General features: G+C 38.7%; 1 protein-coding gene across 1 annotated transcript; it reads left to right on the top strand.

The window, feature by feature from the left end:
* Nucleotides 1–34494: 34494 nt before the first annotated feature.
* Nucleotides 34495–52527, top strand: LOC131899405 (claudin-34-like). Its single transcript, XM_059250847.1, has 2 exons — nucleotides 34495–34591; nucleotides 51667–52527. The coding sequence occupies exon 2, from the start codon at nucleotides 51695–51697 to the stop codon at nucleotides 52325–52327; it is 633 nt and encodes a 210-aa protein (XP_059106830.1). The 5' UTR covers nucleotides 34495–34591; nucleotides 51667–51694; the 3' UTR covers nucleotides 52328–52527.
* The last annotated feature ends 19562 nt before the right edge of the window (nucleotides 52528–72089 follow it).

The raw sequence follows: 72089 nt of genomic DNA, 5'->3' as shown, positions 1-72089 counted from the left end.
TATATCTTTATCTTCTTTCTTCAATGTACCCTAAGATCTGCTGGAACTTATAATTTTTTTCTCTGCACCTCCTAGGATATGCATGGCCATAGCCAAGCACATACCTAAATGAAGGCACTATGATGCCATTTATTTACACTGATGGGCACCTAGACACAGTACAGATTCATAGTCTAAATGATCCTGCAAGGATGCCAGCATAACCTCCATACCACTGCCTCTCACCATCCATCCCTGCCACAGTTTTGATGTACTCAAAGGAAATAATGAATTGCCATTTTCCAGTTTTATATAATAGAGCCAGTTCCCATGGCCAAGCTACTAGGTCAACTGAGGTAGAAGTGGCATCATTGGCTTTCCCACCAGCCTATATCCACTCATACCCTCATACACTGAAATACACACACACACACACACACACACACACACACACACACACACATTCACACACACATTCACAAACTCCCATATTTACCATAGAGTCCCCACTACAGATATTCAGGGTAGATAGTCATTTCTGAATTACTGAGGGATTTCCAGTTTCACTTGGGAAATAATTTTTAATACAAAATAGGAAGCCTTCTCTTTAAGGATTGATCCTCCAGAGAGGCACCTATCAATTTTGAAACCTTCTGTCCTGTCCAGAGGAAAAGTACTGCTGTCTCTGTGGCCTAGAGATATCCCTGTCATTGCTTAACCACTCTTTCTCTCTAACAAGGTTATCCCAGGGAGCCCCTCTGATACTGCCAACTTAGCTCACTCGCAGTGATCTTGCTCTGAGTTCTTAATAACTCAAGGCCATGCATTCCAATGAATGGATCCACCAAAGTCCACAATTGTTTCCCAGCTAAGTGTCAGGGCTACCTAGATGCAAGCATAGACATTCATTCCCTGACTAAACCAGATATCTTACCTCTGGAATGACAGCACTACTTGACATTTATGCCCACTTGGTCTTCTGCTGAGGAATATATCCTTATAATGCTACTACCTCAGACCAAACTCATTCCCTTTGTGAATGGAAAGCTGTCCTCCTGTGTGGTGATATATTGCTTATAATCTAAGAAATAAAAGCTTGCCTGAAGATCAGAGGACAAAGCTAGCTACAGAGTTAGCCATAGAGGTCAGGCAGTGGTGGCACGCACCTTTAATCCTAGCACTCTGTAGGCAGAGACAGAGATCTGTCTGGATCTCTGTGAGTTCAAGGCCATGCTGGGGTACATGTGATTAATCCAGTCTAAAAGACAAATAGCCAGGCAGTGGTTGCACACACCTTTAACTCCAGCACTTCAGATCATACACCTTTAATCTCAGCACCAGAAAGGTTGAGACAGGAAGTGATATGGCTGGGCAGAGAAAGGAACATAATGTCGGAGGAGACAGGAACTCAGGTCTTTTCAGGCTTTTATAGGTTGAGGAGTTCGTGAGTTAGGAGGTTGCTAGCTCTGCTTCTCTGATCTTTTAAATTTTACCCTGATATCTGGCTCTGAGTTTTTATTAAGACAAATTAGGATTTGTGCAACACTCCTGCATCTGGTACACATAGAATATGCTCTGCCATAGCTTCTGGGCTGTCTGAGGCCTTCTTTGTTCTCTACGGACATACACAGAATGCATGCACCCTCGCTTACTCACTGGTCTGCTCAATCCCAAGTCCTGCCAGTTCCAAAGTTAGTTGCTGTCCTACCAAATCTTCCATTGGTGATCACAGAAGATCTTATTACCAAAGGCTACCTTGTCTTGGGAGAGAAGTGCTAGAGGACATTTCTAACCATGACATTGGCCATTTCCACAGTATACTGAACTTGTGGCCAAGCAAGGAGGTACCTCAAAGCTACCAGCTACACAAGAGTAAACTATTGAAGGAAGTGGGTTTGCTAGGGGATACACAGACAGTGTAATCTGGACACCTGCTTCACCCCTTTTAGGTACCAGTACATTCACATATGACTGTTGTTGCTTCTACTTGATGTCACTACAAGGAAAGACACTGCATTCTGCTATTGCTGAGTAGCCATTGGCTATATACAGCCAAGGTGAACAATGTACACACCATCCTTAAAGTATTTCTCAAGATCCCTGATTTGGGTAGGGATATGGTTCTGCTGTGGGATGGTCTTTCTGTATGCTGTGAATATGTGTTGCTAACATTGGTTAATAAACATTGCCTTGGATTATGGCAAGATAGTTTGTAGCCAGGCAGGAAATCCAAGCAAAGATACAGGGAGAAGAAAAGCAGAGTTAGGGGAGACACTGCAAGTTGCCCAAGAAGCAAGATGTAATAGAACACAGGTAAAGCCACCGGCCACATAGCAAGACAGAGATTAATAGAAATTGGTTAATTTAAGATATAATAGCTAGCTAGCAATAAACCTGAACTATAGACTAAACAGTGTGTAATTAATATTAAGCCTCTGAATGATTATTTTATAAGCTCCTGCAGGACTCGGTGGGATACAGAAAAGCTTCTGGTTACATGGTTCTTTTGCAGAAAACTTTTCATATAGGTTGGAAATCTCATCTCTATCCACTCAGATGAAAAAATTTAAAAGAACAAGTGCAAGGTCATAAAAATACAAAAAGGAAAACTGGGCAGTGGTGGTGAATGCCTTTAATCCCAGCACTTGGGAGGCAGAGGCAGGTGGATCTCTGAGTTCAAGGCAGCCTCTGCTCCCAACCACATGAACAGGAAAAATATACAGGATAGTGTGTGGCTCCAGAAAATTAGCTGTGGTTTGGGTGCAGAGTCCAGAACACTTATCCTCAGACCCTAAGAGTGGTGATTTGCATTGGAGTACTCCCTTCTGTCTCTAGGATGACAGGGAATGAACAAAGGCATGTTTTCCACATCCTTGATCGCCAGATAAAGAATCCTTGGCAAGGAACACCTCTCATATCTACCAGACTTAGCTACCCTAGCTGCTTTGCTGAGAAAATCACTTTAACCATTTACTGCCACCAGAATCCTAGGTGGCAACCCACTATCTTAGCCACTTCTTGTCAGAAATGAGCTTCCAATTCTGAGTCAGGGAATTTAGTCTGAGGCTTAAAGATGCTACAGATTTCTCGTTTCCACTGGACTACAACACAACACTCTTGGGGATGGAGTAGCCTCAAGTTACTATGACTATATGTGAAAACAAAACAAAACTAAACTAAACTAAAGGAGCCGTATCTCTAACTGGAATATAAGTCTGGAGACCCAGAAATAGCACCATGGACACTGGTGCCAGGTAGAAGGCCAGGTAATGTCACTGGGCAACAGCATTCTAACATGGGCATATCAATGTTATGACCTTTAGCTGTTAACATGACCCCTGTGTCAAAGGTGTTCCTCAGTAATGCAGGCTTGTAAAGAGTGTGCTGACAATGTAGGACCACAGCGAAACCAAGCTACTAAACAGCATAGGACACAGAAAGAGTAGGCTGATACAACAGTGGGAATAAGCATGTACCTCATCTGGGATGTAGGTCCACATATAGCTTCGAACCAGGAAGAAGGCTGCTCTGGGGTGAACACAGGGAAAAGCTCACCCAGATTCATGTATGTTTGAAGGCTTGGAGTGTAAGGTCTGTGTGCCCTCAGTCCATAGGCAGATGCCTGTATATCCAGGAATGGGTGTGGTTCCAGTAAATCTCTATTGGGGGTGAATAGGGAGAACAGTAAAAATGCAGGGCCCTGTCTGGTAGCCTGTTTGCTTGTGCACCCTCCTGCTTTCTGCTATGAAGAGAATAAGGAAGTCCAGACGAGTTCCCCACATCAATGAATTAAGGAATGACCAGGTACTCGGAGGAAAGATCTTGCTAAAACACTGAAGAGTTTTACTGTTAACCTTTTCCCCAGAATGGCCTTTTACAAGGGTAAATGTTCACTGGCAGAAAGGAAACAATTAGACTTTCCAAGGTCTATTTGGATACTGGTTCTGAATTGACAATTGTTTCCAGTGGACCTTAAGAAACATTGTGCTAAAGTTAAGAAGGTTAGGAGTTTTGACTGAAATCCAACCTATAGTGGGTACATTGAGTTCCTGAACATAACCTGTGCCAAGTTCTCCAGTTCTAGGATGCATAATTGGGATAGATATTCTTAGAAAATATCAGAATTATTACTTTGGTTCTCTGACTTATGGAGTGAGGGCTCTTATGGTTGAAATGCCAAACAGAAGCCCTTGAAGTTGCCAATACAAGGGTAAATAGTTAACCAAAGCCAATATCGGATCCCTTAAGGCAACAGTTTTTAACCTGTATGTTGCAACCCCTTTGAGGGGTCAAATGATCCTTTCACAGGGGTTGCATAAGACCATCAGAAAACACAGATATTTACATTATGATTCATAAGAGTAGCAAAATTACAGTTATGAAATATTTTTATGGTTATGAGCCACCACATGAGGAACTGTATTAAAGTGTTGCAGCATTAGGAAAGTTGAAAACCACTGCCTTAAGGAATTTCAGAAATTAGTGCCACTATCAGAGTCTTGAAAGATGCAGAGGTGGTGGATCCTACTGTATCTCACTTAAACTTTCCTATATGCCCTTTGCAGAAGACAGATAGATAGTAGAGAATGACAGTTGACTATTGCAAACTTAAACTCTGTTTGTAGGTGCTGTACCAGATATGAAGTCCTTACATGAGCAAATGTATTTTGTGGTTCACTGTATGCAGCTATTGATCTAGCAAAAACCTCTTTCTCGATAACTGTCCACAAGGACCACCAGAAGCAATTTGCTTTCAGCAGGCAGTATCAGTATTATACCTTTACAGTTTTACTTCAAGGGCATATTAACCCTGCAACTATGTGTCATAGCAGTTTGAAGGGATCTTGTTTGTCTGTTTCTTACACAAAGTATCACACTGGTCCACTATATTATGTTTATTGGACCCAGTGATCAGGAGGTAGCAGTCACTTTGGACTTGTTGGTAATATGTGTATCAGAGGATAGGAAATACATCCAAACAAAGTTCAAGGACCTTATATCTCAGTAAAATTTATGAGAGCAGTGGTGTGGGTCATGTAGTGATATTCCTTCAAAGATGAAGCATGAGTAATTACATCTGTGCCCCTCCCCTACCACCACAAGAAAGAAGCACAATGCTTAGTGTGCTTATTTGGATTCTGGAGACAGCACATTACTCACTTAAGTGTGTTATTCAGGACCATACACCAAGTGAAATCTTCAAGCTTTGAAAGTGGTCTAGAAAAGAAGAATGCTCCTCAACATGTCCAGACTATTGTACAGGCTGCTCTATCACATGGGCCATATGATCCAGCAGACCCTATGGTACTTGAAGTGGCAGTGGCATATAGGGATGCTGTTTGGAGTGTTTGGCAGGCCTCTACAGATGAATCACAGAAGAAACCTGTGGGATTTTGAAGTAAGGCTCTACCATCATCTGAAGGCCGTTGTTCTTCCTTGAGAGACAGCACTTGGCCTATTAGGTCTAAGTGGAAACATAAGATTTGACAACAAATCACCAAGTGACCATGCAACCTGAGCTGCCCATCATGAAATCGGTATTATCTGATCAAAGAGGTCATAAATTTGGACATGTACAGAAGCAATCCATTTTCAAATGGAAATTGTATATAGGTGATTGGACCCAGGCAGTTCCTGAGGGCAAAAACATATTACACAAAGGAGTTGCCCACATGCATGTGGTTTCTACTTCTATTTCAATGCCTTCTACTCTGTAGTGTGCACTAAGCCCTCCTGGAATCTGTATGATGATCACTTGACTGAGGAAGAGAAGACTAAAGCCTGGTTTACTGGTGGTTCTGAAGGCTATTCCAGCACAACTCAGAAGGGCACTGGCAGAATGACAATCCCTTTCTGGACAATCCTGACAGACATCTTTACTGTTCACAAATGAGTAATAAGTCCAGTTAGAAAGATGGCATTTATCACTATGGTATTTGTGGCAGAACTACACTCTTAGAATTGTCCTGTTGTGTTGATCATCGATTGACTCATAAGCATCGTAGCTGGGTAAGACCTTTGCTTGCTTCTTTCCTTTGGAAGCTTGCATAGTGCCTTCTTACACCAAGAAAGCTAGCTGTTAGGAAGTAAGTTTTGAGCACAGGAGCCTCTGTGTCCTGAATCTAAAGTGCATGGCTTCTTTCTCAATAGGGACTTATCTTTCACTTCTCGGGAGTCGGGGGGGGGCAACCAAGGATAACAGCAAAAACCTGTGATATTTTGGGAGTCTCTTGGAAACAGCTAACCAAGAACTCAAAAAGGGGTTTCTCATGCCTGGTTTTGGTATATTTGTTAGATGGGCCCTGGCTCTGGAGTGAGTAATGTCAGCCTAGCTGAGAAAATTTTCATTTTAATTATGTATGCATATTTATACACAGGCTTTTGTGTATTACAGGTTTTTATTTTTGGTAGATATTTAATAGTATAGTTCCTTATCACTTTTTCAGGCTGTGCTACTTCTATTTTACCTTCCTCTCTCCAGTGTTTATCTTCCTTGCCCTTTGTAATTGCAGACCCCTTTTCCCCATTTACCTGATCACAACATATGTATCCTGTGAGTTCCTTTTCTATTGTTCCCTCTTCCAGCAATTGTCCCCCTTTACTTTCCTGGTTTCTGTAGTTACTCCAGGATATATATTCACATATGAATACTTGGAGCTAGGAGCCTTAAATGAGGGAGAACATGTGACATTTCACTTTTAGGGTCTGGATACCTCACTTAATATGGTCATTTTTAGTTGCAACTATTTACCTGCAAAGCTTATGATTTTATTTATATTTACAGCGGAATTGTTTTCAGTAGGGTATATGTACCACATTTTCATTATCTGTTGGTTGAAGGACATTTAAGTATTTTTCCCTTTCAATTTCCTAGCTATTGTGAACAGATCAACCATGAACATAGCTGAACAAGTATCTGTGGAGTAGGATATTTAGTACTTTATATGCTAAGGAATGGTATATTTGGGTCATGTAGTAATTTTATTTTTAGCCTTTAAGGAGCTCTCCACACTGACTTTCGGCATGGCTCAATCAGGTGAAACAAACACACAACAACAGTATATGAATGTTTTCTTTCCTCAGCTTTTCAAGCATTTTTTCAGTCATTTCCTTGCTTGTTGCCACTCTGACTGGGTTAAGATGACATCTCATCTCTTGTGATTTGAATTTCTATAATTACTTGAGAAAATAAATGTTTTTGAGATAGTATTTAGCTTTTATTTATTTTGAGAACTTCAGGTCACAAGTCCATTTGGCAGGGGGATAGCTTATTTGTTTCTTTGAATCTTCATTTTTTGATTACTTTATATACGTATGCTGGATATTAATCCTGTGTCAGATATATAGCTGTCAAAGATTTCCTCCAATTCTGTGGGCTTCCTTTTCACCTGTTGATTGTTTCTTTGTCTGTGAAAAAAACTTTTTACTTTTCCTTCCTTTTTATTAATTTTTATGAAAGTAATTTCATAAATATATTTAATTATGTTTGTCCTCAACCTCAATTCCTCCCAGATTCTTCTCACCTCTTTAACACATTTACCATTATGTTCTTTCTATCTCTTTCTCTCCTCATTTCTCTTTCAGAAAAAAAAACTAACAAAAGGAAACCAGGAAAATGCAAAAACAAACTATAAAAACCAGTAAGATTTAAAAAATAAAATCCAGAACAAATCAAATGAAATAGCTGTTTCTGCATTAGATACCAACCTTTTATTTTTATAAAGTCCCACTTGTCAATTGTTGACTTTGATTCTTACACCAATGGAGTCCTATTTTGAAAGTGTTTTCTTACTCCTATTAATGTAGGATAGTGCCTATATTTTCTTCAACCATATTCAGCATTTCAGGTATCATAGTTATGTCTTTGACCTATTTTGTGTTAGTTTTTGTGCAATGTGATAGATGCATGTTGAATTTCATTCCTCTGAATATATTTTGTGTTAGTTTTATGCAGTGTGATAGATGCATATTGAATTTCATTCTTCTGCATCTGAACATCCAGTTTTCCCAGCAACATACACTGACAAAATTTTCATTTAATTTGTATTTATCATTGGCTCCTTGTTGAATATTAGATAGTTGTAGTTGTGCCTACTGATAACTGAGTCCTCCATATTGTTCCATTGGTCTACATATCTGATTTGTGTCAGGATCATATTCTCTTTATTACTATCTCTCTGTAATATATCTTAAGTTCCACAATGGTAATTTTTCCAGCACTGGTGTCTTTGCTCAGGATTGTATTGGCTGTCTCAGATCTTTTGTGGTTGCACATGGATTTTAGAGTAGATTTTTCTAAATCTATAAAGAATGAAATGGGGATTTTGAACGGGGTTGCATTGAATCTGTAGTGTGTGTGTCTACCATACACTAAGTGCTTGGTAAGGAGGATTTGGTATACTTAACAACATTCAAGATACCTATAAGTTCAGAGCTAGCACCACCAGCCAAGGACTAACAGCTATAGTGCATGATCATCCCCTAAGTTGGGTCACGGTGATCTTTAAGAGTATGTAGGCACTCCATTGGCTGGGCCTGTGATAGTTTAGAGAAATATTGAATCTCATGGCAATTATCTCACCCTTTGTCTAGTTACTTCCATGACCTAAAAATCACACAGACAGGAATTTTTATACTGCTTCCTCATTTGGAAACTCCTCCCATGCTCAGGAGTTTCAACTTTTCTTAATTCCTCTTTTCTTCAATTTCTCAATTTCTGCGGTTTTTAAAAATTAAGCTTGTTTACCCTTCGCGTACTTCCAGGTAAGTCTGCCTCTTAATTTTCATTGGTTTGAGAGAGGGGATTTGGAGCCAGTGTCTCAGATTGACCTTTGGTGAATACTGCATTACCACCACTGTAGAACTCTAGGTCGAACACAAGTATTCCAGGCAAAACCCCCTTATACTAAAAAGCCTCGCAACAATTTTACTTCATATTGTATTTATTAATTTCTGTTGGTAAATTCAAGTAACAGTGGATTACAGACATTTGTGTAGTGTACCATGCCATATTGTTTGAATCTACCATAAATATTGTTACAAAATATATGTTTAATGGATAGTGAAATAGCTTATACTGTTTTGTATGATTATATATATATATATATATATACATATATACACATAAACACATACATTCATAGCTATGTATGTTTTGCTACAATAATTTGTTCATATATTTACTGCATGTGTGCCTATGTGTTAGGATGTAGGGAATCACAGATGTGTCATAGCACATGTGTAGAGGGCAGAGAATAATTTGTGGGAGTTGGTAAAAGGAGAGAACTAACTCTCACAAATTATGGACTCACTGGAATCCTTATGTTCCTGTTATCCATGCATTGAAAGGGCAAACACGCAATGTATGGAAGCTATAAATGCACTATTTTCCCCAAATCATGCTAGAGCATTATATATCTCTTTGCATAAGAGTCCTAAAGCAACATAAAAAGTCTGGGTACAGGCAAATACAATTTCTTTTTCTTTTCTTTTTTTTGTGTTTTTTGCTCTTTGAGACAGGGTTTCTCTGTGTAGTTTTGGTGCCTGTCCTGGATCTTGCTCTGTAGACTAGGCCGGCCTCGAACTCACAGAGATCCACCTGGCTCTGTCTCCCAAGTGCTGGGATTAAAGGTATGCGCCTCTGCCCCCCAGCACAATTTCTTTATTCCATTCACATTTTTAACAAATATCATTAAAATTATTACAACACTGTATTTGGGTAAAGGAGGTTACAGGTAAATAGTTTGGTGTAAGTTAAAAACAAAATAATCTGAAATTCTTTGAAAATTTCCTGGACAGCCATCTTTGCCTTTGCTGGTATGATCCATGTTCACAGAAAAAGGTGACCAGGTGGCAGCAGGAGGAGACTAAAATGGCAGAGACTTTGCTAGTTATGAGTAGCTTCATTTAATAGGAATCAACATTTCTGGAAAGGCTTTAATCCAACCAAAAGTGATAGTTGCCCTCTGTGGTCTGTACTGCAGAAGCTTGACCATTGTCATAGTTAGAGTTTTCTATTGAAGTGGTGAAATAACATGACCAAAAGCAACTTGGGGAGGAAAGGACTTATTTCAGCTTAGAACTCTCAGGTCACAGGCCATCACTAAATGAAGTCTAGGCAGGAACTCAAAGCAGAACCTGGAGATAGGAACTGAAGTGGAAGCCATGGAAGAACACTACTTACTACTTAGCTCCTCATAGCTTGCTCAGCCTACTTTCTTATACAACTCAGGACCATATTCCCCATGTGATGGGCCCATCACATTAATCATTAATCAAGAAAATACCTCACATGCTTGCCCACAGGAAAATATAGTGGAAGCATTTTCTCGACTGAGTTTCTCTCTTCCCAAATGACTCTACCCTGTGTCAAGTTGACAAAAACAAAACAAAACAAACAAACAAACAAAAAACAACCTCGACAAACCCATCTGGACTCAGTAGTATGGAACCCCTTGAGTGCCGTGAATGACATTTGTAGCAGCTTCTGTTTCTTGTTACTTTATAGGAGAATCCTTAGGTTTTCTGATACCATTTGAAGTTTAATTAGATGGAGTCCTGCTTTAAGATGACCATTCCCTTTATTTAAATGTGGATTAGGCCATTCATTAATGGTGCTAATCTCCTCAATAATATTAGCCTTTCTTCTGGTGCAAGCTTGGTCTGTAACATAAAACTTGCCCATATTTTTCCTCTCCATACTATATTTTCTATTTCTTTCTGTCCTATTTGTTCTTTTCCATTTTTGACCTGCATAGGAGTTACTGATAACAAACATGTAACAAAAATCAATAGTAAGCTGTTTTGAAATCTCTTCCATCAAAGAAATTAGTCCATTACTTTTCAGTTTAGCCCCAGGCAAGTTCTTAGGAAAAGGGAAGAAAGCAGCCGGAACCTTTGCCGAAATATCATGGGAACAGTCTCTGGTCTGGTTGATATTACTATATTACCCTGAAACCTTTGAACTGAGCTTCCATGGTCTTTATTGTGCTCAGTAGTACTGTCAACTAAGCTTTTGCTAGGATGATCCATTAAGCTCTGCTTTGCTGGTCCAAAGCTCTAAATTTCCTCCAAAAAATACATGCTCAGATTTTTCAAAGCAATACTGCTCTTCTGGTACCAACTTCTATATTAGTTATGTTTCTGTTGCTGTGAAAAGACAGCATACTCCACCTTATGGAAGTAGGAGTTTATTTGGAGTTATGTTTCCATAGGGATAAGTGTTCATGACAGCAGAGCAAAAGCACAGCAGAAGGGTTGGGGCCAGGATCCGGAAACTGAGGTCTCACATCTTGAAGTGAAAGCACAGAGCAGAGAGAGTAATTGGAAATGACATGAGTTTTTAAATTGTCAGTGACATACAAGCCCAAACTCCGAAATCTCTCCAAACAGTACAAACAAATGGGGATCAAAAATTTAAAAACATGAACCCATGGTAGGCATTCTCATTCAGACTACCACAATGAATATTTTTGTTATGTAAAAATATACATAACTAAAATAATTTAACACTCAACTTTCACAATTTTTTTGCAGTATTGGCTAAGGAACTCCAGGCATTTGTCACGCTAGGCAAGCATTATATTACCAAGTCACATCACCAAAGCGCATTTTAAAGTGCTTAGTAATACGGAATTAATACTTTCCTACCACTGTAGTCTCGTCAAGCATGCTTCTCAGAGTCCCTTTATCTTCCCCAGAGGTGCTAGGAAGCATTTATATATACCTCCTCCCTACAAGAACAATTTATAGGACAAAATTTTATTTTTTTTAGAATTTTATATGCATATTTGAGTGTCTACAAGTCAGAATGAGCACTGTATGCGTGTCAACAGGATCCAGAAAAGTGAGGGAGGTTCAAGGGAACGTAGGACCATTGGGAAAACAAGGATAGGCCTCATGAAAGAGGAGCTGATTCTTGCTCTCATAGTTGTGACCCCACCCTATGACTTCGGACTGTTACAAACTCCTAAATTCAGAGCAAGAGGAAAAAAGCTGTGAGTTTACCCCAAGTAGAACCAATAAATGATAAGGATAGGGAATTCGGAATGGGGAGGGTACCTGAAAGGCCTAAAACATTTCTGAGCAAGTGCTCCTTGGCAGACTTCAAGCTTTCTGGTCTCTCCCTTGATGATAGCTGTTTGAGTGTTTCAAAAGATTCCATCTTTTTCCGAGTGGTTAATACTGATTGGTTTTTCAAAAAAAATATTTAAATTTTTCATCCACTATATTTTGATCATATTCTGTCCTCTCCTCCCTGATCTTCCCAACATCCTTACCCACCCAACTTTATGGTCTTTTTCTGTCAATCTTTCCATCTGTCTGTCTCTCTTATCTCTTCCTATCTCTATAAAAAGAAAGAAAACAACAAAAGACAAAGAAAAACAAAAAATAATTCAGACAAAAAAAATCAATTAGAAAGCAAGCAAAAAGCACAAAAATAAACAAAAAAAGAAATCAAAGCACAGATTCTACTTTGTGTGGTCTACTACTTCTTGGCATGTGGCCTGTTCTGGAGTGTGGATAATATACACAGTGACAGTTTGTTAGAGGAAACTGATATTCCCTTTCCTAGCAAATATCAATTACAAAGTATATCTTGGTTAGGGATAGAATTTGTCCACTTCCCCTTCTCAGTGTTAGAGTTTTGTCTGATTTAGACCTGTGCAGGATTTATGCTTACTCTCACAGTCTCTGTGTGTTCATATGACTATCATCCCAATTATGTCTGAAAGATATTGTTTCTTTGGGGTCATCTAATGCCTTGGGCTCTTACAAGCTTTCCAATTCTTCTTCTACATAAATAGCTGAGGAGATGAGCCATTCAGAGGAGGTTGTGATAAAGACATCCCATTAAGGGTTGAGTACTCCAGTGTCTCTCACTTTCTGCACATTGTCCAGTTGTTGTCTCTTTGATAGTTAACATATACTGCAAAAAGAAGCTTCTCTGATTAGGGCTGAATAATGTCCTGCTCTATGAGCATAGCAACATGTCATTAGGAGTCATTGTATTGCTATATTTATTTATTGGAATAGTGGTAGTAGGTTTTCCCCTGGTCCCATGACTGACCTGATCTCAGGTTTTTAACCACTTTAGCCTTGATCCAATAAAAAAGTAATCGATTACTCCCATAACATTTGTGCCACCATTGCACCAGTATATCTTGAAGGCAGGGTAGTAGGTCACAGAATTTGTAGCTGTATGAAATTACAACTATTTTTACCCTCTAGTAGCATGCAAGGTACTAGTCAGTAGGTCTGAAGTTTCTAGCTGGGCACCAATTTGATTTCTCCACATTCAACATCATAACTAAGTTGTATCTTCAGGAACAGGGCTGTGTCATCAGGCTTTGAATAGTAGCCAAGACTTGTCAATAGCATGTGGTATTTTGGGAGGTCTATGGGAACCTTTTGGTCCATATTCAACAATGTATAACCCATTCCTGGCACTAGAGGTTGTTCCTTGATGGCATAAGATGTTTAGTTGGGGCTCTGACTCCCTATGATATGGTAATTCCATTTAACTTCCTTTCATATATGTATGTATTTTATGAGGCTTCTTTAATAGTCAATTTCTGTATGGCTTTTCAAAAGACCTTTTAGTTTTTTTGTACCTCTCTGGAATCCCTACTTTATCCCACCCTCCCATCCACTTCTACAGTTAGTCCTCCTATTCTAGGTGCCCCTTTATCTGTTTGTAACACTGTACTCTGTGTCTCTTTCCTTGAAAGATCTGCTACCCCTGGTCCCCTTAACAGCTACCTAACCTTGGTGGTTATATTTGGATAAAAAAACCCCATGTATCTAATGCTCAGAAGCTAACATCCACATATAAGAGAAAACACGTAATATTTGTCTTTCTGAGTCTGGATTACTTAACTCAGGCTGATTGTTTCTAGCTCAATCCATGTACCTGAAAATTTCATAATTTCACTTTTTAAACAGCTGAATAAGATTCTGTACCACATATCCATTATCCATTTATCAGTTTATGGGCATGTATGCCGGTTCTAATTTCTGGCTATTATGAATAGAACATCAGTGAACATAGGTGATCAAGTATCCCTGGAGAGAAATTCTCCAGCTACATGGGTATTCCTGGATCTTGTGGTAGGTTGATTTTAAACTTTTTGGGGAAACTTCAGAATAATTTCCAGAAGATCTGTACTGGTTTGTACTCTCACCAGCAATGAATAACTGTTTCTCCCTACCCAGCATCATTGACAGCATGTGATGTCATTCATCATATTGATCTTGGCTATTTTAAGTGGGATTGTGGAATGTTAGTTAATGACATGTTACATTCTTTTATGCTGTGGAGTATTTGTTTAATGATGCAAAGATGTGTTGTGTTTGTTTAACTCTATGAAGCTGTGTTAACTTAGCCTGTCTAAAACTGTCTAAGGCCTGACTGCCCTAATAAAGAGCTGAATGGCCAATAGCTAGGCAGGTGAGCAATAGGTGGAGCTGCCAGACAGAGAGAATAAATAGAAGGAGAAAAAGAGAAGAAGGGAAATGAGAACAGAAGGAGAGAGAACACCAGGGGCTAGCCACCCAGCTACATAGCTAAGCACAGAGTAAGAAGTAAAGATATACAGAAATAGAAAAAGTTAAAAGCCCAGTGGCAAAAGGTAGATGGGATAATTTAAATTAAGAAAAGCAGGCTAGAAATAAGCCAAGCTAAGGCCAAGCATATATAAGTAATAATAAGTCTCCATGTGATTAATTGGAGGCTGGGTGGCAGGCCCCACAAAGAGCAAAGAGTAAAAACAACAACAAAAACAACTATAGACTGGGGTAAAATGAAATTTCAAAGTTGCTTTACTTTGCATTTCCCTGATGGCCAAGGATATTGACCATTTTTAAAATGTTTCTCAGTGATTTGTGTTTCATATTTTGAGAGCTCTTTTTCGTTCCATACCACATTTTAATTGGATTTTGTATTATTTATATTCAGTACTTTTAGTTCTTCATATTCTTGATGCCAGCCTTCTATGAGATATATAATTGGTAAATGTTTTTTCCCATTTTATAGGCTTTTGTTTTGCATGAACAACAGTGTCCTTGTTGTACTTTAGTGATTCATTTCACCAGATCCCAAGTATCAATTTTTATTATTAATGTCTGTGATGTCAGTGTCTTGTTCACAATGTCCTTTCCTGCACAAATGAGTTTAGTCTATTCTCCACTTTCTCTTACATCAGGTTCAGGGTATCTAATATTACATTGAGGTCCTTGATCCACTTGGTGTTAAGTTTTGTCCAAGGTGATAGATATAGATCTATTTGAATTCTTCTACATGCAGCTATCCAGTTGTATCAGTGACATTTGTTAAAGAGGCTGTCTTTTCTCCAGTGTGTACTTTTGATTTCTTTGTCATATTCAGATGTCTACAGATATGTGGGATTATCTCTGAGTCTTCATTTCTTTTTCATTGATCAATATGTCTGTCTTATGCCAATAACATGCTCATTTTATTACTATATTTCTGTAATAGAACTTTAAATCTTGGGGGGATGATACCTCAAGTAGTTCTTTTACCTTTCTGGATTTCTTCATTTATCCCATTTGTGTGTGTGTGTGTGTGTGTGTGTGTGTGTGTGTGTGTGTTCATATGTGTGTTTCCGTTTGAAGTTGAAGCTTATTTTTATTCAAGTTCTGTGAAGAATTGTATGGGAATTTTCATGGGTATTGCATTGAATCTGTAGATTGATTTTGGTAGGACATCCACATTCACAGTATTCATCCTAGCAATCCAACAGCATGGGAAATATTTCCATCTTCTGCAGTCTTTTTTTTCAATATCTTTCTTCAATGCCTTAAAGTTTTATTATATGAGTTTCATTTGTATGGCTAGAGTTATCTCAAGATATTTCTGTGAAAGTTACAGTCTTCCAGATTTCTTTCTCTGTATGTTTGTACATAGGAAGGCTATTGATTTTTTTGTTTGTGTTAGCTTTATGTCCTGCTAATTTTCTCACAGTATTTATCAGCTATAGAAGTGTCCTCTGGTGCCTGTAGTTTCTTTTATTATGTATTTAATCATATCACCTGCAGTTAAGGATACTTTGACTTCTTGCTTTCATGTTTGAAGTCCCATGATTTTCATAAGACTTTAAGTACCATATTGAATGGGAATGGAGAGAATGGAAAATCCTGTCTTATTCCTGATCTTAGTGGAAATGTTTTAAATATCTCTCCATTTAGGTTGTTTACTGTGGGCTTACTGTAAATTGCCCTTATTATGCTAAGTTATGTCCCTGTATCCTTGGTCTTTTTATGACTTTTATCATGAATGGATGTTGGATTTTTTTTAAAGTCCTTTTATTCCTCCAATGAGATGATCATCTGATCCTTTATTCTGTTTATGTAGTGGTTCTTATTTATTGATTTCCATATGTTGAACCATACCTGTATCTCTGGGATAAAGCCAATTTGATCACAGTGGATGATCTTTAGGATATGTGTGTCAAATCAGTTTGCAATCATTTCATTGAAAAATTTTGTATCTGTGTATGGAATGGATATTAGTCTCTAATTTTTTTAGGGGACAGTGTGTGGTTCTGCTTTGAGGGTAATAGTGGCTTTGTAAAAAGAATTAAGAAATGTTCCTTCAGTTTTTATTTTGTAGAATATTTTGAGGAGTACTGGTGTTATTTCTTTTTTGAAAGTCAGAAGGAATTCTGTGCTGAATCCACCTGGCATTGAGCTTTTTTGTTTGGGAGATTTTTATTTACTACTTCTATTTCACTGGGTGATATGGGTCAGTTTGAACTATTTAAACTAATTTTTTATTTTGATTTAACTTTGTATATGAAAAAATTCATCTATTTATTTTAGGTTTTCCAGTTTGGAGGTATACAGTCTTTCAATGTATACCCTCTGTATTTCCTTGGTGTCTCTTGTAATGTCTCTCTTTTCATCTCTAATTTTATTTACTTGGATCTATTTTTTTTAACTCTTTCCATCTTGTGATTAATTTGGATACTAGTTTGTCAGTCTTGTTGTTTTTTCCTAAAGAATGAACTCTTCATTTTAGTGATTACTCATATTTTTGTTTCCATAGTTTTATTTCTAATTCATTTATTGTTGTAAAACAAGTTTGTTTATCTTATATATTTTGAGCAATATTTCTTCTTGTTTTTATAGAGCTTTCAATAGTGGTATTAATGTATCAATATTAGAGTTCTCCAGGGATTTCTCTCTCTCTCTCTCTCTCTCTCTCTCTCTCTCTCTCTGTGTGTGTGTGTGTGTGTGTGTGTGTGTGCATGTCGGGGGGAATTAGTGTTATAAACTCCCCTCTTAGAACTGCCTTCATTGTGTCCCATAGTTGGGTATGCTGTGTTTTCTTTTGATTTTAATTTTATAAAGATTTTTAATTTAATTCTTGATTTTGTTTTGATCCAATTTTCATTTAGTAGTGAGTTATTCAACTTCCATGAGTTTGTATATTTTTTTCCCTTTTCTATTGCTATTGCTATCCAGACTTAATCCATTGGGGTCATATAGGATGCAGAGTAGTATTTCATTTAAAAATATATATGTTGAGATTTGCTTTGTGTCCTGTTATGCTATGTGGCCAATTTTGGAGAAAGTTCCAAGGGGTGCTGAGAAGAAAGTATCTTCCCCAGTGTTTGGGTGAATTGTTTTGTAGATATTTGTTAGTTCCCTTTTATTTACAACATTATTTAATGCCAATGTTTCTCTGTTTAGATTTTGTCTTAATGGCCTTTATATTGCAAGAGTGGAGCATAGAAGCTACCCGCTATCTCTATGTTCCCGCTATCTCTATGTTATGATCAATATATAACTTTAGTTGTAGTAGTTTCTCTTTGATGAACTTGAGTGCCCTTGTGCAATATCTTTTTGTTGGATTTTTACTTTGCTGTGAGTTTAGTGTCTATTCCTATCTCTTCTGACTAGTTTTGGTTTGAAATCTGTTTTGTCAGTGTCTTTGTTAGGGTTTCTATTGCTGTGAAGAGACACCATGACCATGGCAACTCTTATAAAGGAAAACATTTAATTGAGGGTGGCTTACAGTTTTGAGATTTAGTATTATCATAGTGGGACATGGCAGAATGAATGCAGACTTGGTGCTGGAGAAGGAGCTGATTGTTGTACATCTTGACCTGCAGGCAACAGGAAGTAAACTGTGACACAGGATGTAGCTTGAGCATATGAGACCTCAAAGCCCACCCCCATAGTAACATTTTTCTTCCAACAAGGCCACAACTACTCCAACAAGGCCACACCTCCTAATGGTGCCACACTCTATAGGGACAATTTTCTTTCAAACCATCAGAGTCAGATATAAAATAGCTACACCTACTTGCTCCTTGGTTCCATTTGCTCAGAATTTTTATTGGGTATTGAGACCATTAATATTAAAAGTTATTCATGAACAGTGTTTATTAATTGCTGTTATTTTGTTGTGGTGGTGTCTTGCACCCCTGATTTTGGCTGACTGTTCTGGGATTATTTATTCTTTGTGTCCTCTTGGGTGTAATTAACCTTCTCTTCAGATTGAAGTTTTGCTTCTAGTTCTTCCCACAGTGCTGAGTTAATGAACATAAATTGTTTGTTTTTGTCTTTCTCTGTCCTTTGTGATTGATAGTTTAGAAGAGAATAGTATTCTAAGCTGACATGTGTTGTCTCTCAGTGCCTTTAGAACACATCCACCCAGGCCCTTCTGGCTTTCAGAGTCTTCATGTAAAAATCAGGTATTATTCTAAAGGGCCTTTCTTTATATATGACTTAGGCTTTTTCCCTTGTAGGTGTTAATAATGTTTCTTTTTTCTATACATTTAATGTTTTGATTAGTATGTGTCATGGGGAGTTTATTTTCTAGGTTTTGTCTATTTGCTGTTCTGTGTGCCTCTTATACCTTGATAGGCCCCTCTTTCTTAAGATTGGAGAAACTGTCTTCTACAATTTTGTTAAAAATATTGTACCTTTGATCTGGGATTTTTTTCCCCTCCCTCTTCACCTATTATTGGAAAGTTTGTTCTTTTCATAGTATTTCAGATTTCCTGGATGTTTGTGCCTGGATTTTTGTATATTTAACATTTTTTTGAGTAAGCTATCCATTTTTTCTACCTTGTGTTTAAGACCAGAAATTATTTCTTCTTTGTCTTTTAACCTGCTGGTAAGGCCTTCCCTTGAGGCTTTGTTTGATATCTTGAGTTTATCATTTCCAAGTTTATTTAAGTTTGGGTTTACTTGGTGATTCTATTTTGGTGGTAAATTCTACTTTTATGTCTTTTTTATTATTTCATTCAATTCTTTATGTTTTCATGGTCTTCATTAAGGCATTTGTTCATATCATCTTTATGATCTTTGAATGTATTCATAATTGCTGTTTAGAAGTCTTTGTCCTATGCTTCATTTAAATTGCTTTTCTCTTGGTCTAATACAATAAGGTTTCTGGCTACTGGAAGATGCATATTGCTTTTGTTATTCATGCTTGTGTTTTTGTTCTGGTATACAGGCATCTGAAGTTGTGATGTTTTAAGTGTTTCATGGTCTTGTCTTTGTTGGCTGGGTATTCCATTCTGTGATAACTATTGCCCACTCTGAGTCCAAGTCATGTGAGGTATCTTTGAGGTCCCTGGTAGAGAGCTGTTCTGCAGGTTGCTAGGGGATAGGCCAGAAGGAAAGGTTGAAAGGGGCTGCCAAGAAAAAACTAAGGGGCCTCTGGGTCTGATCCATGAGGTCAAGTTCCTAGGAGACAGTGGTGGACTAAAAGGGTGGGCTCCAATGATCAGGCTGAAGCAAGATTAAGAGTAAGTCTGGAGAGTCCATGACAAAGGATAGGAAGAAAGATGAAAATACTTCATTAGAGTCACAGCCTAGTGGGAAGGCTGTGAGTTTCAGGTAGAGAAAGGTTTATGAGTCAACAGAGTCAAAGATGACAGGACATGGCCTAGAAGGAAAGGGTAAAGTTGGCAGCCAGGACCAGAGTGTCTATTAAATTAAAGGACAAATAAAAAAACATTTCTAGATAAAATACACTAAAGAAATTCATGACCATAGCTAGATCTATAAAGGGTCTGAAAAGAATGATAACTACACTAAGAAACTATAGGAATAAACAATATCACAATAACTAACCAAAAAGGCCCCCAAAAGCACTACAAAAATCTTTCAATAAGAACTCTGAATATTAATGCCCTACATACACAATAAAAAATACAAACTAGAACATTGGATTAGAAAACAGGATTTTTTTTGCTACTTCCAAGAAACACATCACTGCCAAAGATAGATAATACCTTAGGGTAAAAGGATGGTAGAATATTTCCCAATCAAATAGAACTATGTAGCAAGTAAGTGAAGCTTCAGTAATAGCTAAAAAAGTAGACTTCAACTCCAAGATTGTTTGAATATAATGAATTTTATTTCTTACTCATCAATGGAGCATTCTATGAAGAGAATATTGCAATTCTAAAAATATATACAGCAAATACAGGCACACCAAATTTCATAAAACCAATACTACTAGATGTAACACTATAGATTATTAGTAACACAACGATGGTGGCTGACTTCAGTACCATATTCTCACCAGTATATAGCTTACCTAGATAAGTATAAACAGAGAAACATTGAAGTTAAATGACATCATAAATCAAATGACCCTAACAGATATTTATAGAGCATTTCATTAAAACAATAAAGAATTCACATTGTTCTCAGAAGCAAATTGAATACTTTCTCAAATTGATGATATATTAGATCACAAAGAAAATCTCAACAAAAATTTAAAAAAAACTTAAATATCATCCTATATTTATCTAACCATAATGGAATAAAATGCTTATAAATAGCAATGGAAATTACAGATTGTACATAAATTTACAGAGATTAAATAACACACTTTTGTGTTATGTATGTGTCACTAGAGAAATCAAGAAGGAACAATTCCTAGAATTGAAGAAAAATGAAGACAGAACATATCAAAAGCTAATTGATGAGTTTGAGGCCAGCCTGGTCTAAAAAGAGAGTTCTAGGACAACTAGACTGTTACACAGTGAAACCCTGTCTTGAAAAACCAAAGGAAGAAACAAAAAAAAAAACAACAAAAAAAAGCGCTAATTGACACTATGAACACAGCACTATAATAAAGATTATAGATAATTATGACTACATCAAAAATTCAAGAGATCTGAAATAAAAAGTTATGATAAGCGTTAAAGTCTTGAAAAGACAAAGACAGGGATAAACCTAACCAAACTCCAAAACAGTTGATGCAAACAAATGAACAAATTAAGGTCAGATATTAATGATTCAGAAATAAAAAATATACAAAGATTAAATGAAATAAAGTGCTAGTCCATTGGAATGTTAAACCAAATTGACAAACTGTTAGTGAAATTATTCACAAGTAGGAGAAAGAATTTTAATGTTAATAAAAACAGAGATAAAAATGAGACATTGCAACAGATAACTTATGACACACAACTTCAAGGAAACTGTGTATTCCAGAAACAACAGGTCAAATGCTCAAACTCACAGAGATTGTGACAGAATGTTCAAGAACAGCACAAACTCAAGCATGAAGAAGGGGTAGTGGGAACAAAGTCCTACCCCTAGGCAAGAAGCTATTTGTAATGGATGGCTTCTGGGAATGCGAAAATCAGTGACTTCAACAGAGTGACATTGGGTTTATGAAGCACACTTCTGGGCAAACCTCATGCTCAAAAGCAGCTGGCCAACACAAATGGAACACCATGGGTTGTTGGATTGTTTGTTTTGAAAAAAACATTTTGTTTTGTTTTTAGAGAGAAACAGAACAGGAAGCCACATGAACAGGCTTGTGGTAGAGGATGGGGGAGAGAAAATAATATGATCAAAATATTGTATATGAAATTCTCAAAAACTGAGAACATTAAACAAGTGATAGATTTTAATTAATCATATATTTTAATGTTCCCCATGAGTTGGTTATAGAAGAAAAATGGGCTGGCTACTAAACTTGAGTTCACTATAAGAAGTTTCTCAGTCTCTTGAGAAACCAATGGCCTTCCTATGGTATATGCTTCATAATAGAAAATGATAACTGTAGTAGGCTTTCTCAGACCGCCAATCCCCAAATCATGACATGGAGACTTCTTATTAGTTACGAATGCTTAGCCTTAGCTTATGCTCATTTCTAGCTAGTTTTTATAACTTAATTTAATCTGTTTCTCTTCATCTATGTTTTACCATGGGGCTTTTTACCTTTCTTTCATTGTGTACGTCCTACTTTTCTGGCTTCCTCTGTGTCTGGCTGGTTGGTGGCTACCTGGCTGGCTGGATCTTTGTGTCTCCCTTTCTTTTTCCCTTGTTTTCTCTCTCCCTTCCTCCCCCTCTCTTTCTCTCTCTCTTAACTACATTTCTTCTCCTACTTATTCTCTCTTCCCACCAGCCCAACCTATCCCTCTATTGCCTAGCTATTGGCTGTTCAGCTTTTTATTAGACCAATCAGGTACCTAAGCAGGCAAGGAAAAACAAATGCAACACATCTTTACATAGTTAAACAAATGCAACATAAACAAATGTAACACATCTTTGCCTACTAAAACAAATGCAGCATAAACAAATGTAACACATCTTCACATTGTTAAACAATTATTCCACAACAGATGACAAGGCAATCTTCACCCTTTGTTGACACATATGACTAAGCCTGCAGAGGGTATTTTGTATGATTTCATGCATGTTCTCATTCTCTAATAAAGGCAAAGTGACCTTAATTTTATTTTAACTACATTTTCAAGGGAAATGCTAGTTATTCTAACTCTATGTGTTATAGATGTAACCTCGCCCATATAGTACACAATTGTTGAAGGGCTGTCTGGCAACCCACTTCTACACAGCAAATGAGTTTTATAATGGTACTCAGAATCCTTACAGACCCACCCATGTGAGTCCTTTTCTCTATGATTGACACTATAAAACACCACTCACTCTCAGTAGTGAGTGACCACAGTGATCCTTGCCCAATCCCTAAAAGTAATTAATATCTATTTCAGAGAGATAGAACTGAAGGAGGGTCATATGAAATTGGGCAGATCTGGGAAAGAAGAATGAGCCTCTTTAAGAGGGGCTTATTCTTGATCCCAGGAATATTAATCCCTAGGATTTTGTTACAGTTACATACTGCTAAAGGCAAGGAGAGAGGACAGGCAATGGAGGACCAATAAGAGAGAAGACTAAACTAGGAAGAGGGAGGACCATATTATCAAAATCAAATAGACAGTCTGTTAAAGTAAGACTGCCCTAAGCAGTAACAGTGTGTTAGGGTGGGTGGAATTCATGCTTGGAGAAAGGTAAATTCATGTTCTACCAGTGAGCTATACTCTAGCCTCTCAGGTAGATGTCAGCATTGTTATTCTTTAACAGTTAATGTAATGAAAGTTTCACAGCATGGCCTGGTTATCTCCCTTCCTAATCAATGTAAATTGGGCTTGTTAAAAACACTCATATTAGAGGGAAGTCTAAAGTACACAGTAAGACACTCTTTCAAAGAATAGAAAATAAGCAGTATCTCAGTTGGAATCATCTGAAACTGGGCACCCAGAAGTGGCTCTAACTTTGTTCATGTGTCTCATACAAATGTTTATTAAAGTAATTTCTTGTTTTGTTTTGGTTTAAATCCTATGCCAATACCTAGCTTAGGCTGCTGAAGCTTACCATATAACTCAGGATGATATCAAAGACATTGTGATGTTCTTTGTATCACAGCCTCCCAAGTGCTGGCATTCCAATTTTGAACTGTCCTTCCAAACTAGAAATAAGTGCTAATGTATGTTCTGCATAGATCACTATGACTCATCCAGAATAAGGTTGTTTACTGTGTCTTGAAAGCCCAACTCCTTACCTTTGTTCCTCAATACCATAAGAAAACAAAACACAAAACATATTAAATAGTTTCCAAAGAGTTTAAGTAGCCCCCAAATATGCTTATAGATGTGTGGCAGAGATTAAATTGGACTAATAGGCAACTGGAAAAATGAGTGAAAGGATTCATGAAGGGTTTCCAGAGGTACACTGAGGCTGACTGTTCTTTGGGTTATGAGAATGGTTATTATATCATAGAAAGATGGCAAGGCAAGAGCTCTGAGGGGAATTCATCCATGTAGGTTTAAGAGGAATGGGGAGGTTCCACGCTACATGTGTCATCTATAATATGTGTTTATAATCATATGTAATATATGAGTCATCTATAGTATGTGTTCATAATCATGCTATTTGATTCTTGTTTAGGAGGAAAGGAGAGGATCTTGCATTTCAAGGAAGGAAGGCAAGATTTTGATGATATAGGGGAAGTGGTTACAAGGAACCCAGTTTTATTACTGTGTATCTGTCATGAAGAATATATAATGGTTCCCTCCTCATAGCTTGAATTGCAGGAGCCTGGGGCTTGTACATATTATTTGCTATGAAATAAGAGATAGGCACAAAAGCAGACAAGCATGATCTGATATGTGGGTTATGTCAAGGAGGACAGTTTCTGACATCTGCTTTGTACTTCCACTTGGATGACCAACTGTGAGTCTTTGTGTCAAATTTCTTGTGAGGACAGTGCTCAGCAGTGATAATTGTAGTTGGAAAACTGTGTACATAAAGATTCTAGGGGATGGTCCTTGTCTTATCAGAATCCACGAGGTGGTCAACAATAGCATCACTATGATCATGGTTCCCACCAAAATTCTTCATTTGGAGAGTGATTCAGATAATGAGAGTTTCCAGAGCTTTACACAAACAGCAGAGCTGTCTGAAGTACACAGTAGGATGAACAGGGACCAGATCAAGATATTGAGCATATCTGTGCAATACTACTCTTCTTTATGCACGTAGAGCAAGCCTGACAGAGGCCCAGTACTCAAAGTTCTTCTAAATCTGGCTCCAGGAAGGCCAAAGTGATGAAAAGTTATTATTAGAAGTCATGATCAAAATACCATGGAAAACTGTAAGGAATCTTCTAGAGATGAGTGCTTCTTGAACAAAGCTCAGCAGCAGAAGTTTCTTCCCAAATTCCCATCACTGTGATCCACAGAGGGCAGGTGTTCCATTTTGCAACAGTGTCAGATGAAGCTGCAGACCCAGGATGGGGACTGCATCTGACTTAAGGGAAGGTTTACAGGTCCACGGAGTGTGTCACAACTCTTGGTGAATGTTGCAGATACAGCCTGGATGACTGAGTTGAAAAAGGATCATAGCTAACACTCACAGGAGGACTGGAGACAGATTCTTTGCCTCTGAATACCAGTCTCTCAGAGAGAAAGAACACCTTGTTCCTAGTACAGCATAGTCATCCTCTGGATATTTCAAGTACCAACTCTGAAAGAAAAATAGGGGACTTTAATTTTAAAAAGTAAATTAGGAACTGAAGAGATGGCTCAGTACTTGATCTTCCAGAGGACCCCAGTTTAGTTCACTTACTGGAGAACAATCATTCATAATTCCATTTTTTTTAGTTCTGAGACCTTTTTCTGACTTCAGTTGGCACAAGCACACATGTTACACTTGCATACATGAAGGCTAAAACACTCAATCACCTAAAAATGAAATAAATAGAAAATATAGATAAAAATAAGAGCAAAAATAAAAACGTAGACAAAAGAGAGAAAGAAACCTCAAACAACAAACTCCAGATTCACAAGTCCCAGAAGAAAAACAAAACCATGGACAATCGCTGGGCAGTGGTGGCACATGCCTTTAATCCCAGCACTCGGGAGGCAGAGTCAGGTGGATCTCTGTGAGTTCGAGGCTAGTCTAGGCTACAGAGTGAGTTCCAGGAAAAGGTGCCAAGGCTACACAGAGAAACCCTGTCTCGAAAAACCAACCAAACAAAACAAAAACAAAAACATGAACAATCATCATAATACATCATCTGTAAAAATAATTATAAGTATCTTGTAATTGTAACTGATGAGAAAGATTTAGAAGAATTTAGAGATAAAGAATTTAAAACAAGAATTATAACTATCTTTAAACCACTTAAAGAAGATATGAACTCCTGAAGTACAAAAACAAAGAGCTAAATGCAATAAGAAATTAAACCCAATATACAAAAATTGAAATCAATAAAGAGATGGAGCTGATAAATAAAAACAAAATGGAAATGATGCTTGAAATGAAAAACTCAATAGTACAAATTAAAGGCTTAGTGGAAAGTCTCCTTAACAGAATGGATCACAGCAAACAAAGTACCAGTGCTAGAAGAATTGGTATGCAAATTGCATCATTCAGGAAAGGTAAAAAATAAAAGTATGAATGGAACATTTGAGAGCTTTGGGACACCAGCAAAAGTCCACATATTTGAATTATGGCACAGAAATATGGTATCAAAGATATAGGAAATATTTTAATAAAATAATATAAGGAACCTTACTAAACTCAGGGTTAACTGCCTAGTCAGATACGATACACTTACAGAATAGCAAATAGAACAAGAAAAGCAATTCCAAATGCAAATGGCAGGTAAGAAACCAAAACTATAGACACAAGAAAAGGTATTGAAAACTGTAAGAGAAAAATGTCAAGTCACATAATCACACAGGCACATCAGAAAAACACCGGATTGGTCAAAGAAACCTTTAAAGGCAGAAGGGACTGGAAAGTTGTAACCCAAGGAAAGAAATACCAAAAAAAAAAAAGAAATACCAAAACTGTCAACACAGATTATTATACCTAGCTAATTAAATTTGAAGGACAAATAAAACTATCCTTGATAAATACACTAAAGAAATTTCTGACCATCAAGCCAAATCTACAGAGGGTACACAAAAGAATAATTGAACATGAAAAAAAGGACAAACACACTAAGATGCCACAAGAAAAAGACAAAAATTAATCAAAAGAAATGTAAGACCTAAGAAAACACCACAAAATCAACTAAATGACCTGAACCCACGAACATCTTTCACTAACAATTCTGAATATTAATGGTCTAGCAGATTGGATTAAAAAACAAGATCTATTTTTTCTGTCTCCAAGAAACACATCATTGCCAAAGATAGACAATACCTTAGGGTAAACAGATGATAAAAGATTTTCCAATCAAATGGAACTATAGAGCAAGCAAGAATAGTTTCAGAAATATCTGACAAAAGGTAATTTAATTAGCAAATTGTTAGAAGATATAAAGAACGTAATTTCATACTCATCAAAGGAACATTTCATAAAAAGAATATTTCAATTATAAATATATATTCATGAAATACAAGCACACCAAATTTCACAAAACAAATACTATTATGTGAAAAGCCAAAGATTATTGTCAACACAATGAATGTAGTAACTTCAATACGACACTCTCACCAAAACTATAAATAGAGAAACAATGTTAAATTACATAATAAATCAAATGGTCCTAACAGATATTTATAGAACATTTCACCCAAACACTGAATAATACAAATTGTTTTCACTTGTTCATGGAACTTTCTCTCAAATTGATTTATTAGGACACAAGGTAAATGTCAACAAATTTAAGAAAACTTATATATCATTCTATCTGACCATAATGGAATGAAGTTAGTTATCAATAGTGGTGGAAAGTACAGAATGTACTATAAATGCATGAAGATTAAACAAAACAAAATTGAATTGTGTGTGTGTCACTGGAGAAATCAAGAAAGGAACAAAAGTTCCTAGAATTGAACGATGATGAAGACACAAAATATCAAAATCTATTTTGACACAGTGAAGGCTATTCAAAGAAGAAAGATAATAGTCTAGATGCCAGCATTAATTATTCAAGAATGTTAAATAAACAAATTTAAGATACCCAATAAGGTGTTGGAAATACAAGAACAACTAAACCAAACTCCAAAATGATAGGGGGGGGGGGGGGGAGAAATGAACAAATCAGGTGAGAAATTAGTGATGTAGAAACAAAAACATGAAAATTTATTGCAATAAAGAGCTGGTTTTATTTGGAAGGGTAAAGAAAATTGACAAGCCTTTAGCAAAAGTATTCAAAAATGAAAGAGAAATTTCATATTAATAAATATAAAAATGAAAAAAAGATATTAACTTCTCCAAGGTCTAGCCTGGTAAGTGTAGTCCTCAGCCCTCATCAAGGAAACTTCCCTTTGTAACAGGCTGAGACGTTACCGAAAAACGCAACCAATAAAAATTTAGAGTTGTGGAGCCCAGTCCCACTGGATACATCTATCTGAAATGAAAAAAAAAAACAAAACTGACAAACAATGATAAACAAAAAACCTCCTGCATCTAAGGCTCAAGAAACATTGCAGAAAGATCATGCCAGAGGATCAGGGAGTTTGCTGTGAGATTATGTCCCCTTTTATGTGAGAAGCTATACTCATAAATGCTCATCAACACAATTAGATAAACATGAGTGGAATAAAGAGAACAACAATAGACATTCTAAAGTAGACGGGAAAAAGTCCATGAGGCCTCAACACTACACAAAAACTACAGGCAACTAAGGAATACTGAGAAAAGAAGAAAAAGTCTTCCCAGAGCCGAACACACCAATTGGTTATCCAATACCAAATGGTCAGCCCTGAAAAACATACACACCATTAGCACTATACAGACTGAGCAGGTCATATTTATATATTTAGAAATATATATTATATAAATTTAGATATATGTATGTAAATATAATTAATGAAAAGTAGAAGCTATGTGTTTGAAAGGGAGCAAGAAGGGGTATATGGGACTTGAATTCCTACTGTGACTTTCCTCCATTATATACTCTAAGCTCTAAGATCAGACTTAACTACACCTCATCAAGTTGCTTTTGGTCAGTGTTTTATCATATAGAGAGATAGCAAGCACAAGGAATTATCAGGGACCAGGTCCCTGCATCAGGGACTTCATGGATGAAAAGAGGAAGAAATTGGGAGCATTTGGGAGTTGAGCCCTGGGTAAGGGCAGAAGACCCACTACTTGGTTAAGTATCTTCTAGAATGGACTTAAACACACAAGCTGCTACCAGTTGTAGGCTGGAGCTGCCCCTCTAAGGCAGATTAAAGAGTGTAGGTACTGCCACATTGGGCTGCGACATGGTAAGCAATCTTTTTTCCCACTCTATCTCCCTTCCCTGGGGATTCCATCAACCTTGCTGCAAAACCAGTTTTTCCTCTTCCTGTGCACTTTCTCAACCCTCCCTTCTAACTTATCCCCATTCCTTTGTTTTCTAGAAAATCAACTATTTCTTTTATGTTTTCTAGATTAATGGAGTATGGGTTTTTTAAATATTCCCTTATAATATTCAGAATTTCTTTAGTGTATGTGGTAATGTTTCCCTTTTCATTTCTGAGTGCTAATTTGGATCCTCTCATTCTTTGGTTAGTTGGTCCAAGGATCTGGCAATTTTGTTGATCTTTGTTTGTTTGTTTGTTTGTTTTTGTGCCTCCTCTTTGGTTTGGAGCATTCCATAGTCTGATAAATGTCTCTTGGAACCATGAACAGTCTTCCCTAGAAGAGAATATCTTCACAGCAATTTCTCCCCACCATTTGTCTTGCCAAACTTTTCCAAAATGATCTTTGCCGATGCTTTCTTGTAACATGATGGTCCTGGCAATTGTTCTCTGAACAAGCAGTGGTAAACCCTTTGTCTCCAGTAGCAGCGTCGCCATCACCACCAACATGAGCAGCAGCTTGTAGCTCAAAGAAGCCACCACCTCTATGGTTCCACCACCACTGTTTGTGGCCCAGTCCTGGACTCAGCTTCTCCTCAGCAAGCCTCCCAGGCTGGTCTCAAACTCGAGATCCTCCTGCTTTTGTCTCCTTTAGCAAATCCTATTAGCATGCACCACCACAACCAGTCCCATGCAGCTTGGGCCTGAGCTGGGACCTACAAGGACACAGGCAAGTAGCATTTTCTCAAATTCCTACCATGAATTTTGGGCGCCAGATGTAGCACGGATTGTTAGAAGGTCTTATTAATAAAAACAAACCCAGAACCAGGTATTGGGGTGAATGCTGAAAGATCAGAATATAACCTCACCTTGCCAACTCCTCAGCCAATCCTGTTTCCTCAGACTTGAAGTCTCTTGAGTCCTCATCCGAAATGAATCTCAGCTGAACTGCTGCTCAAAAGCCTAAAAGCTTAACCAGGCTCTAGTTCCTGGTCTTCACACCTTTATATACCTTTCTGCTTCCTGCCATCACTTCCTGGGATTAAAGGTGTGTGTCACCATGACTGGCTGTTTCCAGTGTGGCTTTGAACTCACAGAGATCCGGATGGATCTCTGCCTCCAGAATGCTAGGATTAAAGGTATGTGTGCCACCATTTTCTGGCTTCTATGTCTAGTGGCTGTTCTGTTCTCTGACCCCCAGATAAGTTTATTAGGGTGCACAATATATTGGAGAACACAATATCACCACAATTGACTGAGTTTTTATTTGGTTTGTTCTAATTTCCCCAACTTTTTTCAGTTAAATCACTAAGCCATTTACTTGTACTATTTCTGTTTATTTAATGTAGGTATTTCAAGGTATAAATTTCTCTCATTGGACTGCTTTTAATGTGTCCCAGAGGTTTCCTTGTATTGTGTTTTCATGTTTATTTTGTTCCAGGAAGTTTTACTTTTATTTTTATTTCTTCTTTGACTCATCCATCATTTAGTAATTGATTGTTTAATCTCCATGTGTTTGCATATATATTAGATTATATTTTGCTATTGCATTGTATTCACATAGAATACAGGGAATGATTTCAATCTCTTACTTTCATAAGTTAGCAGTAAGTAATTATTTTTATTGAAAATATTCTTTTCATACAATATATTCTGATCACAATATCTCTTCCCTCATCTCCTCCCCAAACCACCCCCATCTCTTCAGCCATCTAAATCCATGCTTTCTTTCTCTCTCTCCTTAGAAAACAAACCAGCAAATAAAACTGACTATCAAACAGGAAAAAAAAAACAAAGAAAAAGTACGAGAAACACACCAAATTCTTACACACACACACACACACACACACACACACACACACACACACACACACTATAAAAACACAAAGTCAGAAAACATGCAAGCAACAGTCCAGAAAGGTAGAAAATGCACAAACAAAACATTATGAAGCATAAAGTCTCAAAAACTACCCTTGTGTTAATCTTGTATTGGCCATTTACTGCTGGGCATGAGACCTGCCCTTAAGTGTGACTTATATACCTGGTGAGACTCCATTGGAGAAAACTAATCTTTCCTTTGCAAGTAGCTGTCAATTGAATGTACCTTCTTGGTTAGGGATGGGAACTCATGTGCACTTCCACTTTCAATGTGAGGATATGGCTTGGGCCTGTGCTGGCTCTGTGCATGCAGCCACAATCTCTGTGAATTGATATGTGCTTTCTAGATCAGATCTCTGTCATCTTGTGAAGCTATTGAGCCATCCTGGTGAATGCTAAGATCATGACCTGTGGTGGTATTTTAATAAATAAAGTTGCCTGGGGTCAGAGCTATTAGAGCCATAGCAAGTGTGTGGCAGTGGTGGTGTAAGCCTTTAAGGACCTGGAGGGCAGTACATACAGGCAGTGACGAGGCAGTCACATGATTGGGTTTACAACCAATCAGAAGCCAGAACAGAGAGATTAGAGACAGACACACAGGAAGGAGGGTCCCTCTTTCGGAGAGCTCTCTTGGCTGAGGAGGATCCCTGAATCAAAAAGGGTGAGGCTCTTGGCTCTGACCTCTTGGCTTTCTTTTCTGAATCGGCTCTGTGTTTTCTGTCTGATAAAACCGTTGGCTACATCTACACTGAATTACATCTACAATGACCTTATCTGATACTAATTCTTTCCCATTACCCACCTTCTAAAGAACATTGATATATAAATTCCAAGATTACATTTCCAACATTTAATTCTGAGGAACACACGCAACCCAAAATGCACAGGTATCCAGCATTCCCAGAGGATCTTAGGTGGCCCCATCAATGTGTCACTTTATGGTCGTACATCTAAGAGCCAACTCAAAGCAAACTTTGGTTTAAAAGACTAAGAACTGACTGAGGTGTGAAGGGGCAGAAGCTCCTATACACAGACATGCAGCAGGAAGACTAGTGGCCTATCAAGAGGTCCTGTGCTAGGAACTGACATAGTTTTTAATCCTTTGGGAAGCTCATGTGCACTCTGCCCAGGTTTAGTTCAGAGAAAACAGAAATGAGACTTTTCAAAAACCTTCCAAGGAATTGCAGACCATTTTGCTTTTAATTTACACCAAGATAGTCACCTGTGATTCTTTTCCCCAAATACAGTGTTGTGATCCCTATAATGAAACATGTGTAACATGCAGATAATGGAATTTTGTTTGTCTGTACTCGGCCTATTTGTTTTGTTTCAGAATGAGGTCCTGGGTTCAAACACTAGCAACATCCTTCCACCCAAAAGCCAGTATTTGAAACATGGTACTGAAGTTCAAACCTTCTATGGAAGTCCTTGGAGTGTTGAGAAGCAATCACTGCTGAAGCTTCAGGGTCACCTTGGGATCCACTGCTACATAGTTTCTCAGAAATAAGAAGAGGAAGAGAAATGGGAAGGGAAAGGGAAAGAGAAAGAACCACATTCTCCAGATAGCAGGTTTTTAAATAACTTAGAGTCAGACAACTGTGAGGGACACAGTTTGGATTGGTTAGCTGTCACTCAAACTACTATGCAGCACTGCTATGAAATCTCAGTTGTATACATGGGAAATATTACTTGCATCATAATTTTTATGTCATAGATCCTAAATTTTTATATCAAATAAATAGTTCAGGCTGTTCTGTGCCACATGTCCTTCATTTTCTTCCTGGGCCCAGCCCTGTGATCTGGACATGTGATCAGCAGGCACACCAGAATGAAGTTATAAAGCTGCTTATCATAGCTTTGGCCATATATCTAGTGGCCTTCAATCACCTAAGATACCTAATGGTCAAGGGCAGAAGCATTTGAACCCCTGAGCAGCCAGGGTGCAAAGCCCCTTTAACTTCAAGGTTGCATGGTCTAAGAAAATCACTTAAAACTTCTAATCTGATATGTTCTTCCTTGTAATTGAAGATGAGACATTGTGAGATGAATGAATGTGTCAATGTGCTTGGAACCCAGGCCTTGTATAGACAATGTATGTAAGCTTTGAGTACAATTGTCCTTCTTGCAGTGAATATGATCCAGTGACTATCTGAAACTGTACATAGTGTTTTATGTAATGAAAGAATATTCATGTGTCTGGGTTGTTTTTCTATTGTGACAGGTATCCAGTAGTCAGGACAGAAGATAAGTCACCATATTATAGAACATTTAAAAAAAACTGTAACTAGACAGAGTCACTATATTAGTTTTTTTATGGGTACTGTTGTGGTTTAAATGAGAAAGGTCCCACATAGACTCATGTATGTGAACACTTGGTCCATAAATGGTGGTGCTCTTTGGGGAGGTTGTGGAGCCGTTAGGAGGTAGAGCCTCGTTGGGGGAAGTACCTCATCCACTGTAGGAGGGCTTTGAGAGTTCATAGCCTTGTGCAGTTCTAGTTCAGTCTCTCTGGGATGGAGATGAGGTCTCAGTGTCCCGACCTGTGTGCCTGCTGTCCTGTTTTCCTGACATTATGGACATTATGTTTCCATCTGGAAACAGAAGCCTGAATTATCTCTTCCTTCTACAAGTTGCCTTGGTCAAGGTATTTTATCACAGCAATAGAAAATTAACTCATACGAGTGCCTAACAAAAGCATGGTGGAACATGCCTGAAACACCAGTGCCCTGGAGTCAGAGATAGTATGTTCATAAATTCAGGGTGACTATGACCTAGATGTAGAAACTGTCTCAAAAATGAAAACAAAAATATGAAAAGTCCCCTCCTTCCCTTAAATTCTGTTCTGCCTTCATCTCTCCCTTTTCCTTTTATATTATTACAGAACCAGGACTGAGCTAATGATATAGTTTTAAAATGAGTGATTTACTAAGTAACATTTAAACATTTCCTTCAATACATTTCAACATAATGTGGACTAACTGTATCTATCATGATCTGCAGTTGAATACTGAAGGAGTTTTCTACATGCGATTTTAGGAGATTTCTCCTTTCATCCAAACTATAATCTCATTGGCTGTTCTTTACCCCTGGATCTTTGTGAACATCTCTGATGAGTTAACAAGGATCTCTCTTGGTATGTTGATGCCACATCTTCTAGTACCTGGATCTACATATGGCATTAACTCTTATAAAATGTCACCACCTCCAATGAGAGGGTTAGAAACTGTGCCTCAAATAGAAAGAAAAAGTAATGGCCAGGGATGAACCAGTCAGTTAGGTCTTGACTATGAGCAAGGAGGCACACTAGCAAACACATCCTACTCCTCAAATGCTGCCTAAGAAAACAGGACAGAAGGAATGGAAACTCTCCCATGGTTAGTCAAACTGTCATTGCTCTCATACACTAATGGCTGAAACTTGGGAGATGATCTTCCTGAGAGATGAAATTTGATGATGCAACAAAGGTCTCAGAACTGTGAAGTAGGCCAGTCACCACACAGCTGATTGTGAAGTCAGCAACCAGCATTGAAGGACACATGAGGGGAGCTGTGTTGTCTTAGCCCTGCTAATCCAGTTAGCTTCACATTTTACCACACAACTGGCCACCAGTTCACTTGGAGATAGTGTAACAGGTAAGTATAGGCTCTATCCATCTTTGTTGTGTATGTAGTTAATGTTTGTAAGTATCCTTATCAGAATTTATGACTGACATTGGAAAAGTAGGTTCATGGCTGCATGTACATTCACAGTGATGTGGAAATGTCACCACTGTTCATATTCCCCAACTGAAATGCTGTTCTGACTGAATGCCATCTATCATTTCTCACTGCCCTGGCTGCTAGCAACTGCCTCTGTGCTGTCTGCATCTGGAGGTGACTGCACCAGGGTCTGTTTTAGTGGAATCACGTGGTGGTTGATCTTTTGGGACTGGCATTTTAGTGTAATGTGTACAGGCCTCATCCATTTGCCACCCATGTGCATATTTCTCTCCTTCTCAAGTCTGTAAGTAGGAATCATATTCTATCACCTGTACAGTTAGTCCTTAATTTCACATGGTGCTATCATTCAATGTGGCCTGTATCTGTAAAAGGATCTTGTGTTGAATCAATCATTCATAGCTCTTAATAGCAACTTGAGAGGATCTGGACACTGAAGGAAATGGGATGTTGGGCAGGAAGTAGTTCCTGTGGAATGTGCCTTTGAAGATAGTACCTTGTGCCTGCTTCCTTCTCTGTCTCTGAAAATGAAGTCCAGTTTCTGCCAGTAAACTACTATTGGATATGAGCTCAGCTCTGGGATGTAGTTGATATATGCAATGATAGTCTATTGGATGAAACTTATTTTCCATTTCCCAGAAGGTATCCATTGCAAATAGCTCCTTGGTAAGCAGGGAGACCCATGTCTACCTCTCCTTCTCTGTGCTGAGAGAACGTATGGTTAGAACTTGTGTGGGCCTTGCACATGCTGTCACAGTCTCTGGGTGTCCAGGTTGCATGAGCCCTGTTGGGTGTGAAAGAAGCTGTTTCCTTGGAGTCATCCTTCACCCTTGGCTCTTAAAATCTTTCTGCTTCCTCATCCACATAGATCCCTGAAATGTGAGGGGATGGGGTTTGATAAAGATCCATTTAGTGCTGAGTGCTCCAAACTCTCTAATTCACTGGACATTGGTCAGGTTGTGGGTCTCTGTAAGAAGCTTCTCTGAAGAGGGTTCAATAATGCATTGGTCTATGGGTATAGCACTGTATCATTAGGAGTCATCTTATTGCTATTTCCTTCAGCAAAATAATAGTAGTAGGTTTGACCTATCTAGTCTAAGGTTATTGGCCACTTTAGCAGTGTGAAATATGTGTTCCCTCTTATGGAGTGAGCCTTAAGTACAATAAAAATGGTTGTTGGTTACCTCTATAACATTTGTCCAACTATTATGTCAGTGTATCTTGAAAGCAGGTCACTATTTTACATCTCAGGATTTGAAGCTGGGTGATATTGATGATTACTTTTTTCTCTGATAGTATGAAAAGTACCTTCTAGCCCAATAAATGCTAGCTAGTACAGGCGAAGCTTTCATGTTTGATGATACAAGTAAGTGATGTCTTCAGCTATAGGGTCTTGTCAGGATATGGAGAACAATCCAGAGTCTTGGCAGTTAACATGTGATGTTTGGAGATCTATGAAAAACTTTTGGTCAATGACTCAACAAAATGTAACCCATTTCTGCCACTGGATGTTTAACTTTGTGATATAAGACGTATAGTTGAGGCATTGTATCCCCTTTTATAAATGACTCTAAGTTTACATATGCATGTGTTAATGTGTATGTATGTATGTATATATTTTCCCCAGAAACTTCTACAGTAGTAGATTTCCATATAGTTTTTCAAATTTCCATTAGCTCTAGTTATCCCTCCCTATTTTCTCCCCCTTACTTTACTTGCACATCCCTCTTTTTAATCTTCCTATTCTAGTTTTCCCTTTATATCTTTGTAACACTATGCTATATTTTCCCTTCCTTTGGAGATCTCCTGCTCTCCCTTGGACCCTTAATAGCTACCTAACCATTATGGTTATTCTGATTGAAACACACATATCTAAAGCTTAAACCAAACATTCATACATAAGAGAAAATATGCAATATTTGTCTTTTGAGATCTGGGTCAACTTGCTTGAGATAATTTTTTCTAGCTCCTTAAATTTACCTGCAAACTTCATAATTTCATTTTTCTTAACAGCTAAATAATATTCTATTATGTAAATTTGCAATATATTCATGATCCATTTATCATTCAATGGATATCTAGGCTTTCTTTTTGCAATACCTGGATATTATGAAGAGAGGAGCCGTGAGCATGGAAGAGCAAGTATCAATGTAATAAGATATAGAGTTCTTTGGGTATATGCCTAAGAATGGTTTACTTGGGTATTGTGGCAGAATACTTTTCAGCTTTTTGAGGAACCTCCACTTTGATTTTCATAGTGGCTGTACCAGTTTGCTTTCTTACAATAATGAGTAAGTATTTCCCTTTCTGTACAATCTTGCCAGCATGAGCTGTCACTTTCCACTGATATTGGTCATTCTGACTGGCTAAGGTGAAATCTTAAAGTAGTTTTAATTTGAACTTTCTTTATGTCTAAGTATACTGAATACTTCTTAAGTGTTTCTCACCTATCCATGTTTCATCTTTTGAGAACTCTGATTATATCTGCATTCACTTTTTGGTTGAATCATTTCTTTTGTTGGTCAGTTTTTTTGAATTAGTTTTTTTTGTATTCTAGTTACTAACCCTCTGTCAGATGTATTGGTAAATATTTTTGCCTGTTCTGTGGGCTGTCTCTTTTCTTGAATGACTTTATCATTTGCTGTACAGAAGCTTTTTAGTTTCTTGAGGTCCCTTTTATTAATTGTTGTTCTTTAATGGTATGGTATTGCTGTCCTGTTCAGAAAGTCCTATTCATGTGTCAGTAAGTTAAAGCCTATTCCATACTTTAACCTCTATCATGTTAGGTTATTTGGTCTTATGTTGAGGTACTTGACTGATTTGGAATTGAATTTTGTGCAGGGTGACAAATATGAATTCTTTGACATACAACTATCCAGTTTGACCAGAACAATTTGTTGAAGCATCTATTGTTTCTCTAGTGTGTTCTTAGCTTCTTTGTCAAAAATCAAGTGTCTGAAAGTATGTGGGATTATGTCTGATTATTCTGTTCTACTCCATTGACCAATGTGTCTGGTTTTATACCAATTTCATGTTGTTGTTTTTTTAAATTACTGTAGCTTTGTAATACAACTTGAAATTGATACTTTTTGCAGCTCTTTTATTACTTAGGATGGTTTATGCTATCTTGGGTATTTTGTTTTTCCATTTGAAGTTGAAAACTACTTTATCAATTTCTGTGAAAAAATATGTAAGGATCTTAATGGGAATTGCACTGAATCTGTAGATTAGTTTTGGTAGGCTGGCCATTCATTTTTTTTAAATTTATTTTAGAATTTAATTTAATTTTACATATCAGCCATGGATTGCCCTGTCCTCTCTCCTCAAGCCTCCCCCACTGCCCTCCCCCAGCCCACCCCCCATTCCCATCTTCTCCAGGGCAAGGACTCCAATGGGGATTCAGCTCAGCCTGGAAGATTCAATCGAGGCAGGTCCAGTACCCTCCTCCCTTCGCCCAGGCTGAGCAAAGTGTCCCTGCATAAGCCCCAGGTTCTAAACAGCCAGCTCATGCACTAAGGACAGGTCCCGGTCCCATTGCCTGGGGGCCTCCCAATCCGTTCAAGTTAATCAACTGTCTCACTTATCCAGAGGGCCTGATCCAGTTGGGGGCTCCTCAGCTATTGGTTCATAGTTCATGTGTTTCCATTCGTTTGGCTATTTGTCCCTGTGCTTTTTGCAATCATAGTCGCAACAATTCTCGCTCATATAATCCCTCTTCTTTCTTGCTGATTGGACTCCTGGAACTCCACCTGGGGTGTGGCCGTGGATCTCTGCATCTGCTTCCATCAGTCATTGGGTGAGAGTTCTAGCATGACAATTAGGGTGTAGATCAGTTCGAGCTTTCTCTCAACCATTGCCAGTTGTCTATTGTGGAGGTATCTTTGTGGATTTCTGGGGACCTCTCTAGCACTGTGCTTCTTCCTATTCCCATGAGGTCTTCATTTATCATGGTCTCTTTTTCCTTGTTCTCCCTCTCTGTTCTTGATCCAGCTGGGATCTACCACTCCCCTAAGCTCTATTTCCCCCAACCCTTGCCCTTCATTACCCCCCCATGTCCAGTTTGCTCATGTAGATCTCATCCATTTCTCTGTCATTGGGTGATCTCTGTGTCTTTCTTAGGGTCTGTTTTCTAGGTAGCCTCACTGGAGTTGTGAGTAGCAGACTAGTCATCCTTTGTTTTACATCTAGTATCCTCCTATGAGTGAGTACATACCATGTTTGTCTTTCTGAGTCTGGGTTACCTCACTCAGGATGATTTTTTCTAGATCCAGCCATTTGCCTGCAAACCTCATGATGCCATTGTTTTTCTCTGCTGAGTAGTATTCCATTGTGTATATGTACCACATTTTATTTATCCATTCTTCAGTTGAAGGGCATCTAGGCTGTTTCCAGGTTCTGCCTATTACAAACAATGCTGATATGAACATAGCTGAGCAAGTGCCCTTGTGGTATGATTGAGCATTCCTTGGGTATATGCCAAAGAGTGGTATAGCTGGGTCTTGGGGGAGATTGATTCTCAATTTTCTAAGAAAGCACCATATTGATTTCCAAAGTGCCTGTACAAGCTTGCATTCCCACTAACAGTGGAGGAGAGTTCCCCTAGCTCCACATCCTCTCCAGCATAAGCTGTCTTCAGTGTTTTTGATTTTAGCCATTCTGACAGGTGTAAGGTGATATCAGAGTTGTTTCTATTTGCATTTCTCTGATGATTAGGGATGTTGAGCAATTCCTTAAATGTCTTTCAGTCATTTGAGCTTCTTCTGTTGAGAATTTTCTGTTTAGCTCTATAGCCCATTTATTAATTGGAGTGTTGGGCATTTTGATGTCTAATTTCTTGAGTTCCTTATATATTCTGGATATTAGCCCTCTGTCAGATGTGGGGTTGGTGAAGATTTGTTTCCATTCTGTAGGCTGTCGCTTTGTCTTGTTGACCGTGTCCTTTGCTCTTCAAAAGCTTCTCAATTTTAAGAGGTCCCATTGATTGATTGTTTCTCTCAGTGTCTGTGCTACTGGTGTTATATTTTGGAAGTGATCTCCGGTGTCAATGCGTTTAAGACTACTTCCTACTTTCTCTTCTATCAGGTTCAGAGTAACTGGATTTATGTTGAGGTCTTTGATCCACTTGGACTTAAGTTTTGTGCACAGTGCCAGGTATGGATCTATTTGCATTCTTCTACATGTTGACATCCAGTTATTCTAGCACCATTTGTTGAAGATGCTTTCTTTTTTCCATTGTACAATTGTGGCTTCTTTATCAAAAATTATATGTTCATAGGTGTGCGGATTAATGTCAGAGTCTTCAATTCGATTCCATTGGTCCACATAATGGTTTTTATGCCAGTACCGAGCTGTTTTTATTGCTGTAGCTCTATAGTAGAGCTTGAGGTCAGGGATCGTGATGCCTCCAGAGGTTGTTTTGTTGTACAGGATTCTTTTGGCTATCTTGGGTTTTTTGTTTTTCCATATGAAGTTGAGTATTATTCTTTCCAGGTCTGTGAAGAATTGTGTTGGTATTTTGATGGGGATTGCATTGAATCTGTAGATTGCTTTTGGTAAGATTGCCATTTTTACTATGTTAATCCTGCCTATCCATGAGCATGGGAGATCTTTCCATTTTCTGACATCTTCTTCAATTTCTTTTTTCAGGGACTTAAAGTTCTTGTCATATAGGTCTTTCACTTGCTTCGTTAGAATTACCCCAAGGTATTTTATATCATTTGTGGCTACTGTAAAGGGTGATGTATCTCTGATTTCCTTCTCAGCCTGTTTGTCAATTGTATATAGGAGGGCTACTGATTTTTTTGAGTTGATCTTGTATCCTCCTATGTTGCTGAAGGTGTTTATAAGCTGTATGAGTTCCTTGGTCGAATTTTTGGGGTCACTCATGTATACGATCATGTCATATGCAAATAGCAAAAGCTTGAATTTTCCCTTCTAATTTGTATCCCCTTAATCTCCTTATGTTATCTTATTGCTCTAGCTAGAACTTCAAGTACTATATTGAATAAGTATGGGGAGAGCAGACAGCCTTGCCTTCTTCTTGATTTTAGTGGAATTGCTTTGAGTTTCTCTCTATTTAATTTGATGTTTGCTCTTGACTTGGTGTAAATTGCCTTTATTATGTTTAGGTATGTTCCCTGTATTCCTGATCTCTCCTGGACTTTTATCATGAAGGGGTGTTGGATTTTGTCAAATGCCTTTTCGGCATTAGTGAGATGATCATGTGGTTTTCTTTCTTTCAGTTTGTTTATATGGTGTATTACATTGATGAACTTTCGTATGTTGAACCACCCTTGCATCCCTGGGATGAAGCCTACTTGATCATGGTGGATAATTGTTTTGATGTGTTCTTGGAGTCTTTTTGCCAGTATTGTGTACTTTTGCATCAATGTTCATGAGGGAGATCAGTCTGTAGTTCTCTTTCTTTGTTGCATCTTTGTTTGGCTTGGGAATCAGGGTAATTGTAGCCTCATTGAAGGAGTTTGGTCATGTTCCTTCTGTTTCTATTGTGTCAAACAAATTAAAGAGTATTGGTATTAACTCTTCTTTGAAGTTCTGGTAGAATTTTGCCCTGAAACCATCTGGTCCTGGGCTTTTTTCTGATTGGGAGACTTTTAATGACTGTTTCTATTTCCTTAGGGGTTATTGGACTATGTAAATAGTTTATCTGGTCTTGATTTAACTTAGGTATGTGGTACCTATCCAGAAAATTATCCATTTCTTTTAGATTTTCCAGTTTTGTGGAGTAGAGGTTTTTGTAGTATGACCTGATGATTTTCTGGATTTCCTTAGTGTTAGTTGTTATGTCTCCCTTTTCATTTCTGATTTTGTTGATTTGGATGCTCTCTCTCTGTCTTTTGGTTAGTTTGGATAAGGGCTTGTCTATATTGTTGATTTTCTCAAAGAACCAACTCTTTGTTTCATTAATTTTTTTGTATAGTTCTCTTGGTTTCTATTTTATTAATTTCAGCTCTCAATTTGATTATTTCCTGGTGTCTGTTCCTCCTGGGTGACTTTGCTTCTTCTTGTTCTAGAGCTTTCAGGTGTACTATTAAGTCACTAGTGTGAGATTTCTCCAACTTCTTTATGTGGGCATTTAGTGCTATGAATTTCCCTCTTAGCATTGCTTTCATAGTGTCCCATAAGTTTGGGTATGTGGTGTCTTCATTTTCATTGACCTCTAGGAAGTCTTTAATTTCTTTCTTTATTTCTTCCTTAACTCATTGGTGATTCAGTTGAGCATTATTCAGTTTCCATGAGATTGTAGGTTTTCTGTAGTTTTTGTTGTTGTTGAAATCTAACTTTAAACCATGGTGGTCTGATAGAATACAGGAGGTTATTCCAATTGTTTTGTATCTATTGAGATTTGCTTTGTGGCCAAGTATGTGGTCGATTTTAGAGAAGGTTCCATGGGGTGCTGAGAAGAAGGTATATTCATTTTTGTTAGGATGGAATGTTCTGTAGATATTGATTAAGTCCATTTGAGTCATAACATCAGTTAAGTCCTTTATTTCTCTGTTAAGTTTCGATTTGGCAGGTCTGTCCAGTGGTGAAAGTGGGGTGTTGAAGTCTCCCACTATTGATGTGTGGGGTTTTATATGTGATTTAAGCTTTAGTAATGTTTCTTTTACATATGTGGATGCCCTTGTGTTTGGGGCATAAATGTTCAGAATTGAAACTTCATCTTGGTGGATCTTTCCTGTGATGAGTATGTAATGCCCTTCTTGATCTCTTTTGATTGATTTTAGTTTGAAGTCTATTTTGCTGGATATTGGGATGGCTACACCAACTTGCTTCTTAAGACTATGAGATCCTCTTTTGTATCCATTCTGTAAGCCTGTGTCTTTTTATAGGTGAATTAAGTCCATTGATATTAAGGGATATTAATGACCAGTAATTGTTCATTCCTGTTATTTTTTGGTGGTAGTGTGTGTGTACTTCTCTTCTTTGGGGTTTACTGTTGTGGTGTTATCTATTGTCTGTGTTTTCAAGGGTGTATCTGACTTCCTTAGGTTGGAATTTTCCTTCTAGTGCTTTCTGTAGGGCTGGGTTTGTGGATAAGTGTTGTTTACATCTGGCCTTGTCTTGGAATGTCTTATTCACTCTGTCTATGATGATTGAAAGTTTTGCTGGGTATATTTGTCTAGGCTGGCGTCCATGGTTTCTTAGTGTCTGCGTTACATCTGTTCAGGTACTTCTGGCTTTCAAAGTCTCCATTGAGAAATCGGGTGTTATTCTGATGGGTTTGCCTTTATAAGTCACAGGCCTTTTTCCTTTGCTGCTCTTAATAATCTTTCTTATTCTGTACATTTAGTTGTTTAATTATTATGTGACAAGGGGACTTTTTGGGGAGTCTACTCTGTTTGGTGTTTTATAGGCTTCTTGTATCTTCATAGGCATTTCCTTCTTTAAGTTGGGAAAGTTTTCTTCTATAATCTTGTTGAAAATATTTTCTGTGCCTTTGAGTTGGTATTCTTCTCCTTCCTCTATCCCTATTTTTCATAGGTTTGGTCTTTTCATGGTGTCCCAGATATCTTGGACATTTTTGTATTATAATTTTTTTGGCATTGGTATTTTCTTTGACTTATGAATCAATTTCCTCTACTGTATCCTCTACTCCAGAGATCCTCTATTCCATCTCTTGTATTCTATTGGTTATGCTTGCATCTGTGTTTCCTGTTTGTTTTCTCAGATTTTCTATTTCTGGCATTCCCTCTGTTTGTGTCTTCTTCATTTTTTTCTATTTCCCTTTCAGGTCTTGGACTGTTTCCCTCATCTTTTTCATGGTTTTCTTTCAGGGATTTATTGTTTTCTTCTGCTTTATTTGTCTTTTCCTCAAGTTTTTATAGCGTTCTTCCCTTTTTTGTTTGACATTTCATGTTCTTTATTGATTTCCTCCACTTTTTTGTTTATCCTTTCCTCCGTTTCATTTTTGATTTCTTCTTTAAAAGCCTCTAGCATCTTCATGATGTTGTTCTTAAGGTTGCTTTTTGTCTGCTTCTTCCATTTTGTGATGTTCAGGTCTTGCTGTTGGAGAAGGGCTAGGTTCTGGTGATGCTGTATTGCTCTTTATTTTGTTGTATGTACTTTGCCTTGACTTCTGCCCATCTCCTCGTGGATTTGTTCTTGGTCTTATCAGCGCTCTTGGTCCAGACTGAGCTGACAGATTTGGCATTTCAGGAAGCCTCTCTTGTTCCAATGAGAGGTGGTGGATTCTGCTTCTCAGAAAGCCACTCTTGGTCTAATCAGGGCTCACAGATTCCCTGTCTCCTGAGTTTACTCTTGGTCCAATGTCGATTCTTTGTCCAATGAGAGCTCTCTGTTTCTCTGGGCTGGGTAGGAGCTCTCTGGGCTAGATGGGAGCTCTCTGTGCCTGATGAGAGCTCTCCGGGTCAGATGGGATCTCTCTGGGCCAGATGGGAGCTCTCTGGGCCAGATGGGACCTCTGGGCCAGATGGGAGCTGGGGGCTGGTCACCAAGTCTCAGGAAGTGGCGGGGGTCTTGGGCAGATGGGTGTGGGGGCAAGGTGTGTAGATTGCAGGGTCTGCCAGGGAGGGTGGTCTTGGAGAAAGGGAACCTTCCTGTGGGGGCCCGGCTGATGGCCAGAAACTGGGGCCAAGTTGGGCAGGTCTTCCCCAAGAATGGCTGGTGCCCAGGGATGGGACCTAGGGGTAGGCCTCCCTGGGTATGACCCCAGACACTCACCTCTGGTCAGGATGGGAACTCAGGCTGGCCATTCTTACAATATTAATCCTACTGATTCATGAGCGTGGGAGGACTTTTCATCTTTGGAATAATTCAAAGTATCATTAATTGCCTATGATATGATTTTATATGTAAAATTTTTTAAAGACTCCACCAGGAAACTTCTTCAACTGAAAAGCAATTTCAGCACAGTAGCAGGATGCAAAATTAACACACAAAAATCAGTAACCCTTTTATATGCAAATTAATAAGCTCAAAAACTTTCTTGCAATATCTGTAACTAAATAAATGCAAGGCTTGTATAATAAAAACTTTAAGATATTGAAGAAAGAAATTGAAGAAGTCAAAAAGCATTTTATCATTGTTTCTATTTCCTTATTTATGTACCTGTTTAAATTGTTGATCCCTTCTTGGCTTAACTTTGGTGGTTTGGATGCATCTAGAAACTCATCCATTTCTTTTAGGTTTTATAACTTTATAGAATATAATTTTTTATTTTTTCCCTTATTGTGAATTTCTTTGAGGTCAGTCATTTTCCCTTTTAGCTCTGAATCTCTTCATTTGATTCATTTGGTAATAATTGTGCCAGTAGTCTGTAATTCTTGTTTATCTTCTCAAAGAACCAGCTCTCAAATTTATTGATCTTCTATTTTTGCAGGAGATTTGTTTGTGTTTTCACTCTGAGACTGCCAACGGAGTGGACTATAGAGTTTTCTGGTGCACTCAGAGGAAGATAGCAGACATCATTATTCTTACTTCCCTCTCTCCAAGCAGTCCCATAAATCCATCATTGCTTTCTTTCAAATACACAGCCCCTTTTTCATTAATCATTGTTACATGTAAATGTATATACATATACATTCCTAAATACAACCTGCTCAGTCTGTATAATGTTACTTGTATGTGTCGTTTTACTGCTGAACATTTGGTGTTGGATAGCCAATTGGTGTGCTCTTTCCTGGGTAAGACTCTTTTACAGCTTTCAGCATTCCTCTGTTGTCTGTAGTTTTCTGTGTAGGGTTGAGCCTGGTGAGCTTTCTTTATCCACTTGGTCATATCTATGATTGTAGAACTTGTTCTGTCCATGTTAAGGCAGTCATGTTGGTGAGACTTTATATGCGGGGATTTTGACATTACTAGGAGACATAGTCTCACAGCAAACTGTATTCCTCTAGCTCCTACAATCTTTCATCTCCATTTTCCACAATGTTCCCCAAGACTTAGATGTGGGAGGTATTCTGTAGATCTATCCGGTGGGACTGGGCCACATAACCATGAATTTTGATTGGTTGTGGACTTCTGTAGTTGTTTTCATCTGTTGTAAAGAGAAGCTTTCTTGATGAGTGGTGAGATGAGAAATACACTTATCTGAGGGTATAATGACAAATATTTAGAAAGCAGTTAGAGATTACGCTGTTTTAATTAAGTATTAGTTGCAGGTTCTCCTTCAAGATCTAGTGACTTCACTAGACCTGGGTAGTTAGCTAGGTTTCCTGTACCAGACATGGTCTGCCTTTCGTAAGTGGGTTTTAAGTCCAATTAGAGAGCAGTTGGTTACTAGCAAATTATGTGTGCCACTACTACAAACTTAGGCTTATCTCGCCATGGTGGTTATTGTTGTGGTTCATAGGCATTATAGCTGGGTAGGACTGTTTGTTTCCTCCATCCTCTGGAAGCTTGCACAGCTCCTTCTAGTATCATTAAAGTAATTCTCAGGGAGAAGGCATTCAGGTCAGTTCCAGCTCAGAAGTCTCTATTCCCTGAATCTGAAGTACATGATGTGTGTGGGGCAATCAAGGACAATTTACAATAGTCTGTTTTGGTATTCTCCTGGACAGCCTAGAACCACAACTCAAAACAAGGCTCATGCATCATTTTGTGAGTTTTGTTAGATCATTTTTGACTATTGGAAGGAGCAATAATAGTTCAAAAGAGAAAATTTCCATTAAACATGGTACATATATTTATATAGTTAATGTGTTTTATAGGTTATTAAAGTTTTTATAAGATAATAGTATGATTCCTTATGATTTTTCCGAACTTTTTACTGTTCCTTTATTTCCTCCCTCTTTCTGTTTTTCTGTCCCTCACCCCTCCCTAATTAGGACTGCCCCTTTCCCATTTCCCAGATCAAATGATCACCTGTATCCTGTTATTGCCCTCTCTATTGCTACCACACTGAATAACCCAGCTAAGGAATCTTTTGACCTTCCTGGTTAAGGAAGTTAATTCAGGATATGTATTCATATCTAAAGATTTGAGGCTGGAGAACGAGTGATGTTTGGCTTCCTGAGTCTAGGTTACCCCACTCAATATGATTTTTTCTATTTTCACCCACTTACCTGAAAAGTTCATTATTTTCTTTTTCTTTATAATTGAGTAGTATTCCCTAGTGTACTTATGTATCATTATCAACTTGTTGGTTGAAGGACATTTATGTTGTTTCCATTTCCTGGCTGTTGTGAAAAGAACTGCAATGAATGTGGCTACACAAGTATCTGTGAAGTAGGATGTCTTGTCCTTTGTGCATATGTCAAGGAATGATATAGTTTGGTCATATGATAGATTTATTTTTACCTTTCTAAGAATCCTACACATTGATTTGAATAGTAACTGTAGCAGTGTATAATCCTATGTTAGAGTGAATGAAGACTCCCTTTCCCCCACATCTACTTCAGTGTTTGTTTTCTGTTGTTTTGCTGATATTTGCATTCTAACTGGGGTAAAATGAAATATTAAAGTTCTGATTTTGATTTGCATTTCCCAATTTCTAGGGATGACGAACTTTTTTATCTTTTTTTCTCCCTTTGTGAACTCTCTGTTCAGGTCTGAGGCTCAATTAATTGAATGGGTTGGGTTTTGTTTTTGTTTTTGAATCTTTGATTTTTTTATTTCTTTATATTTTCTGGATATTAACCTTGTAAAAGGTACATATATGATAAATATTCTCTCCCAACTTGTTGACTTCCTCTTAAATCTGTTTATTGCTAGTTTAGCTTTGAAGAACCTTTTTACTGTTTTCCTCCTTTTTTCTTATTTTTCACACACACACACTATATATATATATACATATATATGTATATATATATAATGTGTGTTTACCTCCCCAACTCCTCACAGATACTACCCACCTCCTTACAAACCTACTTTATGTTCTCTCTCTCTCTCCTCTCTCTCAAAAGAAAACAAGAAACAAAACCCATAGAAACAAAAAATCAAAACAATCAAAGGAACAGTAAGACAAAAAAAATGACAAACCACAGCAATATGAAACAAATGCTTGCCTCATTCAGCCTTGATATGAGGGTTTGTGCCTAGTCTTATTGTAACTTGTTATGCCATGTTTGGTTGACATATCTGAGATGACTACTTTACAAAGGGAAATGTAGGAGGAGTGGATCTAGGGGAGAGGGGAAATGGGTGGGCAGAGACTAGGAGGAAGATGAAGAGAGGAAACTGTCATTGGGATGCGTATGAGAGAAGAATAAAAAAGGCAAAAAAGAGACTGAAAGTCACTATAGTTTGGGGTTATATGATTAGTAATAATTACTATGGTGGTTTGAATGAAAATGCCTCCCATAAGTTCATGTGTTTGAATTCTTGGTCTCCAGTTGTTGGAACTGTTTGGGAAATATTATGTATTGGTCTTATTTGAGGCGGTATGTCACTGGGATTGTCTTTGAGATTTAAAAAGCCTTATGTCCTTCCCAGTTAGCTCTTTCTGCCTCATGGTTAGGTCTCAAGATGTGAGCTCTCAGCTACTCACCAGCACCATGCCTACCTACCTGCAGCCATGATGATTATGGAGTTTAGCTCTTGGAAACTGTAAGCCTCAAATTAAACTGTTTTATAGACAAAGAAAAACAAGTGCTATCTGTAATTTATACCAGGGTTTTACTTTTATGAAGTCCCACTGGTCATTTGTTGGCCTTAATTCTTGGGCAAATTGAGTACCATTCAGAAAGTCCTTTCCTACAACTATAGTATGTGGGGCACTGCATATGTTTTCTTCTAACAGTTTCAGTGTTTCAGGTTTCATGATCAGGTTTTGATCCATTTGGAATTACTTTTTGTTCTGGGTTATAGAGATGAGTTTAATTTCATTCTTCTACATGTGAACACTCAATTTTCCCAAAAACATTTCTTGAAAATGTTTTCTTTTCTCTTGCTTATGTTTGTGGCATCTTTGTCAAATATTAAATGGCTGAAGTTACATGTAGTCATGGTTGGGTCTTCCATTTAGTTCCATTTATCTACCTGTCAGTTCTTGTGTCAGTATCATAAAGTTTTTATTACTACAACTCTGTCATGTATCTTTTTTCTCCTTTTTTTATTAAGAGATTTTCTATTCATTTTACATATCTACTTTATTACTGAGACCTATGTTAATAGTGATCACTATGTTGTTGGTATTTATGTTGTTTGTTTCTTCAGTGGTACATTTAAAAAAATATGGACTTGATTTCTTTTCACATCCACTCTGCTTATTCTTCTCTTCAGTCCAAAATACAGCTCCTGATGTTTTCTTTAGGTTTGGTTTGTTGGATATGAAATTGTTTAGGGGATTTATATCATGGAAAGTTTTTCTGTCACAGTGGCAGATAGTTTTGTCTGGTATATTAGTCTTATATTAGTCTAGGCTTTTCCATCTTTTAGGAGTTAAATGCATTGTTCCAGGCTCTTCTCAATTTCAAGGTTGCCATCAGGAAGTCAGCTGTTATGCTGATGAGTTTTTCTTCATATGTGACTTGTAGTTTCTCCCATGCAGGTTTCAATACACTTTCTTTGTTATATATACTTAGTGTTTTATCTATGATATGCTATGGGATCTTCCTTTCTATTCTTGTCTATTTGGTGTTCCGTGTGCTTCTGTATCTGCATGGGTGTGCCTTACCTTAGTTTGGGGAAGTTTCCTTCTACGATCTTCTTGAAGATCACCTGGTCTATGCTGTTGACTTGGGAATCTTCTCCCTCACATATGTGTATAATTTGAAAGTTTGGCTTTTCATGATGTCCCACATTACTTGTTTGTTCCTTCCCTGTGTTTTTGTAAAATTTTCATATCCATTGCTTGCTTGGTCTAGATCCTCTACTTTAGCTCTGAGACCTGATGTTCTATCTTCTGCTAGAGTCATTCTACTTACAAGGCTTTCCTCTGAGTTCTCTACTTTAGTTATTGGGTTTTTATTTTAGCTGGAGTTCTCCTCAATATTTCTATCTCCTGGTTGAATTCTGTTCTGAAGTCCGAGGATGTCTTTGCTGTTTCCATCAACCTTATATTTGCATGTTATGGGCATCACTCAGGTGTTTATTCTCCTTCAGTTCTGTCTCCTTAACTTCATTGAGCTGTTTCTTTGTGTCTTCTTACATTCCTTGAATTCTTTACTGAAGCATATGATTATTGATTTAAATTATGTGCTCTTGTCCTAGGGCTCATCTATATATTCTCATTAGCAAACACTTGTACAGGTCTGGTAGATTTTGGAGAGAAGACACTAGCTTGATCTTTCATATTGATTGTATTTTTGCAATGAGATCTGGGCATATGGATTCATTCTGTTAGTTGCTTTTCTCATCTTATATGCACAGAGCAGATTAGGTCAGAAGAGAGAATGTGTGGGCATAGTGGTCCTAGAGGTTGGAAATGGCTAGGGATGAATGCAGTCTACTGGAAACAGTGGACTGGGTTGCTGTATAGGATGTCCCTCCTGGTCCAGGCCTTGAATATGGATGTAGGTCTGACTGAATGGAAAAGTTGGAGGTGGTGTGGGAGGGAACTTCTCGATGGGAGGAAGGCAGAGTGGTTTCTGGCAGAAGAGTAGAGGTTGTTTTACATGCAGACATTTGTGGTTGGACTAGGCTTGGCCATAGTTGTGGGTCTCGGGAGAGATCTGGTTGTTGGAAAGTCTATATGTCAGGGGAAGGTCAAGGAGACTCACTTGGTTAGACCTGGAGAAAGGTGAGTGAGATCTGTCTGGGTTGAGAGGTTGGATGCTGTGTCTCTGAAGTATCCTTCTTTGTTTCCTTTTATTTATTTTATTTCGTAGTCTGTTTTGTCTAAAATTAGGGCAGAGAAAACTGTTCTTTTACTATTCCTATTTGCTTAGGATACTTTGTTCATCCTTTCAATTTAAGGTGGCTCCTAACTTTCAAGGTGAGTTCCTTGTAGACTACACAAAGATAGCTCTTGTTTCTTTATCCAACTTGAGTCTTTTGATTGGGAAGTAGAGACCACTAGTACTTAAAGTTATTATTGAAAAGTATTGTTAGTTGCAGTCATTTTGTGATTTTGATATTTGTGTTCTTAGTTGTAGACTATGTTTCAGTTATTATAACTTCATTTGCTTTCTTTCTACAGTATATTTTCTATTCTTAATCATTTCTTCAATTTAGTAAATTCTTAAATACACACTAGACACCATATTACACAAACTCAATCCTGTTCCTTAGGATAAAACCAAGGGAAGTGAGAATGTACATCAACATAAGTTAATAAGCTATACATACATACACACACAGGTATATATACATGATATCCTCATGCACAATGCACAGGGCACCATTCATAATAGGTAAAACTCAGTATTAATCCAGATATAGAAACTCAATGATTGATCAGAGAAAGCATGGGTCATCCATACAATGAGAAACTAGTCAGTATAGAAGTTGACAATCTTCTCATACTGGCTGTAGCATTGATAGATTTTGAAAATCTGACGTTAGTTAGCTGATGTGGTGGTTCCTGCCTCTAATACCAACAGCTGAAAAGGAGAGGGAGCAATATTGCCTCTAGCTGAAGGTCGGCCTGGGATACATAGCCGTACAGTGTCACAAAAAAATGAACAGTTAAATGTGCTGAGTCAAAAGTAACACAGCTTGAATGTATGACTACACTTCTATCTTTAAGGTTGGCATGGAACTCCATGATATGGATAATGCATAAATTATCCACTGTTGTGCTTCAGTTGGCTTTCTATTTTCAGTATGAAATTTCATGCTATGATGACAATCTGGATGGTTAAATATTTGGGGCCAAACTTCACTGTGAGTCTGTAATCAGTGGGAAAAGAAAAATTTTAGGTGGTGTGTGGATTATCAACCTACTAATAAACGTTGTCACAGAGCCAGCCCCTCTGAGTTTGATCAGAACACACTCCTTGCAGGAGATTTCCTGGTCAAAGGCTCACCTGCTCAACATAACCCTTCTCTCCTGGTACTGCCCCAACAGGGGGCAATCTCCCAGGCCTGAAGAGCCCATCCTCATGATGTCCTGTGTTTCTTTGCAGTTTCCAGGTGTTCAGTGTCACCGTTAAAATGGTCAGAAAGCGTGCCAGCCGGCAGCTAGGAGGCTTTGTTGCTGCCATCCTAGCATGGATCCTTTGTAGCGCCTCTATGGCCCTCCCTCATTGGCGAGTGTGGGGTTTTCGAGAGCCCATGGATTCCAAGCCCAGAATGACTTTAGTGGGGATGTGGATGACCTGCGTTTACCACCAGGAAAACCTTTCCAACATTTTCAGAGTGTGTTACCCATATACCTACCAGGATACCTTCATTCCTTTGGATATTCGAATTGCTCAACACCTGTTACTTCTCTCCAGCTTTCTCGGCATGGTTGCGACAGTTTCCATCATTGTTGTTCTTTCGAATATTTACTCAGGGAAAACCCGGAAGAAAGTCTCCTACAATCCATTCTTCTTTTCAGGGGTTCTGAACATCATTGCTGGCAGCTTTGTCTTCCTTTCCGTCTTGTACAACTATTTAGCCATCATTCACAAGGACAGGATTGCCTTCCCCCCATATTTCCACACACCATCCTTCCCAGATACCCAGAGAGTTGGCACTGCACTGACAATGGCAACTCTTTCTTCCTTCTTATTTCTAGTGGGTGGCACAATTTACCTTACTTTCACTTTTCCCCGGCGTTCCCATGTACATTCTAATATTTAAATGTAAATTTCCAACTTACAGACTTGAAAATCCAAAACTACAAGAAGTAATCACAAATATTCTTCAGATATCTACCTAAAATTTCCAGATTCAGAGCATGCTAAAGTTGGACAAGTGGCCTCCATTTCCTGTTTGGGTTGCTTAATATTTCATTGATTGGCTTATGGATTTTCATCAAATAAAAACTTGCTTACTTGGTATTATGAGTTCTGGATTTTAATTACTGTTGTTGAAAGTAAATAATCAAGGAACATAGTAGATATGAAAATGAGTGTCAAAATATATTGACCCTTTACATCATCCTCTAAATCCATAAAAATTAAAAAAGTCCCATTTCCCATGCTATAAAATTTGCAACTCTCCACCAGATGAAATTTCTCAAACTATGTTACAGATTGTTATAAGGAATCTCCACAATGCTTTTGTCAAAATACCTGTGAAATTATTCCCCCATATTTCCTTGCTCCTTCATTTAGTCCTTTAAATAGTTTTTTCTTTTCCTAAAATTTTAAAATTTGAGGCATCTCATCTCATCTTTTATTCTCCTTGTACTCCAATTTTATTATATACTAAATATTTTCAGACTATCCTATACCTAATTAACTTAACAAGTATTCCCTGATATAGTTCCATACATTTTTATGCACTTCCTTGTTATGAGACATTTCCTAGGGAAATATAACAGAAAAAAATTACTCATCATCAACAACAAAACAATGAAATAATTCTAGCTAGGTGTAACTTGGATGGAGTGGGATAACTTGAGGGACTCCCCAAGGAAAGCTCCATACTAAATTCTTAAAAAAAGAGGTCATTTTGTCTGGGAGTCCAGGGTCTAGTTCATAGTGACAAAGACGTCATGGTAGCAGGATCTTGAGATTGCTGATTACATTGTAATCACAGTTAGAAGACAGATAGAGGTAAATGCTGTTTGACTTGCTTTCCCCTTTTCATCCAGTTCATGACCCAAGGCCAGGAAAGGTACTGCCTAACTTTAGGGCAGGACTTCCCACTTCAACTCACCTATTTAAAATAACGCCATACAAGCATTCCCAGAGGCTAATGAAAACTACATAATGTCTCACAAGTGTGCCCAGAAACTTATTATGTGTAATTCTGGATTCTGTGAAATTAACAGTGAGCATAAACTACAACATTCTATTAATGTCAACACTATAGTGAGTAAATCAGCCTGACTTTACTGACAAGCCCCTAGAAATCCAGAGGAAATGTCGTTAAACAATAGGAACAGTTACACTGTAAATGTAGAAAATAAGGATATACAATGGTTATCCATAAAATGATAATTGAAGGTTCTCTACTATTCCCTTCCATTTTCAATCCAAAAGGCCAAAAATATCCCTAACAAGGGTAATGATTTAGGGGAAAAGAAATAGAATTTTATCAACCATTATTTCAACTATGTACTTAAGGGACCTATACGTTCATTATGCCTTCAGGAGTGAGCAAAGATTCTTCCAGAAAACTAAAAAGTAAGTTCTTAATCTATTGTAGGATATCAAACACCTCAATCAAGTGATATACTCATTCAATGTGTCTTAATAAGGATTTCTATTGCAGAAATAAAACACTATGACCAAAAGAAATTTAAGGCATGGGAAAGGATTTATTTTTTTTTTAGGTAGCCTATCATACAGGGAAATCAGGGCAGGAACCTAGAGACAGCAACTGATGCATCCATTGTGACTGGGCTCTGAATATTTATTTGGTTGTGGTTTTCTGTAGTTGTCTCTGCGGCAAAGAGAAGTTTCCTCCATGAGGGGTGAAATCTACAGTTACCTGTGGGTATAAGGAGAAATGTTTATAGATTGTTGTGAGGGATTATGCTGGTTTAGTAAATTAGTGATCATAGATTCTCCTCCAATAACCATGATGTCAATAGCACTCGTTAGTTATGTTTCTAGTACTAGGCACAGCATTCATCTGTTGAGCAGGTCTTTAGTATAATTAGAGAGCCATTGGTTACAGCCTCTGAGCATGTTTGGGATTTTCTGTTGCAGCCTCTCTGTAGCAAACAACACAGGCATTTGGGCTCTAAATGTGGGGGTTGGCTACTTTTGCACATTCCCCCATGCAGATGGCTGGCTGTTTGGCTTCTTCTCTCTCCCAATGAGTTGTGAGCTTTCCCTGGACCCCTCCTTGGGCTGCTGGCACACTAGGTAGCTGCCTTAACACTTGCTCAGGCTTCTACTGTTTTACACAGCAACAGTCAGCCTCACACCTCACCAGCAGCAGCAGCAGATTTGGTGAGACAATTGGGAATTCTTAAAGAGGGGAATTAGTTAAAAAAAAGAAACAGTTTTTTATTCACATTAAAAAATGGGAAACACTATTATGATGGAAGGAGTTAGGTCTCTGTATGATTATGCAATGCATGGTTTAAAAATGGAACAATTAAATGTAGGGATAATCAACTTAACTGGAATTGACATAATGTTAATTATCATTTTGATAATCTTTATTGTCTGTTTGATAATACTTGATTTTTCTCTAAAAAAAGTTGGTTGATATGAGTGCCAAGATACAAGCCTTAGAAAAATCTTATTAAAACATCATAGAGATATTCAGGCCCAGACAGAGGAATTTAAAGGAGAACCAACCTCACCATTACATTATAAAATTAGAGAGGGATAGCCCAAGGTTTTCAAACAACCAACCTTAATTTATCCAGTCACCTTACAGGAACTGCCAAATGATACATATTCCCAAGGCTGTGTAAGAGCTGACTGGATTCCCATGGAAATGTTCCACTTAAGGAGATTTAAGTAAGTGATAATCTCATATGGTATGCATTCATCTTTTGTGAAGCAGATGTTAAATTCATTGTCAACTAGTAACAGAATTGTCCCACAAGACTGGAGAGACTTGGTTACAGCAGGATTGGAACCTGGTCCTCAATTACAGTGGAGGACCAGGTGGAAGAGGAAGCTAGGACCATTGAATAACAAAGTAGGGGTAGAGGCATTGAAATCTCCCAAGACCAACTTCTTGAAGAGGGTGATTATGCTGATGTACAAAAACAGTCTCTATATGATGACCACACCCTGGCTGTATGCCATGCAACAGCTTTGAGTGCTTGAGACAAAACTGAAGAAGTTGGAGAGAGAAATGAGTCACTTACTAAAGTTATACAAGGCCCAAAAGAAACCTTCACTATTTTTTTTTTACAAAGATTGACTTCAGCTGTAAATAGAATGTTACCAAATTCAGAAACTAGACAAATAATAATTTCATCTTTGGGGAAAATGGTAATTCACAATGCAAAAGGATAATTAGGCCCTTAAAGGCAAGATCAGCATCTATAGAGGAATATTTTCAAGATATAATCAATATTGAATATCGTAACCATGATGGTACTTGGATAGAGGAAGTGATTTCCAGAGGCTTGAAGAAAAATTGAAATGTTAGGTTGCAGGAAGATAAGGCTCAAAGCAATTGCCAAGGCATGCACATAACATACTTCCTTATGAGCCAGCCTGGAGTTTGTCTGAGGGCCCAGCAACAGGTGCTGTCAGAATTCCTGATCATGCCCAACCAATGAGAAGTGACCATGCAACATCAACAGGTCAGGCACTGTCAGAGGTCCTGATTGTGCCTTGCCAATGAGGGGTGACCACACAATGTCACAGACTGGGATGCAGCCTGGGTGCTGGGAGGGTACTTAATAAAAAAGTCTGTTGTTTGCCTTTCACCTGATTCTGGGTGTCTATGTCATTGATGGTACAGCTTCTCACTCCCTCCCTCAAGGTAGCCATTAGGACCCAGTAACATCTGGCACCTGAACATGGTACTTCTAGCATGGGTTTTGAGCTCACCTGGGTCAGGGTCCTTTTTGTGGCTATAATTTTGGGTTTTTTTTTTTGTCTGTTCTTGCCATCACTGTTTATGGTGCCAATAGTTACTTTTGCTTTCCCAGTGCCAGTTATGATTGTCTCCCTCCCTTCACACTGCCCTGGACAGCACCCCCAAGATGGTATGTTTCGGTGAGAAGGCCCCTCAATGTTGTGTGCTTTTGTTCCCTTCATTAGGTAAATATTGGGACCCCCCCCCCCTTTCTTTCCTTTTTTTTTGTTGTCTGTTATGTTTGTCTGCCCATCCAGTTAGGAAGGCATATTGTTTCAGTTCACTTGGTACTTCCATATAAGGGATGATCCCTCCAGGAGATGGAACCAAGGCTTAGCTCCCAAATGCTGTCCCTTGTCTGGAAATACCATGTGGGCATATGGACGTGGCATAAAAAACCATGGAAGTCCCCCAGTAAGCACAAGGCATAAAGGTCTGATGTAAATTTTCACCCCTATTGACTGCCATCTTCTCTCTGACTGTTGCTTGCCTTCTGTCCCCCTCCTCATCACGTTCTCCCCTTCCATGTCTTACTTCTCTATTGCATCTGATGATGCAGACATTTTGGGCCCTGTGAAATCTGTCAAGGAGAATGTAGCTGCCATTAAGACCCCATGTGCTGCTCCCTCATTGGCCCCACTTCAGCTGTGGGTATCAATTCCCCTGCTGGGGTATCCATGGGGCAATCTGCCCCAGGGCCTGCCTATCTAAGAGGGTGGCCACTCCCCTGCTCTACTGTGTACCCCTCACTGCCCACAGCTAGCCCCATTCATAACCAGGTAGCCTGCAGAGGCTTATCCAGTTAACCTGGTTACAAATGCATCCCCTACAATCCACAGGGACAAGCAATTTTGGAGAGGTCCAACAGAGCTTTTAGTCAGGACTATCTCATCAGTGGCTAGGAGAGTTCCTCATCTGGCCTTAACAGAGGTCCTTTTCCATATGAAATTTCTCAGTTTTGATGACAAAGGGCTCACCCAGCTCAAGCACTGGGTGTTTCTGCCAAGGAACACACCTCTGCCCCTGGTGAGATGGAGAGATCCTATCTCTGTCCAATGGCAGCCATCAGCCCCCTGCTGACCCATGGGAGAGGGTATGCTTGTGTTTTTCCTCAGAGTGCCACTATGCCAATATGGGTCCCAACAAGAAATGTGTGTCCTGCCATGGACAAGCCCACCTCCACCAAAGAAGAATTGGCCATGGATGGGTAATGTAAATACTCACCATCATTGTCCCTTTTATTCCCTCAAAAGAAGAGGCTCTATGGGCTCTGGTTCCCTTGCCTCCCATTCTGTTGCCAGTGGCAATTAACTCCTCTGCTTCCTCTGTGATATTTACCACTAACTTTTCCCTAGGCATGCAATTTATGAACCTGGTGCTGACCACCAAAAAACTGGAAGGTGCCTGGTCTTTGGAGGAAGCCCTTTGCTTTACCCCTCTTTTTCTTTCCTTTTCTTTTTCTTGTCCTATGCCTGAGAAATAGAATTAGTAAGAGACATATTCCTACTAGCCTCCAATCCACACTTCCAGGCAATTTGCCTCACCTTCTTAATTACTCCATTCTACTCCAGGAACAAATATCCTGTCCCAATATGACCAGGGACCCGCTGATGTCATTGGAGATAGATTTTTTTTAACTAAGGTCTGGGACAACTTTAAAAGACTATTTGATCCCTCCTAGATGCTTGTATGTGCTTTGATTGGTGGGATATACTGTTGTTAATCCTTATTCTTTTTAAATGTCTCCTGCAGCATATTCAACAGCAGTGGGCAGCAACTAAGGTGACTCTTCAGTTGGTAATGGCTGGTTCTCTGAAATTCAAAGGCTACTCCCTAATCATTTCTACCTGGGTGGCTCTCCAGGAATGGACATTCTTCAAGGGCTGGTAGTTAATGATGGGTAAGAGCTTGTTAGGCAAGCCACCCTAAGACAGGCACAATCCAGTCGCTGAGCCCTTCTGAGGCGGGATCAACAAGGTTAGGGCAAAGAACTCTAACTCCCACTGAGCATCCATGTAATAAATAAAAAGAGTAGATATGCAGAAAGATTAGGCTCAAACCACTTGCCAAGGCATGCACATAACATACTTCCTTATGAGCCAATCTCAGTCTGCCAGAGGCCCTAGCAACAGACACTGTCAGAGGTACTGATCATGCCCAACCAATGGGGGCCACCACACAACATCAACAAATTAGGTGCTGTAAGAGGTTCTGATTGGACCTAGCCAATGAGGGGAGCCCATGCAATGTCATAGGATCACTGTCAGAGATCCTGATCATGTCTAGCCAATGAGGAGGGATCATGCAATGCCACCAGATCTAGACACAGCCTGGATGCTGGAAGGAGGGTATACAAGGCTTTCCCTATTACTGAATAAACAAGTCTGATGTTTGCCTTTCACCTGACTCCAGGTGTCTGTGTCATTGGCACCACGCCTTCTCACCCCCTCCCCTGAGGGAGCCATTAGAACTCAACAACATCAGGTATTTTAATTGTGGCAAATAATGTCACATAAAAAGGATTGTAGCTGGGTGGTGGTGGCACATGCCTTTAATCCCAACACTTGGGAGGCAGAGCCAGGTGGATCTCTATGAGTTTGAGGCCAGCCTGGTCTACAGAGTGAGATCCAGGACAGCCACCAAAACTATACAGAGAAACCCTGTCTTGAAAAAACAAAAACAAAAACAAACAAACAACAACAATAACAAAAGGATTGTAGACAGGGCATTCCCAGAAACAATGTTTTTTTCTAGGAATGATCCAAAAAGAAGGCCCCTCCCTTCTAGAGTATGCAGAAAGTGTGGCAAAGGCTGACACTGGACCAATGAATGCAGATGAACAAAGGATAGAAAAGGTAATTCTTTGCCATAAGGAAACATCTTGGGGGGGCCTCTCACAGGTCTCCATATCAAATTTGGTTCAGTCATTCACAGATACCATGGGGAAACTCCTTTACAGAGCAATTAAAGGACTTAATGCTGGTTGTAAAAATCCATACAGCTCTAGATGATAGAATAGCTTTAGAAAGTAAAACAATTTCAGAAGAAGCCATAAATCAAAATTGATAAAGATTAGATGTGAACAAGAGAGACCTCTTGATTAGAAGAGATGATAGTTCATCAAACAGTGTGATCACTCAATCTAAACTAACTTATGAAACTAACAAATGTTTTTCATTTATCAGATATAACTTTCCCAAAGGGAAACTCCCTGAAGTTAGGCTTGGGGCAGGGTTTTGTTTTTGTCTTTTCAGGAAAATAAAACAACCATCTTGAGGAATTTAAAAACCTTTGAACGAATAAGCATCCAAAGAAGGGATAATGACCCAGAAAAAATTACCAAGAAAAGGAATATCTGACCTAATGTGATCTCTGATGTCTCCAAAAAGATGATGGGACCCACAACGATGATTCTACCTGTACTATGGTAATGGCAATAAGGTAACAAACAAGGACAATTTCAAGGAGGCTGACTGAGATGATCCAACCTCACAGACATAAGACAAGCCCTGTACTTTCCCATTACATAGAGACTGGACAACTAATGATATAGCCAGCTCTCCCAGGACTTGACAATTATCACAATTTTTTTCAGGGTCCCCTAAAGATGCCGTTGCCCCCAGACAGTAGGAAGTAATTTTAAGAACATGATGCCCATAGTTCCAAGAGGCAGAGTGGATGGTTTTTGGTTGTTCGGTGGGTTATGGATATTTGTCATCATTTAGGGTGGTTTGTTATAAGTTTTTACTGGTAGTGTCCAGGAAAAAAAGTGCTGAACAAAGGAGATTAGATTCAGGGATCTCGTTCTCAAAAGGAAAAGCATGGATCTAGACATAAGATAGAATGATAGATTATTGAATCTACTTTTAAACCAAAAAAGCAAATGCTAGTCTTAAATATTTTACATTGGCTTGGAGTTTTATATATTAATACAAATTTAAGGTTGTTTTGTTATACTGTGTATCTGGTACAGAAATGATAGGATAAAAAGGTAGATTATTAAATTTACTTTTAGACTAAAAAAGCATCTACTAGTTTTAAACATTTTACATTGATATGGATCCATGTATATTGATACAAATTTGAGGTTATTTTCATTAGAATACACTATACATACATTTCTACTCTTGTTCAAGGTATTTTAGGTATATAGCTCATCTAACAATGTAAAGTAAATTTCTAGTCCTTGAAAGTTATTATTACAAACTATTTAGGATAATAAAGAAATGCAGGTTAGTAGTTAGTCACCTATTACAATCAAACTTGTAGTCAGGTTCGGTATATTTTTAAGGTCAAACAGAGACATATTTTAGATAGATATGTGGTCTTTAAACATTTCAGAGACCTACAGAATATGGCATTGAAAATGTTTTAATAACAAAGTTTCTTAAATTTTATGATAATGAGACATGTATACTCCTGGTAGCACCAATCTGCTCCAGTGAAGGTGATGGGCATTGAAGAAACTCCATATGGAGGTTTTTTTTTTGTGGAAAAGTTAGCCATTGAGCAGGAAAGTGCCCTTGCCTTGACTGCTGACAGTATGCTGTCCAAATTGGACAAGTAGGACAGAAAAAAAAAGTGACTGCCGAACTTTGCCAAGACAAGGTCGCACAGTACTTCGAAAATTCTGCTTCATAGGTAAGTCTGGTATTCTAGGACTGTAGGCCAAAGATGGATGCCCTAAAGTTTCAGTGGAATCTTGGGTGACTCTTCAGGCAGCCAGCTGTTTCCCTCATTTCTTAATTTTGGAAGTTGTTCACTCTACACTTCCTGTTTACTCAGATAATAGTATATCCTTCTCAGGTCTCTGATGGAGTTGAAGACTTTATGGTTATAGTTTTCCTTTTTAACAAATTCAGAAAAGAAACTCACAAAAGAGGTGTAAAGTATATAAAGTTGTGAGACATAAAAAGATAGTTTTGGGGGGCTGGAGAGATGGCTCAGAGGTTAAGAGCACTGGCTGCTCTTCCAAAGGTCCTGAGTTCAATTCCCAGCAACCACATGGTGGCTCACAACCATTTGTAATGAGATCTGGTGCCCTCTTCTGGCCTGCAGGGATACGTGCAGGCGGAACATTGTATACATAATAAATAAATAAATCTTAAAAAACAAAACAACAAAAAAAGATAGTTTTGGGTTGATAATGCAAGTTAAGATAAAAAGTGAATTAGGTACAACACTTTGGACTCACAAAGATAGGATAGATAATGGAATACTTTCTTTGAATTTGTCAAATGCTAATGGACTAGACATTGTCAATGTAATTATTGCTGTATATATTTGTGTATAGTTATTGCACTTATTTTACATAGTTTTTCTATGTTAGTTAAAATCTTCACTTTTGTTCAGACAAAAAGGGGGAAGTGTTGTATGCTATTTTGTTTGTGTTTTGACAAATAAAGCTTGCCTGGAGATCAGAGGGTGGAGCTAGCCAGTAGTTAACCATAGAGGCTAGGCAGTGGTGGTATATACCTTTAATCCCAGCACTTGGGAGGAGGAAGCAGGAAAATCATGAGTTCAAGGCCACCCTTGGCTACATGAGATTGACCCTGTCTAAAAGATAAACAGAGCCTGGCAGTGGTGGCATATGCCTTTAATCCTAGCACTATGGAGGTGGAGACAGGAATATAAGGTGGGTGAAGACAGACCCCTGGGCCCATTCAATCTGAGGATTCTTAGAGACAGGACCTCTCTGATTCAATCTGAAGATTTGTAGAGACAGGATCTCACACATTTGGTCTAAGATTTTATAGAGGTAAGAAGTCTCTAGGTGGCTAGATGCTCTACTCTGATCTTTCAGCTTTCACCCTCAATATCTGACTCTGGGTTTTAACTGATAAGACTGATTAGAATTGAACTTTAAAGGATGACACTTCCCAGGGAGCACCAGTTTTATTCCTCTATGTTCTATCTAGGACTCCAATATGTGTTGTCTTCAGCAATGCAGTCTTACCGTCAAGTTCTGAAATGTAACCAAGGTTATTGGCAATAGCCTGTAATGCCAGTGCAAGATAGGAGCGATGGAAAGGGTGACTGATAATCAGGCAGGCATGGGAATGTGTCTTGGTAACACACCAGGAGTTCTGGGGTAAAATCCATATGGTGTCAGTGCCAGACAGGATGGTGGACTGGGTGACTGATATGCAGGTTGTCATTAACTTAGCATTCTTACCTTCCAAGTTCCAACAACAACTCATGAAGCCCTGAGCATTCAACAGTTTTTTTACCTCAAATATCCCAAATTTTCTATAATCCTCCAAGAAAATAGGTACTAACACATAAACACCAATATTGATATGTCCATCACAACAACATCCTCACTTTCTTGCTATCAGTTTCCTTCGTTTTGATAAAACACTTACCAAAAGCAACTTGGAGATGAAAGAGTTTATTTGCCTAACACTTTCTGGTCATAGTCCATCACTGAGAGAGGTCAGGGCAGGAACTCAAGGTAGGAGCTATCGAAAAACATTGCTTGCTTGGTTCCTTTCCGGCTTACTAACTATCTCATCCTTACAGTCCAGAACAATCTGCCTATGGAAAGTGTCACCCACAATGGGCTAGGCTATCTTGCATTAATTAATACTCAAGCCAGTTCATCACAGATATGCTGATAGACAAATCTGATGAGTACATCTACCCAATTGAGACTTTTTTCAATAATAAGGCTATGACAGGTTGACAATTAATACTAATTAGCCAGGCACTAATTTATGTAAATACTGTTAAATATGCTTTACTAATGCTTTATTGTGACAACTTTAAAAGGTTTTTGTGACCATCTTCAGTGGCTGGAGAGAAGTTTTCCATACCATGACTGAAAAGGCCACAAGTGTCAAAAGCCCTCCTAAAAGAAACTAACTCATAAATTGACCTCCTATACTCATTGCACAGGGAAAATGGACCATCTGCCTTAATTACTTTGCTATGATAAACATCATGGCCAAAGGAACTTATAGAAGGAAAGCTTTATTTGGGCTTTCAGTTCAAGAGGGATTGGAGTCCACCATGTTGGGTAAGTGGCAGCATACCAGCATGCATAGTAATTAGAATAGAAACCTGAGAAGTCATATCCTGAATTGTAAATGCAAAGGAGAGAGCAGAGAGAGAGAGAGAATTGAGAATGGCTTATAGCTTAGTAAGCTCAAAGCCCATTTTGAGTGACATATTTTTCCATCAAGGCAATGCCTCATAAACCTATTCAAATATCACCAACAGCTATAGACTAAATATTAAAATATCTACACCTATGGTAGACACTCATTTAGTCTACCACACCATCCTTTTATAATACTTGTGACCTAGTCTATGTCTGATAACCTAGGGATAAAGTATTTGCACTTGGTTTTGAGCACACAATCTTCATAGAAAATGGAAACAATTATCTAAACCAGTAAACAAATTGTAGCAAAACTGTGCCAGGAAACCTCTAAAAAGTGGATAATATTGTTATTCATTGCCTTCATGAGAACTAAAATAGATTTTAAAAAGTTTAGCATCAAGTTCAGCCTGTAGGGTAAAACGGCCAGCCAAAGAAACCCACCCTGGCCCTGAAACCAGAGGTAGTGAAAGAAACCCACCATGTCCCTTCAACCCAAAACAGTGAAAGAAACACTTTAGCTCTGAACCCAGAAACTAAGAAATATACCCTCACCCCGAAACCAGTGACAAAGAAACACACTTTGGCTCTAAAACCAGGATCAGTGAAAGAAATATGCCCTAGCTCTGAAATTAGAGCCAAAAAGCTAAAAGGGGCCAGTGAAAGAAACACAGTTTGGCCCTGAAACCAGAGCCAACACTGCCCCAACCAACAAAACCAACCAACCTCTGATCAGGAAAACTAACCAATACCTGGGCAGAAAATCTCCCTGACGAAACTCTGCTCCTAAGAAGCCCTATATAAGCCCCTCTGCCTGTTCAGTTGTGGCCTGTCCTTTCCCACCCTGCAAATAAATCTCTTCCTTAAAAGAGTTGTGGGTGAAGATCTTTCATAGGCACAGAACAGAAGAACCTTTGCTGAGATGTTCCCTTAGTGGAACTGAACAGAAAACAAACAAACAAACAAACAAACAACCTTATTGGGATTTTTCCTTAGGGGGACTGAGCAAAAAAAAGTAACAACTTGTAGATGTAACCAACCTTCTTATTAAATAAGAAACACAGAACCAATGCAAAGAAGAAAGCCAAGAGGTCAGAGCTAAGAGCTAAAACCTTACCCTTCCTCCTTCAGAGGTCCTACCTCTCCGAACCAGAACTACCCCTGTGTTAAAGTCTTTATATAGTGTTCCTGTTCTACCTTCTCATTGGTTGTAAACCCAACCACATGACCGCCTCGTCACAGCCTGTCTGTATAGGCCTCCAGGTTTTCCATGCTTGGTATTGAGATTAAAGGCATGTATATCCAATAATGGCTGTATCCCTGAACACACAGAGACTTACCCAGCTCTGCTTACCAAGTGCTGGGATTACAAGCATAGGCCACCACTGCCCTGCTTTTCTATGGCTTGCTAATAGCTCTGTCTCCCGGGGCAACTTTATTTATTAACATACAAATAACATTTTAATACAAATAAAATATCACCATAACAACTTTTTGCTGGAGCCAGAGGAGATAACTACATTTCTGCAGGGGTTTCCCCTTTAGCAAAGTGAAGCAGAGGAAGCAATATCTTGGGCCCCCTTGAGTGGGGAGGGGGAAGGAGGCGGAACTATTGAGAGCAGCTGGTAGCGAAAGTCCATCAGAGTATACAGCAGTGACAACTAGAGTTCATAAGGCCAACCTATCAGAACTAAGGGTTCTGTTAGAGGAAACCATCACACAAGGTGTTATGGAATTACTACCTTTTGAATGAACTGGCTGTCTCTTATTGTAAACTTCTTATGCAATAACAGATATGATTCTCCCCATTTACCATGCATTTCCATGTTATGTGTTCATGTAATCTCACAAATGCACCTCAAACTTGGGCACAACTTTCCCTATGCATTTGGGGTAATTGGACAACTGTCCCCAGCTGTGTTTATTTTTCATTAACATATATCTGGCCAGGGCCATTCTCCAGACAAAAATATTTCAGCAAAGATACTTTTTTCCAAGGACAAAACTGCACATAGATAAATATTAGCTCATCTCGTTCACAGATAGAGAAAAGAACCACTAACAATTAAATCCTCAACCGCTTACCTTCACCATGGGTTATTTACACAAGACCCTAACTTAAGAGATTTACTGCTCACATTCCTGGGATGAAGTTTTAGCCATTTGCTAGATACTGAGTTAAGGCAGTTACTTCCCACTGACCCAAGGAGATTGCCTACAAGGCCAGACAGGCAATAGGTGCCAAGCTTCTTTCTTGTGCAAATTAAGTTTTTATTCCTTCTCAGCCAGGTGCTATTCCTAGATTTTCTCCTCAGCAATTACTCTGAGCGAAAGTGCTTTTACTAACCAAATACTACATGCTCTGACATAGGTTGCTTAGCCATCTAGCATATGTCCCCCTCCCTATCAGAAAGCATCTGCAGCCAGGATGAGTGGAAAAAGCAGCGCCAAAGACAGTTTATTTTCTTGTGACTTATTGACCCCTAACATTCTACCTAGCCATTTCTAGATTATAGTTTGAGCACATAAATTCCCTAATTGATCTTAACCTTTAGTTGACCCTACCAGAGAACTCCCCTTTAGTCACTCCCCTTTTGGGTTGTAATTGGAAGCTGACAATTAATTGCTTTATGTGTGGGTCCTTATCACCTCTCTCTGAGACCCTGAAAACTTGAAGCCTCGCATTGCTTTACCAAAGAATTACTGTGTGGGTATATATACTGGTTCTCTGAGAGCACTGGGAGGATTGATGGAGAAGAACAAAGATGAGGACAGAGAGGGAAAGAACTAGGTAGAATGATGAGAGAACAGCAGGAGGGACTGAGAGCAGGAGGGACCCAGAGGAGCTAAGTAAGAGAACAGAAAAGAAACTGTGTAGATAGAATTGCCATGGAAGAATAAAATGAATGGACTAAAGAACTCAGTGTGCATAGATTCATTGAATATCGCTCAGATTAGAATTCGCAGCTGGTTGGTAGACTCTTCCGTGAACCCTGGGAGCAAACAATATAGGCTGGACCTATTACTGTTTGCATTACAGTACAAAGCTCAGCTGTAACGACTCTCCCTAGGAGAAGAGCAGGATTGCCACATCTTGAGGGGAGACCATTCCCCACCACACCCCAGATTCAGGTATAGCCTGACTTCCCAATAAGTCAGGATACCTTTCCCTCCAGAGCTGTCCTGTTACAGCTCCACCCTCCAGAGCTGTCCTATTGCAGCTCCAGGTATAGCCTGACTTCCTGACAAGCCAGGATACCTTTCCCTCCAGAGCTGTAACACTTGCACAGGCTCTATGAATTATTATTTGGAAGGACATTCCTCACACTAGATCTTATCTTAGACACCAAGACCATTAGGCTACTTAATATATAATAAACCTAGATCATGTACAGCTTACCCCTACAGGAATATGGATATAAGATTATACCCAATCTAAAGTATGAAGCAACAAAGATCGTAGACCCCAGGGCCTGGGTCCTTCTAAAAGCCTAGAAAGAATGATCCATTAAACTAATTAAGAACCAGATAAAAATAGACCTTATCAGATTGACTTGAGCAACCTCATGGATGTCAAAGTGCTAGGAGTTAGCATTAGGGCTCATATATCGAGATTAAAACCAGAAAGTTCAAACCAGGGAATACAGCCTGAAGACCTACAAGAAAATGCCTCTAAGTATTGCCACATGCAGACATATGCTATAGAAACCTTTCATGTCTCCACCTAAGTTTTACCCATAGAAGCTAATGGACAAACCTACCTTGCTTATCCAGGAAGACAACTAAGGTATTGTTCTGTGACAGTTTGCTATATGTTTGTCTCTTCCTGATCTGTTTTCCATAGATGCAGCTTTCAGAATTTTCCTCTGGAGCTATGATTCAGTTTCAAATGTTGGGGTAAAAGATAACCATGCTAACATATATAGAAGACCCATCATAGCTCCAGTGACAAGTTAGAGTTTTGTGACATCATGATCCCATTTTCATGAACTGAATACATTTCTAACTGTACTATTTTTAGGCACCTGTAGGTTACATGTGTTTTAGCAATGCATTAAAATCAATTTTAACCTAAATATAAGACCTTCAGAAGATGTTTCATAAATCTAGGATCTCAGAATTTTCTCATTCCTTTTAAATATGTTTTTTTATGTGTGGAGAGCTGAAGCAGTGTCTCAAGTAGTAGGCTGGGATGGTCTTAAACCATATTATTGCCCATGATCTTGAACTCATAGTGATTTTCATGTGTCATTCTCCTGGGTGTTGGGATTACAGGTATTTTCCAATATTCACAGCTTTAATGTATTTCAAAAGGCCATCTACAATGACACACATTTTATCAAAGCGAAAGAAAAATAGACATTACTTCATGTGATTTCTGTCAGAGTTTTTGGCATAAACATTTTCGCTGACCTTCAAGGTACAAATGGGTATCAGAAAGAAGGAAGGAAGGAAGGAAGGAAGGAAGGAAGGAAGGAAGGAAGGAAGGAAGAGATCACTCAAAAGCAATAACCCTCTTGACTGTTTTACATGAAAACTCTCCCTTTCTAAGTGCTTTGAAGCATGAAGGGATGGAAGAAACATTGAATTTTCCCCTCATTTTCTATATCAGTGATTTTCAACAAGGGGATTTAGGACAGCTTGGGCCCTTAGGGGGTATGTGCTGTGATGATTAGTGTTAACTTTCAGTTTGGCAAAATCTAGAATCCCCTTGAAGATGGATCTTTGATTATCTGTGTAGAGAATTACCTTATTATATCAATTGAAGTGGTAAGACCTATTGTCTTAGGCTTCTATTTGCTATGAGAAAATATTATGACCAAAAACAAGTTGGGGAGGAAAGGGTTTATTTCATCTTATAGGTTGCATGTAGTCCATCATCCAGGGAAGTCAGGGAAGGTACTCAAGCAGGGCAGAAACTCAGAGGCTGGAAATGATGCAGAGGCAATGGAGGAATACTGATTACTGTTTGCTCCCCATGGCTTGTTTACCTTGATTTTTTATAGGACCTAAGACAAGCAATCTCAAAGTGGATGCAACCACAATAGCGTGGACCCTCCCATATCAGTAATTAATCAAAAAATGCACCATTGGCTTGAACATAGGCCAATAAGATGGAGGATTTTTCCTCAACTGAGGTTTCCTCTAGCTTATGTCAGGTTGACATAAAACTATCCATCACAGCTGCACAACATGGATGGCATCTTTTTATAGGCAGGGAATACTGAACAATATAAAATGGAGAGAGGAACATAGGCAGTAGCATGCGTATATTCATTGCTCTCTTCTTTTTCTTTCATGAGTCTTAGTTTTTATTTCACATACTTTTGATATATTTTTATTTCTTTTTCGTTGGAAATACATGCTTCTCTCCTGCAGTACATCCCAACCACAGTTTTCCCTCCCTCCACTCCTCACAGATACCACTCCCAGCTCCCCTGTACCCCAGATCCACTACTCCCCTGTTTCCCTTCAGGAAGAAGCAGGTCTCCAAGAAACAGCAACCAAACATGACAAAACAAGATACAGTAAGACAAGACAAAGGCCCTCATATTGAGGCTGGACAAGGCAACCCAATAGGAGGAAAAGTGTCTCAAGAGCAGGCAAAAGAGTCAGAGACGTACCCGCTCCCACTGTAGGAGTCCTATGAAAACACTGAGCTACCAGTCACAACATATGCACAGAGAACCTGGTGCAGACCCATGCAGGCCCCATGTTGGCTTCTTCAGTCTGTGAGCCCATGTGATTCAGTAGGCATGTTCTGCTGGTGTCCTCCATGTCCTCTGACTACAATCTTTCCTCACCCTCTTCCACAAGGTCAGAGGGGAGGGACCCAATGGAGACCTCTAATTTAGATTCTCTCTCTCTCTCTCTCTCTCTCTCTCTCTCTCTCTCTCTCTCTGCATGTCTGACTGTGGGTCTCTGAACTCACTCCCATCTGCTGCAAGAGGAGTCCTGTCTAATGACAACTGGACAAGACACTGATCTATGAACATAGCAGAATATCATTAGTAATCATTTAATTGATTCTCTCTCTCTCTCTCTCTCTCTCTCTCTCTCTCTCTCTCTCTCCCTCTCTCTCTCTCACCAGTTGTGTTTAGTTCTACCCTATCTAGTCTCTAGTTCCTGGCCATCCAGACAGTGACATAAGGCTTGGATTCCCTCTTGTGGCATGGGCCTAAAGTTCAACCAGTCATTGGTTGGCCATTCCAAGTTCTGTACATCTTGCAGGCAGGACAGATTGTAGGTCAAAAGTTTTGTGGCTGGATTGATGTCCAGGTTCCTCTTTTGGTAATCTGTAGAGTATCTTTCCATATCAAAGAAACTAGAATTTAGGGGTGAAGGCTACATGCAGGCACCACCTGGACCTTTCTACATTCAATGGGCTGTGTGGAAGTTGTCCTCGTCAATGGGGCCCCTGTCAGTTTTGGGGGAGCAACCCTCTGTCCCAGCATCAGCATGGGTTGTTTGCGGATCTCCATAGGACCCCTTCAACCAACAACTCAACCTACCACAATGTCTGCCCACCACTGGAAACCTAGCCTAGCTACAAAAGATTGTCAGTTCAGACTCTGTATTCTTCATTACTAGGGGTCTTCACTAGAGTCACTCTCACAGATTTCAGGAAGTTTCTACTGCACTAGGTTTCCACATTGACACCCAAATGCCCCACCCAACTTCAATTGTCTTTCCCTGCACCCTCTCCTTCTGTCTCTACCCCCACCTGATCCCTCCAGCTCTTGTTCCCACCTGCCCCAAGTCCTCTCCTTATGAGGGTGAACTTAATGTGAATGACTGCTTCAAGCTCCTATCTCTATTACTTCCCTGATGCAAGGAATTGTACCTTGAATTGTAGTCGTAAATAAATCCTTTCTCCCTTAATTTGCATTGGACTGAGTATTCTATCAAATCACACAAAATTAAGATAGACATTGTTAGAATGAAGTAGGACCATTTGATGATAACCCTACAATGTGGATCTTAGGACTTTGGAACTGTTTTTTTTAATAGAATTTTGAATAATTTGGTACTTTGGGCTAGGGAGGCTGTTAAAGGTTGGAAATAGAGCTTAATGAGCCATTCTGGTGGAATCTTAGAAGACAGGAATGCTGAGAAATGTAGACATTGGAGGCCAGCGTTATGAGGTTTCAGAAGGAAAGAACTATTTCACCATCTCAGTAACTGTTTTCAGGCATGTGGTGGTTTGAATAAAAGTGACTGCCATAGGCTTATATATTTGAATTCTTAGTCATCAGGGAGTGGTACTGCTTGAAAAGGATTAGAAGGTATGGCTTTGATGGAATAGGTATAGTTACTTCATAGTTTAGAGGAAGTGTGACACTGGATGTGGGCTTTGAGGTTTCAGAAGCCCAAGCCAGGCCCATTGTTTTGCTCTTCCCACTGCCTGTGCATCAGAATGTAAAACTCTCAGCTTATTTCTCCAGCTCTGTGCCACCACACTCCCTGCCATGATAATAATGGACTAAATTTCTGAAACTGTAAGCAAGCCCTAATTAAATTCTTTCCTTTATAAGAGTTGCCTTGGTCATGTTGTCTCTTCACAGCAATAGAACACCAACTAAGACAGGTTTGATACTGTGACTTAATTAGTCAGAGTAACTGAACATATAGACTGAATATATATATATATATATATATATATATATATATATATATATATATTTCAAACCAAGAAAAAATCTCTCACAGGGGTGCCCTCCATTTCTGGATTGTAGTTTATTCCAGATGTAGTCAAGTCAACAACCAAGAGCCATCACAGTGGCCAAGAAGCTGGTAGGCTAACTGCAAATTTTCACCTCTCCCTTTCTGCTCCTCTAAAACCTGGTGCCATTCTCTTGATGAGAGCTGTTTGACTCTTCTGGTAAGTGTCTGGCTTTCATTTTTGTCACTCTATCTGAGGCTAGAACTTTCACATTCTCTGGGTCTGATGCCCTCATGCACCCACCTGTCATTTTCACGTTCTTAGTGCCTGCAGTTTCAGACCATTTCCTTTCCCTGACATCCAATCTTTTGTCAGTTTCACTGAATGATCTCAGTGGATTACCTAGATTACCATCCTCACCCCAAGACTCCTTTAACATTGATAATAGCATTTCTGGGATGTGAAGTCTCCCTCAATAGGATGTAAACACCGCTCACTAGGACTTGAAAATTACCACTTAAGATTGACTGAAAATCTTTATGGAGGGCTTGGGAATGAAAGTGATATTCTGGTGTCCCAAGAAACCTCCTAGAGCAGTGATTCTCAAACTTCCTAATGCTGCACTCATTTAATACAGTTGCTGTGACTATTTAATACTGTTCCTCATGTTGTGGTGACCTCCAACCATAAATTTACTTCATTGCAACTTCATAAGTGTAATTTTGCTACTCTTATGAATTGTAATGTAAATATCTGACATGCAGGATATCTGAACTGTGACCTTCAAAAAGGTTGTGACCCCACAGGCTGAGAACCACTGTCCTAGAGTGAGGGAAACCCCAGGTTGCATTTATAATAGCTGACTTCCCAGAGTGCCTCCTGCCAACTTTTTTTAAAGGGGTCAGCTATGAAGAATATGGGCCGTAATATTTGGGAACAAGTGCCTTTGACCTCATACAGGCAAATGAATATTTCCTTCCAATAATCAGGCTGAAACTAGGATGGGGGTTTGTTTATACTACCACTCCCAAGAAAAGAGACATTGCCTCCTGTCCTTGAAAAAAAGGCCACACCCTCAGGTAGAACAGTTTTTATCCTAGCCCTAAAATGCATGGCTAACCTCTTTTTCTTCA

The sequence above is a fragment of the Peromyscus eremicus genome, chromosome X, assembly GCF_949786415.1.
Source record: "Peromyscus eremicus chromosome X, PerEre_H2_v1, whole genome shotgun sequence".
Lineage (NCBI taxonomy): Eukaryota > Metazoa > Chordata > Mammalia > Rodentia > Cricetidae > Peromyscus > Peromyscus eremicus.
Note: the sequence above shows the minus strand (reverse complement) of the source record. Positions and strands in the feature narration are given on the sequence as shown.

What these genes read in the sequence shown, in the direction of transcription:
- LOC131899405 (XM_059250847.1), top strand. Translation starts at nt 51,695, where the DNA reads ATGGTCAGAAAGCGTGCCAGCCGGCAGCTAGGAGGCTTTGTTGCTGCC.